The 63,896-nt window shown below is 38.0% G+C and overlaps 2 protein-coding genes across 2 annotated transcripts; one reads left to right on the forward strand and one right to left on the reverse strand.

The window, feature by feature from the left end:
• The first annotated feature begins 32,257 nt into the window (after positions 1-32,257).
• LOC104121353 (uncharacterized) lies at positions 32,258-39,703 on the forward strand. The gene is made up of 14 exons (XM_009633329.4): positions 32,258-32,565; positions 33,718-33,879; positions 34,063-34,128; positions 34,288-34,395; positions 34,479-34,592; positions 34,711-34,812; positions 34,911-35,096; positions 35,884-35,973; positions 36,039-36,173; positions 37,514-37,636; positions 37,749-37,834; positions 37,910-38,165; positions 38,303-38,380; positions 38,902-39,703. Exons 1-14 carry the CDS (start codon positions 32,311-32,313, stop codon positions 39,499-39,501), a joined length of 2,361 nt encoding a protein of 786 aa, XP_009631624.1. The 5' UTR covers positions 32,258-32,310; the 3' UTR covers positions 39,502-39,703.
• A 12,267-nt stretch (positions 39,704-51,970) lies between these two features.
• Positions 51,971-53,332, reverse strand: LOC138897092 (uncharacterized). Its single transcript, XM_070183048.1, has one exon. The coding sequence runs from the start codon at positions 53,330-53,332 to the stop codon at positions 51,971-51,973; it is 1,362 nt and encodes a 453-aa protein (XP_070039149.1).
• Between the last annotated feature and the right edge of the window lie 10,564 nt (positions 53,333-63,896).

Below are 63,896 nucleotides of genomic sequence, written 5' to 3' on the forward strand. Positions count from 1 at the left end.
CATCAACAGCTAAATATGTTGTAAACATCCTATAACAACTTTTTACACAAATTACACAAACAACATCCATACAACACAAGGCAGCAACTACCAAAAAACTCTCAAACACTAAGAACACTAACAACTATCCCCATTTTTACACTGTCAACCACCTTCAACCACTTTCGAATTCTATTAGCATCAACAATCGCAAGAGCAACAGCACAACCAAATAATTACGGTAATTAGTAGAACAACAAACAACAACTTATTCCTCCATTGTCTAGCTCGTTCTCTTTCTTGATCAAAGACTTTGACTCTCTTCAACAAATCCCAAATAACTTTATTTGTTTGGTCAGGAAATGCCTCCTCAAACCATCCGAAGCAGTTACATCCTCATTTGTCCTTTAAAACATATCCAACTAAATCAATTTTAAAAACTGTAAATTCGTACCAATATTAAGATTAAAGAAACGGAAAAGATTATCGAAATATATACTTACTACGCTATTTTTTGCATACAAAATACCTTCTGCCTGGGTTTACCGAACTGCATGAGATTTTCAACACACATGCCCGACCACATCGGCACGAATCAGTCCTCTCTGGATTTTCATACATTATCAAGCAACAAGCTGAGAGAGAGAGAGAAGATGTGAAGAAAGCTTCAATTGAAATTGAAGAAGGAGGACGGGGGTCTTTCAAATTAGAGAAAAAAATTTAATTTTGCGAGAGAAATTCGGATTGAAGAAGAGGAATTAGGGCTTGGAGAAGAAAAAGAAAGGGGGAAAGGGGTTAATATAACGCAGGGTTTAGGATTTTTACCGTTGGAATAGTCCAATCAGACTATATTTTTACATTCACGCGCTCATTATATGTGATTCACACGCGAAGTGTCTCGTGGGATTTTAGTGTTTAAGTGGCACATTAAATGATTGGTTAAAGTATTTAAATGGAACGGACTAAAGAATAAGTAGTAAAGTGGAAAGTGCTTTCAACTTTAGGGGGATATCGATGTATTTGGCCGTAAAACTATGAGATTATTAGAAGATCAAGAAACATATATGGAAAAGTAGGAAAACAAAAGGGAAATCCCTAAATAATACAAGATGATGATGATGACGACGATGAAATAAGAGTTAAGTATCAGTTAAAAACAATTATCTGGAAAAGGTTTCTTGTAAATGACGAGAATAATAGTCTATTTGGCTATAGTTCTAAAATCGGCTTAATTTGAAAAATGTTTCTACTTTTGGTGAGAAGTAATTTGTGTTTGGTTAAATAATCTGAAATGTCTTTTTGAGCAATAATTAGTGTTTGACCAAACTTTTAAAAAGTGCTATAAGTGTATTTTGCTTAAAAGTACTTTTCAAAAAATATTTTTGGGAAGAAACTACATTTTCTGTTTCTTAAAAACTACTTCTGCTTCTACTCAAAAAAAAAAAATTCCTTTTAAAAACTTAGCCAATAACTTAACTTTAGAAAAAATAATACTATTGACCAAAAAGAAGTTTGGCCAAACATGCTATTAAAATTGCTAAAATAATGTATTATTAATCGTCGAGAGGAAAGGTATTACATTAGGAGTATCCATTATTGCCCAAGTTAGGCACTTGGATTAATCATTAATATCATTCGAAGACCTCCATTTGCCATTTGTTGACTTTGACCTTTTGACATTTTGCATATTATTGTAGTCAACAAAGAGACACTGATATATAATCTTGATAATGACATGCTAATTTAGCTTTCTTTTCTCTGTCAAGTAAAATTCTTGCCGTATAGTTCGTGTTTATATTCTGATCAGTGGGGGAAAATAGGCAAATTAGAATGCTCTTATTACCGAAAAGGAAAAGATGCTCCATTAACTGCTAAGGTTTAAAAAAGTTGCTCTTTTTTTCGTGTAAAATACATTACTTTTAATTTATTTTTCTTTTAATACTATTTTCACATTTAATTTATGACTACATCTTTGAAAATTTATTAATTTCACCGAACACATTGCTTACCATAAAATTCAAATTCTAATGGTGTTTCATCAAATTCTATTGAACATATCACGAAACATGGAAGTCAAACTCTAATGGTAATAAATTCACTATTCAATCCTCTTTTGTGCATACACCACAATTCATCTATACGATATTACAATAACAATAACAAACCCAGTGTAATCTTACAAGTAGGATTTTGAGGAGGATAAAATCTATGCAGATCTTAACCCTATCCTGTGAAGGTAGAGAGACTGTTTTTGATAAACTCTCAGCTCAAGGAAAGACGAAAAAAAAAACAGTAGTAACAAGCAGTAACAACAACTAGATAATAAGATAATCGACGAGAAAGAGACAACATGTAGTAATAGAATCTAAGAATCAGAAAATACTGGATAATAAGATAGTCAGAGTTAGAGGTGTCAAATGGACGGGTTGCGCAAATTTTGGGCAGGTCAAAATGAGTTGAGTTAATAAATGGACGGATTAAATGACCCGCTCAAAATTACTTGCGCTGGATCAAATGACCCGCCCAAAAAACCTAACTCTTACCAAGCTTTAATTAATATGTATTATTTTCTTATGAATTGTATAATTACTAAATAAGACTTTTTTTCTTTTGTTATAGTCATATATAACATATCAAACCAAAAAATATTATTTCTGAAATATTTTGGCAAAGTTACTCATGGATCAATTTGGGCTAAAAATCAACCCAACTTTAAATGGGTTAAGACGGGTTAGATCAAGATGAGCTGAGTTTAATAAATGAGTGGGTCAATAATCAGCCCAACCTTGGATGGGTTGGGCGGGTTTGGTCTTGGGCCAAATTTGACGGCCCTAGCGGGAGCGAAAGAGGCAACATGTACTAGTAAGAAACTAAGAATCAGAAAATATAAGAATTATACTAATACTATTAGTATGGAAAAGAAATACACTCGACTACCTAGTTACTAATCATCTATCATAATTCTCGACCTTCACACTTTTCTATCAAGGTTGTGTCATCGATAAGTCGGAGTTGCGTCATATCCTGACAAATTATATCTCCCTCTATATGATGTCAGACAAGTTAATTGAAAAATACCGAGGATATAATTATGTGTTTTGGTAATAGTGTAGGGTTTTTCCCCCTCCATTATCTTGTTTTTTCGGTTGTGTTAGCATAACGATGGTTTATTATATTAGAATTGATTCAGTCAATTTTGACGAATAAGCAGTGTTTAATTTTTATTATCCATGAGCTCATTGTGAAGGAACAATGGTCATGTTCTCAAGTCAACTATACCTGTTATTACGGGTGTATATGGATCGGGTTAGTTTGATTTTATCAAAATCAACCAAACCAACTATTTCGGTTTAGATTGATTCGATTTTGTCGGGGTTTTCGGGTTTTTTGTTACTTAAATATTATTCAATCTTACTTTGTTAAATATTTTTAGTAAATATATATTTAGTAAAAATATAAAAAATTGACAAACATATTATCGATTAAAATATTCTTATGGGAGAATTCTATTAGTAACACATAATATTTAGTTTTTTAGTCGTTTGACAATAATTTTGCGTTGATGTACACTTTCAGGTTAACCGAATTTACTAATTAAACATAAAAACTAATATGATACATAAATATTAATAATCATTTCATATTCGAAAAAGATATAAGAATTTAATAGATCTTTAACACATGATATGAATATGGAAAAACAAAGAAATAGACGCATTTCAGTAATACTTGATAAAAAAGTGATCATACAACCCATTATAATTTAAGGTCAATAAATATGGAGGACTTCATATTTTATTAAAATTTATATCCCGCAAAAGAATCCCAAATATTTCTAAATATTTTTTTAAAGAAAATTCTATATAAAATCTTAAAAGTATATATAAAAATTATATATTTATATGCTGGGTTGGTTCGAATTTTTTTACTCAATACCAAATCAAGTCAGGTTTTTAAATCGGTTTGGTTTGACTTTTCGGTTTGGTACGGTTTTTCGGTTCGGTTTGTAAACCCCTACCTGTCGGCCGTGACAAAATTTATTGATTACAATTACGATTGTGAGGACGAAGATGATGATGTAGTTACAGTGACGGAGCCATGATTTTCATTAAGGGGAGTCAAAATATAAAGAAACAAACTCACCAAGAAGTCAAAAGGTGTCATTATATAGTATATATACATATTTTAAAAAAATTATCGAACTATACAGTATAATTTTTCGGCGAAGGAATGTCGGGACACCCCTTTGGTGCATGTGGCTCCTTCACTGTGTAGTTACATTAATTTCAATAAAATTTAAAATATCTAAGCTTAAGTCGTTAGTAAGAGGATTCTATATAGACCATTCTACGTGTGACTACATAAGACTACTTGTCATGAGTTTGAAAATATTCGCTAATGGATAAATGTGTGCCAACCGACCCCATTAGTGTCACACACTTGACATTTTATTATACGTAAAAAAGAGTTTCCTAAATGAGTAAACTGTGATATAATTCAACAGTTCCAAAGGAAAATTCTTGGTGATTTTTTTACGACGGAATTCATTTTTCGGGAAAAATAATTTAGTGAAAAATGTCTTCATGATAAGGATTTTCCTAGAAAATGCTATCACATGTTTAGTTGGTGAGTGAAAATATCTCCACCAAAAATATATAAGTAATAATCATAGTAGAAAATCAAATAGTGTTTTGATAAAAAAAAATTGAACATCATCAAAGATTAATGATAATATCTAAGTGATAATTGAATTAAGTACTATGAAATTTAAAACTAAGATTGTTATAAAACAATAAAAGAAGAAGAAGAGTATTGCAGAAAAAAGTAGAGAGACAAAATTTTTATTGACTTGGGATGAATTACAATGGAATAAAACACCTCTATTTATAGGGAAAAGTGGCTTAGTCACCAAGTAACAAACCCTAAGATCTCTCTAAAATATAGATATTCATCTTAAATATAATTCTATTTATAACACTCCCCCTTTAATGTCTATTCAACAAATAACGTGTCTCGTTAAAACCTTACCTAAAATAAAACCCAGAGGGAAAAAAATCTAGTGAAGGAAAAAGAGTACACATATCTAACAATACGCCTTTTGGTTGCCTCGTTAAAAATCTTGCAAGAAAAGCCCAATGGGACAAAACCTTGTAAGAGGAAAAGAGTACAACGCGTATTAACTCTCCCAGATGAGAGCATCAATTTACATCTTTGAGCCTTCGCATTCCAATCTTGTGCACCATCTTCAAAAGATCGTTGGTATAGATTTGATAAAAAAATTAGCCATATTAACTTGACTGAATTTATTGCACATTGAAATCATCATTCTTGATAGATATATAATATCTTCATATAATATCGTGGAATGGCTTTTCAATATCTCCATAGAGGTAAAAATTTTCGTTATCACATTATCATGCTTATAGTTATATCAAGATACATATGTGCACACATTGCACTTAGGTTGTGGTCCTTCAAGACCAAGAATTATATATGCTTTAAGCGATTTAAATCCTTCAGGGATTATCATAAGTTAATTCATATAAGCCATATAAATGGACTTTAAATTTACATCAAGTTTTCATGTCATGCTAGATATATAAGATAGATAAAGGTGATTGCACACACAATTGACTTTATACTTTCAAGTGTTTCAACTGCATGTCCAAAACTACATATCTTCTATATGAAACCAATTCTATTTGAATTGTTTCTCCAGGCTTAAGATCCTCATATATATTTAGCATTATCATAGATGTAATCGGCGAACATTTTATATCGGTTTCAACCACCTTTTTCATAAAGACATGACATAGAAATATCTTCAATTACATTTTCAGGCACCTGAACCTCTCCTGAGATTTTATGAAGTATTATGTCATGTGATCTTCTAGATCACTTGCCTTCTTATTATGATCATTTTGATCATTTGCTCATCTTCGTTATCAAAATTTTTATTTGAAATCGATTTGTCTATACGCTTTAAGCATACCATAGACTTTGTCCTTCTAGGACTTATTCTAATAGAAGCATTTGCAGTGAGAATATAGTTACTTTCTTTTGGTCGGTTGTAACGACCCGATTGGTCGTTTTGAGAATTTAAGTCCCGATCGGTGGCATAAGACCCTGAGCAGCTTCGTATTATGTGTATTGACTTGCGTACGTGGTTGAATTCAGTTACCGGATGATTCAGAGTGATTTGGGATACTTAGTCCCCAAAACGGAAGCTTAAGTCTTAAGATATTGACCGTAGCCGGAACAGTGTGAAGATGATTCCGAAATGGAGTTTTATCGGTCCTGTTAGCTCCGTTGGGTGATTTTGGACTTAGGAGCGTGTCCTGACTGTGAATTTGAGGTATGTAGCTTATTTAGGCTTGAAATGGCAAAAGTCGAATTTTTGAAGATTTGGACCGGAAGTGGACTTTTTGATATCGGGGTCGGAATGCGATTTCGAGAGCTGAAACAGCTCCGTTATGTTATTTAGGACTTGCCTTCAAAATTTGACGTCATTCCGGGTTGGCTTGATTAGGTTTCAGCATGCATTTTCGAAGTTGGAAGATTTGAAAGTTCATAAGTTCGATTCATGGTACGATTTGTATTTTCGGCGTTGTTCGATGTGTTTGAGACCTCGAGCGAGTCCGTGTTAGGTTATGGAGCTTGTTTGTGTGTTTAAACGGGGTCCCGGGGGCCTCAACTGTGTTTCAGATGGACTACATGCCATTTTCTTCTATTTTTGAACTATTGTTTTTTGTTATCTGATTTCCTCAATCGCGTTCGCGTCCCTTCCTTCGCGTTCGCGAAGAGTAATTTTGGAGGAGGAATTCGTTGTGCTTCGCGTTCGCGTGATTCCATTCGCGATCGCGAAGATATGCTTTCCCCTTCTTCATGTTCGCATGATCACGTTCGCGATTGCGAAGGTCTGCTTTCCCCTTCTTCGTGTTCGCATGATCACGTTCGCGATCACGAACGTCTGCCTTCTCCTTCTTCGCATTCGCGTAGTGCGATTTGTGGAGAATGAATTATTGTTCTTCGCGTTCGCGTGATTCCATCCGCGATCGCGGAGGTCTGCTTTCCCCTTCTTCACGTTCGCATGATCATGTTCGCGATCGCGAAGGTCTGCCTTCTCCTTCTTCGCGTTCACATCTTTTCCCTTGCGTTCGCGTAGTGAAATTTGTGGAGAATGAATTATTGTTCTTCGCGTTCGCGTGATTCCATTCATGATCGCGAAGATCTGTTTTCCCCTTCTTCGCGTTCACATGATCACATTCGCGATCGTGAAGGTCTGCCTTCTCCTTCTTCGCGTTCTCATGTCGTTCCACGCGTTCGCGTAGCCCAGTTCCTGGGCCATTAATTTCCTTCCTCGCGATCGCACATTCTTGTTCGTGATCGCACAACATCAATTCCGGGCAGTAGCCATTTCCTCTTCGCGATCACAACTTCTCTTCCGCGATCGCGATGCTTTCAGGCATTGGGAAAATATAAGTTTTCCGAATCGAGGGTTAGGCCATTTTGATCACATTTTGACTTGTAGAGCTCGGTTTTGAGCAATTCCTTGTGAGGTTTTCAAGCAAATCGATTGGGTAAGTGTTCCTCACCTAGAATTTATTTATTTCCATGATTCTATCTTTATTTTTATCATTTAATTTGTGTTTTGAGTTGAGGAAAATGGTGATTTTTAAAGAAAATTTCAAAATGAAAAACCACGATTTGAGGGATGAAATGGTATCGGAATTTGATGATTTTAGTATGGTTAGACTCGTTAGTGAATGAATATTCGTATTTTGTAATTTTTACCCGATTCTGAGATATGGGCCTGGGTCGACTTTTTAGGGCGGATTTACGGATTTTTTTTAAAGTATTGATTTCATTAATTAGATGAGTCTATTATGGTTGTATTCATGATATGCAATTGTGTTTGGCTGGATTTGGTCCATTCCGAGTCGGATAATCGAGAAAAGGGCATTTTTACGGACTGATTGAGCTTGGTTCGAGGTAAGTATCTTGCCTAACCTTGTGTTGGGGATTTTTCCCTTAGGATTTGAGTCTTCTATGTTGATTGTAGTCTATGTACGCGAGGTGACGAGTGCGTGCTCGAACTTATTTGTGGAAAGTTGTCCCTTTAGGATTCTTAGGTCCTTATATTCACCGAGTATGAAGTTGTTCTTGATATGATTAAGTTCCTATTTACTAGTTTTGCCTTTACATGCTTTAATTAGAATTAATTGCTTCAGGATTCACTCTCATTTGACTTAACTTAAGATTTTACCTCTTTGATTGTCATGCTATCTTTTCATATCTGCTTATCTTTATTTGGACTTATTATTATCTCATCCTATAATTGTTCAGTCTTAATTAAGGTTATGATTATCTTTACGTTGCTTATCCTTAATTGAATTATTGAATATCATTCGTAATTCCTCAACCTTAAAAGAAGTTTAGATATCCTATATCTTAGTCAACTTGTTGCATTTGGAATTATCTGACCTGTGTTAGCTTCCCTATTGTTGAAATGTATATTGTGGGATCGTTACTACATATTAGTTTTCCCTTGTTGAGTTGTTCTCTTTACGTCTAGCATTCTTTACTGTGGTTATTCCTTGTGAATTGGTTCTGCCATTTCTTGTGATTTAAAGTTCTTGAGTTGATTTACTTGTCGTACTTTGTATTATTGCTATTGTTGATGTTGTACCTGTTGTGGTGATGCACGAGGTTTCTGCCGTGCGGTTGTTATTATTGTGATGCACGAGGTTTCTGTCGTGCGGTTATTATTATGGGGTTGCACGAGGTTTCTGTCGTGCTATTGTTACTATTGATATTTGCACATGCGGCGTGACAAGGCGGGATATATATGTATATGTGGGTTGCGCACGTGGCGAGACAAGGTGGGAATATTATTATGTACGTGTGGTGAGACAAGGCGGGCACTTACTTTATTATTGCACACGTGGCGAGACAAGGTAGGCTGTGTCAGGGATTTATTTGTGATGATTTGTGGCCTGGGGGTATTCTTGTTGTTCATATTTGTGTAGTGGTATACGTACATGTGAGCTTTATCTTGTGAAAGCTGTAAGAAAATATTTTATTTGTTGTCCGTTCTTTTTCCTTATGCTTATTTGCTAATATGGACTATGTTAGGACATTTGCACATGCATACACGTAGTTAAGCACTCTTATCAGATAAGAGGTGTTCTTGATATTGTTGAGCATAGATGCTTACCCTTGTTTACTTGCCTTCTATGTGAGAATAACTCTATTGGCACGTGAGTCGTCAGTGCGGTTATGAGGTGTTATGAGGGCACATGATGCCAAGTGTTAGGGTTCAGGTATTGAGACCCGTGAGTTATGATTTATCCGAGGTTCGGTACCTCGTGGAGTTGTTGACTAAAACCTGATGTAAAAGCGGTTGTAGTTGCTGAGTTATTACTTGTCCTTACTGTATTTGTGATTCCGGATTTTAGTTGTGTTCCATTCACTTTTCTGTGTCATATTCATGATATTCCGCTGATACTTGTTGTTTCCTTCCTTATTGCCATTATTGTATTGTGAGCCATATTACATAGTCTTTATGTAGACATCATACTTCTGTTGTTCGTATACTTATACATGTTCAGTTAATTAGACCAGTGGGTGTCTTGACTGTTCCTCGTCAATACTCCACCGAGGTTAGTCTTGATACTTACTGGGCATCACTGTGGTGTGCTAATTCTACACTTCTGCACATTTTTGTGCAGATTCGGGTATTTGTTCGTTAGCTAGCTGTGTGGATTGTTGATGTGGAGACTCAAGGTAAACTTCCCGGTGCGTTCGCAGGCCTAGGAGTCACCTTCAAGTTTTCGTTTTGTACTATTTATTCTTATTTCTGGACATTTGTATTATTTTTTTTGAAGTTTTCTAGCAGACATTCTATAAAGCTTATGACTTGTACTACCGGTTTTGGGAATTGTAAGAGATTTCTATTTAAATAATGTTATTGTTTCAATTAATGTTAGGCTTACCTAGTCCCTAAGACTAGGTGCCATCACGATACCCAAACGGAGGAAAAATTGGGTCGTCACATAGGCAAATGCGTATGGCTTTGCAATATATTGCAGATGAATTATCTTTTTATGAACTTCAAGTTCACATTATCTTATTCGAGGATCTATATGTACAAATGATAATTGATTCCACGTAATTTTTTCTCAACTGTTTATCTTGTCTCCCCCTCATATTAGAAGAACTAACTTTCTTCCTCAATTTTGTGCATTATGGTGTTAATCAAAATATACACCGCTCGTCAATAATAATAAGATGGAATTATTTGGTTCATGACCCTGAACCACTTGTGAGGGAAGAATGTAATATACTTTCGTATATAACGTATATCAACTTATAAGTAATAGTTTAGCTAGTGGAGGCACTCAATAAATTATTTTGCTAAACTAGTTGTGATATGAACCAACTTATCAAGATGAACTGTCTTGAATAGAAAAATCTGGAATATGCTCTAAATTAAATTATTGAGCAAGTTATATGGCAAACACCATGTTACGGGTTAATAATCGCACATGTAATCATTTTATAGTTGCATCTTATGTGGTATACATGGCAGGTGAATGATCCCATATTCACCTTTGATATTTCTAGTATTCATGGGATTCAATCTCAATTTTTGTTGGTCTATTAATTAATGAAAACAAATAACATAAGAGATTCGTACAAATTTTTCTAGTTCTTTAATATTCATCCATTTTTGTATATCATACTTAAATTAACATGATTACAATTATGCCAACTGAATAAATTATCAATATGGATAAACTTTAGGTTTACACAATGATCTGTACAATTATCAATAAACTCCAAGTTTATTATGATTTTGGTTTTATATCAATAAACTTCTACTTTTTTGTTGCATTCTTTTATTTATGTAGTACAAACTGGAGAATAAAGTGGGTAACTTTTTTTTATACATATTACCCCGCTACAAGTTGTAGTAATAGAAGATATTAAATCTTTTCTTTATTTTTAGTCTCAATATAACCAACCGGCACGAATACTTTAGAAACTAAATAAGTTTCTTTGAGACTTACTACGACACAATACCTTGTTGATAATCAATCCTCCAAAATAGTAATAATTGGCTCTTCTAGAGTTATCAATTAATTTTGTACTACCACATATTCATCAACAACCATATGGTGAATATTTCTTTCAATGAGAAAGTTATACCATTATGGTCATGGTCAAAATTATTATAGGCAGGATATTTGCTTCTATTACTTTTGCTCTATAATAATCACACTGCCATAATATTTTCGCATAACCACAATAGGTATGTGATCAATGATAATTCATGCTATAATTATAAAATTATTTTCTTATTTCATTTCAAACCTTCTTCTAGAGGTGAGTGTGGTATATTCGCTACCACTAGCACATTCCTATTCTTCTAATAATGAATATGTATTCATAAATCACATGTTGTCACATTCACACCATGAATGGACCATAATCATATATATGTGCTTTACAAAATCTCATGTCAAATAGATGACAAACATTACTTTCACAGAGTGAAGGGTTATTTTAAGAATCCTTATTGTTCTCATTACCACAGTGATGGAGATTATAATTTTATCTATTTCCACACCCACACATTGATACCATTATGGTAATAATTTTGTGTTCTTTCAAACTTATCACATTCTCTTAAGCGAATGAGAATGAAGCAAATTCAATGAGACGGGTTTTCACTTCTTGTGCCCACAATCATACATGAATTTGATTATGGTAAGACATAGAAATTTTACCACTTCGGATGGATATAATTTCTTACAAACTCTACTAGAGTTATAAGCAAAATTTATTATCTTTGCTTGTATTTAAAATCAAATTATAGAATTTTAAAATTTTGAAAGGGAAAAATAAGGCAAAATACTTACTTTAAGTCCAGAATTTATTCCTGAAGTAAGTTCATGGAACAATTGACAATCATTATGCTCAATATTATGTACTGGTTGAGCATCATGCACGTATCTCAAAGCCTGGTGATCGAAGCAGATTCCTAGTATAGGAATATCAATGTATTCACCCAAGAGTCTCATGCAAATTTCTATATCCTCTCTCCATATGGGTTTAATTTCTTAAATGCTAAACAACTAATTAATAGTATATCTACAAATTAAAACGACCGCCCTCTGCTCAAAAGTAGAGAGACAAAATTCTTATTGATTTAGGATGAATTACAATGGAATAAAAACACCTCTATTATAGGGAAAAGTGGCTTAGCCACCAAATAACAAACCCTAAGATCTCTCTAAAATTTAGACATTCACCTTAAATATAATTCTATTTATAACAAAGATAGTTAAAAGCAAAATGGTTTCGCCCATTATTTCTTTCCTTAAAAAATATTTTTTGGTAAACAATTAAAATTCTAAAAATGACTTTCTCATGAAAAATATTTTCCTCGAAATGATTTTCCTCATACCAAATACACCTTGAAAATATTTTTGGAAATTTATTTTAGATAAATTTTCTGAAAAACTCAATTGCGTTTTCGATATAGTAACTGTATATAAGAACAAGGGTTGTTTCGCTTTTGATAATGTAACGACCCGACTTTTCGTTTTAAGAATTTATGCCTCGTTCAGTGACTTAAGATCGTGAGAAGCTTCGCAATATGTATTCTGACCTGCAGGTGTGGTCGAGTTTGATTTACGGAAGATTCAGAATTTAATTAAAAGAACAATCCTTACTTAAAAGCTTAAATGGAAAGAGTTGACTGAGGAGTTGACTCTTGAGCAAACGACTCTGAAATATAATTTTGATGATGTTAATAGATCCGTATCGTGATTATGGACTTAGGAGCGTGTCCGAAAAATTATTTGGAGGTCTGTAGAATAATTTGACTTGAAATGGCGAAAGATGAATTGTTGGAAAGTTTGACCGGGGGTTGACTTTTTGATATTGAGGTCGAAATCTAATTATGAAAATTTGAATATCTTTTTTATGTTATTTATAACTTGTGTACAAAATTTGAAGTCATTACTGATTGATTTGATGTGTTTCGATACAAGATATAGAATTGAAAAGTTCAAACTTTATAGATTTTGATTTGAGGTGCGATTCGTCGTTTTGAAGTTGTTTGATATGAATTGAGAATTTGATTAAGTTCGTATGATGTATTAAGACTTGTTGGTAGGTTTGGTTGAGGTCCCGAGGGTCTCGGGTGCATTTCGGATGGGCTACGGGTCATTTTCTCTTGTTTTGGATGGTTGTTCTGATATCTGGTGTTCCCTTCTATGCGATCGCGTTGGTGAAAGCTCGATCGCGAAGACTGTTTGGGGGACAGACCATTTTCCTTCTTTGCGTTCGCATAGGCCTGTCCGCGATCGCAGAAGTGTGCCTTTTTCTTCTCCGCGTTCGCACCTAACTGCCCGCGTTCGCATAGCCCAACTGCAGCAGATGATGATTTCCTCTTCTCCTCTGCGATCGCGTAGTGTATTGTTGACGTACCATATTTTTCTTCATCGCGTTCGCACTCCCTCCTTCCGCGTTCGCATAGAGCCCTTTTGTGGGCAGTGTCATTTCTTCTACGCGATCGCATGCACCATTTCGCGATCGCGTAGTACATTTTGAGGCAGTAGCCATTTTCTTCTTCGCAATTGCATCAGTTCTTCCGCGATCGCGATATACAAACACCTAACCAGAAGATAAAAATACTCTATTTCGAGGGTTAGCCATTTTAATCATTTTTGGAGTTGTAGAGCTCGGTTTTGATCAATTCTTCGTGGGTTTTTCAAGCAAATCATCTAGGTAAGTGTTCTATACCCAAAAGTAATTATATTTCATAAATCAATGGTTATATTCATCATTTAATTCGGATTTAAATGGAAGAAATCAAGATTTTTGCAAAATCTTCCAAAAACGAAAATTCAAGATTTGGAGGACGATTTATTATTGGAATTTGATAAAATTGATATGGTTGAACTCGTATCGAAATGGGTATTTGCATTTCGTGAAAATTTTGTCGGGTTCCGGAAGGCGGGCCCCACATTGACGGTTGTTGACTTTTTGGAATAAATTTTTAAGTCGACGTATTATTATTCGGAATTATTTTCGATGAATTTTAATGGAGTTATACAATTAATTTGGATAGATTTGAGCGGTCCGGAGGTCAATTCAAGCAAGAAGGCGATTTTGGAATATCGACATAACTTCAAAAGGGTAAGTGTCTTGCTTAACCTCGAGTGGGGAATTACCCCTTAGGCATCGAGTCTTATGTGCCGTTTGTGAAATGTGAAAAGCCGTGTACGCGAGGTGACGAGTACGTACTCGGGCTTATATGTGTAAAATTCATTGAGTTAAAGTCTTAGCATATTGTGTAGTAAATTGAATAATTGTTGGCATATATTTAATCATCTATTTGTCGTGCCTAAATTCTTGTTGTTGAATCTGTTGTTATATGATAATTTGATGTGATTGTTACTTGAAATATTTATGAAATTTCGTGAGTATTGTTGGTTTAATATTTCTTGGAAATTAATTTCAATATGAATTTTTCCTATGTAAATAATTAATTAAGCAAGTTTAAAAGGAAGGGTTAATATAATTATCTAAATTTGGATTAATGAAGGTTTTGCTTTATGCTGAGTAATTTATATCTCTGCTGATTATTTTTGGGGTGTTATACACATTGTGTAGAGCCTTCGGTTATCTGTTGTGAAATTAATTGATTTGGCTGGGTCTTTGAAATTTTGGTTATGGTCATTGGGCAATTTGTGATATAATTGATTTTGTTATGTTGCTATGATAATTTCCCGTATAAATTATTGTGTTGTGTGAATTATTATTTTGAGGAGATAAGGGGGCATTTCACCGTTGATATTATGTGGGTATAAGAGTGGCATTTCACTGTTATTGTGTTTGTTGGAATATTATCTGGACGGAGTGATAAGGGTGGCTATAGGAGCGATAAGGGTGGCTATTGGTATTGTTAGGGCGGAGGGATAAGGGTGACTATAAGATAGATAAGGGTGGCTATTGTTAGGGACGATATGTGATGATGTGGAGTTGTGGTGTTGGTGATTTTCAGGTGATGCGATTTTCTTGTGTTTATTTTTATACCTTGTGCAATTTGTTTTGTTGTTGGTAAATTGATAATAATCTGATTTATGTTGAAATTGGGAGCATGTGGATATTGCTAGGCGGATTATAAAATGAAATATGGGCACGAGGTGCCGTGAGTAAATAATGAGGTTATTTGGCACGTGAATTGTCCGTGCAGTCGTGATATGAAATGAGGGCACAAGGTGTCGGAGAAATATGATAATTTAATTATGTGCACGAGGTGCCGTAAAAATATGAAAAATGGGCTGAGACCCGTGTTTACGAAAAATATGGAAATGGGCTGAGACCAGTATTTTTATGATTATGAAACGAGGTGTCACATGGTGACTTCTTAATTGAAAAAATTATATTCAAAATATTTATTTGGAAGGATTTTTATTTAGAAAGTATTATATGAAAGAATTATATTTGAAAGGTAATTATTTGAGAAAATTATATTTGAAAGAGAGTTATTTGAAAGAATTATATGTGAAAGACATTTATTTGAAGGACTTGATTTAATTGGGTGTAATTGTATTTATTAATTATTGAGCGATATTAATGGTATGCTTGTTGTCTGTTGTGCATAACACTAGTTGTCTTATGTTGCCCTTATTGTTATTTGTTTCCTATTATTTGTATATTATATTGCACAGGTTATTAGACTAGTGAATGTCTTGACTGTACCTCGTCTCTACTCCACTGAGGTTAGTCTTGATACTTATTGGGTACCGACCGTGGTGTACTCATACTACACTTCTGCATAATTTTTATGCAGAGCCAGGTATTGGAGATATCGTACTTGAGCAGAGTTAAAGCGGGATCGTAAGGATTCAAGGTAGAGTTGCTTGGTCGTCGCAGTCTCTTGGAGTCTTTTCATTTTATTGTACTGTTAATTTGTAATCAAACAGTATTGTATATTCGGTCCTCGTGATCATTCCATGTATTCAGTTAAAGTCGTGATTCAGTACTACCAGTGTTGGGAGGTTGTATATTCATATTTATTCCGCTGTTAGTTTTGATTACTTATTTAATTTTTAAAAAAATAACTTCAAAATGTAATTAAAATCGATTTACCTAATCTTAGAGATTAGGTGTCATCACGACGCCTAGAGAAATTTTAGACCTTTAGCATTGCTATGGAAAGATTCATTGTCTCAATCAGTTTCAGGCTTTCAGCAACACGCATCTCTATCTATATACATATTTTATTTTCTTAAACATAATTTATAATACCTATATATATAAGCGGAGTTTAATTTGAACACTTGGATTAACGTAGAACCCATTGTATTATAACGTAATTTATAATAAATATATTATGCATATATAAAAAAATTCGAATTGCAGTATATTATGCTGAAATATTTTTGAATTTCTAAGTGTGTTTTTTGTTCGGATTTTATCTTTACATTAAAAAGTGACCAAATTTTGATTATTTTTGAATTTGTGATTATTTTTTAATTACCAGTTAAAAATCAAGTTATTTCTGATTTCCCCCCTCGTCTATTGGGTCGAGAAAAAAAATGAAATTTGCACAAATGTACAGTTTTTAAGATCAATTTGTACCCATTTAACCAATAATTAATTTTTTATCACTGTCGCCCAAAAAGAAAATTGAAACCACTAGCCAACGGCTCAAACATACGCAATTCTCTATTCTCCTTCGCTCAAACAAAATTGAAGGGAAATTATAGGTGCTTTGAAGATATAATTCAACAATTCCACAGCAAAATTCTTGGTGACTTTTGGTATATTTTCATGAAAAATATTTTATTGAAAAATAACTTTCATGGTACGGATTTACTTACCATATGTTTGACTGGTGATTAATTAGCAAAAAAAAAAAAAAAAGACCGGTGATTATAAAATATTTTTCTGCAAATATATTGTGATGACCCAAAAGGTAATCTTATGTTTTAGAACTCGAATCTGCGCTCTTAAGCCTTAAAAATCTCAGTTTACCCTCCTCGATTTGTGTGCACAATCCGGTATATTTTCGTAGCCCGGTACAGGTTCATTATGATTTTTAAGACTTGTCTGTGAAATTTGGTTAGAAACGGAGTTGATTTGACGTGATACGGACGTCCAGTTGGAAAAATAGAAATTTTAAAGTGTTCTTGAGAATTTCATTTGATTTAGTGCTAAATTCGGAGTTTTAGGTGTTATTTTGGCGATTGGATCATGCGAGCAAGTTCGTATGATGTTTTAGACTTGTGTGCATGTTTGGTTTGGAGCCCCGAGGGCTCGGGTGAGTTTCGGGTAGGCCACGGGATGTTTTGAACTTTGAAAATCTGGTATTTTGCTGCAGCAGGTGTTCTGGCAGGTCCTTCTTCGTGTTCTTTCGCGAACTCTCGCGAACGCGAAAAGTAAACTAGGCAGCTGAAGTTTTCTTCTTCCCGAACACGAAGGCTTAGTCGCGAACGCGAAGCGATGAGGGTGTTACCCTTCGCGAACGCGACCAGCTCCTCGTGAACGCGTAGTGTTAGGCACACCTGGGGGGAGGGTTGGTCGTTCCTTCATCGCGAACGCAAGCAATGTATCGCGAACGCGAAGTCCAGGGGGGAGTAACCATCATGAATGCGAGTAGGGTCTCGCGAACGCGAAGGCTTGGCAGCCAGTAGCCTTCGCGAATGCGACAGTGGCCTCGCGAACGCGATGCACACTGCTGCCTAGTGCATAAAACAGGATCAAACACGGGTTTAAGACATTTCTTCAACAATTTTCAAGAACCAAATGGGTAGAGGCGATTTTCAAGAGTCATTTTCTTCCCCAAAGTGTTGGTAAATGATTATAAACCATTTTTTTTTTCAATTACCCATTACATTTCTTGAATTATCAACCTAAAATCTAGAGTTTTCATGGTAGAATTAAGGGTTAGGGTAGAAACTAGAAATTTCGGAAATTTGGAGATTTAGACCTCAATTTGAGGTCGGATTACAAAACCAATTATATATTCGGGCTCGGGGCTGAATGGGTAAATGAATTTTAGTCCGAACCTCGGGTTTTGACCAAGCGAGCCTAGGGTCGATTTTTCGACTTTTTGGAGGAAAATTTGGGAAATTTAATTTATGCAATATAATTGATTTCTTTAGCAATATTTGATATAATTGAATCATTTTTGAATAGATACGAGTGGTTTGGAGATGAATTCCAAAGGAAAAGCTGTGATTGAGAATTAAGTGGCCTTCGGAGCGAGGTAAGTGTCGTGTCTAACTTTGGCTTGAGGAAATAGGTATTATGTATTTATTTGCTACGTGTTCGGTTGTTAAATACGATGTATAGGTGAGGTGACGAGTATCTATGCGTCATTGTCGAGTCATAGCATGCGAGTGAAATTCTATTCTTGTCTATTTTGTAGCCTTAAACTCAACTATCCATGCTTAGCGAGTTATTTGAAATGTTGGGTGACTTATATCTGGTTTCACTCAGATTTGGTAACTTTCGAATATTGATTCAAGGTTGAGGTTACATTGTGCTATTGATTATGGGTAAAATACTGGTTTCTTTGTGATACTCATATCTATCCATTGTTATTGATTCTGTGATTTGTGAGGAGGAGTGTAAAGCACGAAGGGTGATGCCGTACATGCATTATTTATATTGTGAGAAAGAGTGTAAAGCACGAAGGGTGATGTCGTGCCGCGATATGTGAGTGTTAATCCACGAAGGGTGATGTCGTGCCATGATTTGTGAGTGATAAAGCACGAAGGGTGATGCCGTGTAAATGATGAGAGGTTTAATGCACGAAGGGTGATGCGTGCCGTTCTATTTATTTATTTGGTGAGGTTGAGAGTAAAAGCACGAAGGGTGATGTTGTGCAGTTTTCCTTTGCTGTTTTATTTGCTCAATTCATTTAAGGATTTTCGGTTTAATTATGTCTTTTCATTATTCTCACTCTTTATATTTTATTCCCCCACTGTATGTCCCCTTTCCATTATTTCTGCGTTATTTTCTTATTTACTGTTGTTTCCCCTAGCATGATTATACTGTTCAGGTTATATGTGGGTGTCTTGTCCAAGCCTCGTCACTACTTCGTCGAGGTTAGGCTCGACACTTACCAGTATATGGGGTCGGTTGTACTGAAGTTGCACTCTACACTTTCTGTGCAGATTTTGGTACCGGCTCAGGTTGATCGAGATTTTGCTATTGGTCCGCTGTCCGGAGACTCAAGGTAGATCTATCGGCGTTCACAGATCTTGAAGTCCCCATATATATTTTATTTCCTACTGTTTTCTTTCATTCAAACAGTTGTATTTCTTTCAGACTATTACTTATAGTAAATTCTAGAATGCTCGTGAATTGTGACTCCAGATCCGGGTGGTAGTAATTAATACAGTTTTATAATATTCCTCACTTATTATATTTTATCTTAGTTAATTATTATTATTTATTGAATAAAAATAAGGAATTGGTCTAATGATTCTCTAACGTTGGCTTGCGTAGCAAGTAAAATATTAGGCGTCATCACGGTCCCGTCCGTGGGAAATTTCGGGTCATGCCAAGGTGATATTAGAGCATTAGGTTACCTAGGTCTCACGATTCACGATCAATCTTAGTAGAGTCTGGAGGATCGGTACGGAGACGTCTATGCTTATCTTCCAGAGGCTATGAAGTTTAGGAACAAGTTTCACTTCTATTCTTCTCTGTCGTGCGATTTTGCTTTCTCAATACTGATTGAACTCTTCTATTCTTATTCTCTCGCAGATGGCGAGAAAACGTACTGCTTCCTCAGCTGAGCAGCAGCCAGAGCCTCCAGTGGCAGCTCCTACGTGGGGCATAGGTCGAGGTTGAGGCCGTGCCAGAGGTCGAGTCTGAGGCCGTTCCAGAGGCCGAGGCAGGGGCAGGGCTCAACCTAGAGCCCGAGCAGCAGCCCCAGCAGTGGAGCCTCAGATAGAGCTTGACAAGGAGGTTCCATCCCAGACTGTTCCTACCGGACCAGCTCAGGTTCCGGAGGGGTTCATTGCCACCCAGTACTTCAGGACGCTTTGGTCCGTTTGGTGGGCCTTATGGAGAGTATTGCCCAGACTAGCGCATTTCCCATGGCACCAGCAGTCTCTCATACTAGTGGAGGAGCCCAAACTCCCACTACTCCCGCTCCGGAGCAGATATCTCCCCAGTATCAGGCTCCAGCAGCTCAGCCAGTCGGATTAGTTCAACCGGTTATTGCGGCACAGGTCGGAGATGGGCTAGCTATGTCTTCTGAGGCTTTATGGAGATTGGACAGGTTTATCAAGCTCTTTCCTGTTCACTTCAGTGGTGCTTCTTCAGAGGATCCCCAGGAGTATCTTGACAGTTGTCACAAGGTTCTACGGAACATGGGTATAGTGGAGACCAATGGGGTCGATTTTGCTGCATTTCAGATGACTGGTTCTGCCAAGAAATGGTGGAGAGATTACTTGTTGACCAGACCATCTGGGTCGCCTGCTCTTACTTGGGACCAGTTCTCTTAGCTCTTCATAGAGAAGTTTCTGCCTATCACATTGAGAGAGGAGCGTCGCCGTCAGTTTGAGCGTCTCCAGCAGGGCAGTATGATTGTTACTCAGTATGAGACCCGTTTTATGGATTTGGCCAGTCATGCTATTCTTTTGCTTCCTACCGAGAGAGAGAGGGTGAGGAGGTTTATTGATGGACTTGCTCAGCCTATCAAATTGCAGATGGCTAAGGAGACTGGGAGTGAAATTTCTTTTCAGGAGGCTACTAATGTCGCCAGACGAGTCGAAAAGGTTCTTACTCAGGGAGGTCAGGGGTCTGACAAGAGACCTCGTCATTCCGGTGAGTTAAGCGGTGCCTCATCTAGAGGCAAGAGTACTTTTGGTAGAGGACATCCTCCCAGGATGTTTCATTCAGCGCTCCAGGCATCCCACGGTGCCTCAGGTGGTCGTGGCCCTCAGATGCATTATTCCGACCAGCTAGCCTACAGTGCACCACCAACTCCTATTAGTGCACCTCCACTCCAGAGTTGTCAGGGTGGTTATTCAGGTCGACAGTGTCAGTTTCAGGGTCAGCAGTCACAATAGCCAAGGTTATGTTATACTTGTGGTGATCCGAGGCACATTGCTAGATTTTGCCCTCAGGCGAAGGGAAGCTCACAGGATCAGAGTTCTCGTGCCATGGTTCCGGTACCAGTTGCTGCACCACCTGCTAAGCCAGCCAGAGGAAGGGGTCAGGCAGCCAGAGGTAGCGGTCATACAGTTAGAGGTGGAGGTCAGGCCGTTAGAGGTGGGGACCAGCCAGTTAGAGGCCGTCGGAGGGACGTAGTTTAGGGTGGTGAGGCCCAGCCCCAGTGTTATGCTTTCCCAGCCATGCCTGAGGGTGAGTCATCTCAAGCTATTATCACAGGTATTGTTTCAGTTTGTAGTAGAGATGCTTCAGTTCTATTTGATCCGAGATCTACTTACTCCTATGTGTCATCCTATTTTGCTTCCTATATGGTTGTGCCCCGTGATTATTTGAGTGCTCATGTGTATGTGTCCACACCAGTGGGAGATGCTATTGTTGTATATCGTGTTTATCGTTCATGTGTGGTCACCATTGGGAGTCTTGAGACTCGCGTAGATCTTCTACTTCTCGACATGGTTGATTTTGATGTCATACTAGGTATGAATTAGGGTTGTGCATTATTTGGGTCGAACCGAAAATCCGAACCGATCCATGTTATTTGGTTCGGATTTCAACTATTTGGATCATATTTCGGATTATAGATTTAAATATTTTGGATATCGGATCGGATACAGTTTGGCTTAATTTAAATCCGAACCGATCTGAAATTCGAAATATAAGGTCTACATATAAAAGTGAGGGTGCCATCAAATAGGGTTTCATTTGTCTTATTTCTCTCACATCAGCAAGTATCTCTTAGAGCTTTTAGACATGCCTCCATCACTCCAAATCTCCAATATGGCCGCTTCATCTTTGCTCTCAAGAAGTAAGGTTTGTTGGGTTTTGTTTTATTTTTCATTCTCTCCATCCTTTCCATTTTAGATTATTGATTGATTCTTTCCTATTTATGGTTGATTTTTATTTTAGATTGATCTGAGGTTTTGGTTTTTTATTCTCTCCCTCCTTTCCATTTTAGTACTTAAATTTTTCAAAGATGCTATTTGATTAAACATATACTGCTGCTCATCTGATTTTCTCAAAGCTTAAATATTAAGTTTTTGCATAAATTTTTGTCTGGTGTTAGCTCATGCACTTAAGCACTTTTATGGGTTCTTGTATTTCTTCGCTATCCTTTTTTAACTGTCGGTACTGATTTTTTACATGGATTTTATTTTATACTTGTTTCATAGATGACAGAGCTAGAGGCAGAGAAGGGAAATAAGCTTCAAATTATCCTAAAAGGTACTGAAAGTGGTGCTTCTAAATATTCCACAACGAACACACTCCATTGTAAATCTGCTTCTAAGAAAAGAAAAGGCATGAAAGAAAGATTAGTTGCTTGGGTCCATTTCGACAAGTTCACTGATGACGATGGGATTAAAAAGCGAGATGCAAGTATTGTCAAGAAGAATATGTAGCAAATACAAAAAATAGCGGTACAAGCAATTTGTTTTCCAATATGATCAAGTGCCCGAACAATCCCTATAAGGTGGACACCAGCCAACAGAGACTAGCTTTTCAACCAAAAAAGGGTGGTCAAACAGGTGATGTATCAGTAATCCCATGGAAATTTGATCAAGAGGCATGTAGGAAGGCATGTAGGAAGGCTTTAGTTCGTATGATAATTATTGATGAGCAACCCTTTATTTCTGTTGAAAATGAGGGTTTTAGAGATTTTGTGAGAACTCTTCAACCTTTATTTCACGTTCCTTCTCGTACTACTATGACTAGAGACTGTCTTGAGATTTATAATGAAGAGAGACATGTTTTGAAGAGAATTTGCATTACAAGTGACACATAGACTTTAATTCAACGAATTAACTATATGTTTGTTACAGTACATTATATTGACAAGAATTGGGAATTACATTAAAAAATATTGAATTTTTGTCCAATTACTAGTCACAAGGGTCAAGATTTAGCTAGTGGTGTTGCTAAGTATTTTCTTGAATGGGTATTGGATAAAAATTTTACTGTGACTGTTGATAATGCAAGCTCTAACGATGTTATGGTTAAAGAATTATCCAAACAATTTACTAGATGGAATACAATTTTGATGGAAGGTAAGCATGTTCATGTGAGGTGTATGGCTCACATCATCAATCTAATTGTTCAAGATGGGTTGAAAGAAGGGAGTGTGTCTATTGAACGACTAAGACAAGTTGTCAGGTACATAAGAAAATCTCCCGCAAGATGGAAGAGGTTTAAAGAATGTTGTGATCTTGATAAGATAACATCTAAAATATCATTGTGTCTGGATGTTCCAACTAGGTGGAACTCCACATATTTGATGTTGAGGGTTGCGGCAGTTTATGAGGATATTTTTACAAAATATTGTGATATTGATTATGGATTGATGCATTGTATTTCTAATTGTATTTATGAGGATGACAGCCTGCAGGTCCACTTTTAAGTAGTGATTGGGAAAGTGTAAGACGTATTGTGAAGTTTCTTAAAAAAATTTATGAACCCACCTTGAAGGTATCGGGCACACTTTATATTACATCTAGTGTACATTTTCTTGAGATCCGTGTGGTAGGTTCTTCTTTGAAAGAATTGAAGGAAAATGAAGATGTTGTCGTGCGAGAAATAGCAAAGAATATGAAAGAGAAATTTGACAAGTATTGGGGTGATCCTCACAAGATGAACAAGATGATATATATTTCATGTGTGTTGGATCCATGCCACAAGTTTCACTCTCTTTGTTTTGCACTTGTTGATGTGTTTGGAGAAACAAAAGCTGTGAAAATACAAGAGGAAATGAAGACATACATGAAAACTTTGTTCAGTGAGTATGTCAAGATGAATAGTGATTCATATCCATCTTCTCCATCTTCAACTTCATCTTCATGTCCATCTTCTCCATCTCCTCATATTCTCCATTTTCATGTTCTTCTTCATCATCATTCTCAAAATTCATGCTAGATTTAAAGAGGCATAAGAGTGGTGGAGGTATTGACTCAAAAACATAGTTGGATAAATATTTGGGTGAAGATGTTAAGGAAGAAAAAGATAAATTTGATGTTCTCGGTTGGTGGAAGTTGAACTCACCTAGATTTCCCACTCTTGTTGATATGGCACGTGATGTGCTAGCCATACCAATTTCTAGTGTTGCATCCGAATCGGCCTTTAGTACTGGGGGACGCATACTTGATCCATTTAGGAGTTCATTGACTCCTAGATTGGTTCAAGATCTTGTGTGTGTCCAAGATTGGCTTCGTAACGAATCAACAACTCCGGTTAAAATTGAGGAATATTTAGATAATCTTGAACAACTTGAACTTGGTAAGACTGTCTTTCTTCTTTTATTATTTGTTTGATATATATTTGATAACTTATTTGGATTCTTTTTATGTTAACATATGTGTGGTTTTAAACTTTCAATATAAATGGTCAATACTGGAAAAGAGCCTTGCATCATCGACATATAGTATTGATGAAGATTATTGAACTATATTTTGCTGGTATAATTCTTTCACTGGTTATGTTTTTGTCCAGTGTGTTGGTCTTTGATTTTATGTTTCAGTTTTTTCACTAAAGTCTAAAATTTTCCTTGGTTATTGCAGAAACAAAGGGGAGTAGTACATCTGGAATTGGGAGGGAGATGGAAGTTGGAACTCTTTAATGTTTTTTTTACCTTCTTGAGTTCATCCTTTAAATAGTGGAATACCTATATCTATTTTGTTGATTTGTTGCCTTGTTGGTACTGCAATTTATATAGTTCTGTTGCTACAATTATCAGCTAGTATTATTCAGTTTAACCTTTTGGGTTTGTTCAGTTCTGTTGCTACAATTATCAACTAATATTATTCAGTTTAACCTTTTGAATCCATATTGAATTAATGATGTTGTTTATCCTTATAGAGTATGTATTTCCTTCTCGTTCTAGCTGGGTAAATCTTTATGGATCAGTTGTCAGATCCCCTCTTTATAGAGTATGTTGATGGTTATGCTACACCGATCACTAAGAGGTGAACTCATGGAATAAGCATCTTAATATATAAGGCTTACAATCCGAAATATTTATTCGATCCAAATATCAAAATCCAATCCGAACCGAATTTAATTTGGTTCGGATTCGGATTGCAATTTATCAAATCCGAAATTTGATCGGATAGTCCAAAATATGCCAAATCCGATCCAATCTGATCCATGATCAGGCCTAGTATGGATTGGTTGTCACCTTATCATGCTATATTAGATTGTCACGCCAAGACGGTGACCTTAGCCTTACAGGGGTTGCCTCGATTAGAGTGGAGAGAGAATCTTGGCCATTCTGCCAGCAGGGTTATCTCTTATGTGAAGGCTCGGCATATGGTCGAGAAGAGGTGTATAGCTTATTTGGCTTATGTCCGCGATTCTAGTGTGGAGGTTCCTTCCATGGATTTAGTGCCAGTTGTTTGTGAGTTTCTAGAGGTGTTTCCTGCAGACCTGCCAGGGATGCCACCCCACAGGAATATTGATTTCTGCATTGATTTGGCTTCGGGCACTTAGCCTATTTCCATTCTTCCATACCACATGGTCCCGCCAGAGTTGAAAGAATTGAAGGAGCAATTGTAAGATTTGCTTGATAAGGGCTTCATTAGACCTAGTGTCTCGCCCTAGGGTGCACCTGTGTTGTTTGTGAAGAAGAAAGATGGATCGATGAGGATGTGTATAGATTATCAGCATTTGAACAAAGTCACCATCAAGAACAAGTATCCATTGCCGAGGATTAATGATTTATTTGATCAGCTTCAGGGTGCCAAGATGTTTTCAAAGATTGATTTGAGATCTGGCTACCATCAGTTGAGGATTAGGGCATCCGATGTTCCTAAGATAGCTTTTCGGACTCGGTTTGGGAATTATGAGTTTCTAGTAATGTCATTTGGGCTGACAAATTCCCCAGCAACATTCATGGATTTGATAAACCGGGTGTTCAAACCCTACTTGGATTCCTTTATGGTTGTGTTTATTAATGATATCTTTATCTACTCCCACAGTCGAGAGGAGCATGAGCAGCACCTTCAGATCATTCTTCAGACTCTAAAAGACAGCCAGTTATATGCTAAGTTCTCAAAATGCGAGTTTTGGTTGAGTTCAGTTGCTTTCTTGGGTCACGTTGTATCAACAGAGGGTATTCAGGTGGATCCTAAGAAGATTGAGGCAGTTCAAAACAGACCTAGACCCACATCAGCTACAGAGATCCGTAGTTTCCTAGTTTGGCAGGCTATTACCGACGATTTGTGGAGGGGTTTTCATCCATAGCAGCCATATTGACCAGATTGTCCTAGAAGGGTGCCCCGTTCAGGTGGTCCGATGAGTGTGAAGAGAGCTTTAAAAAGCTCAAGACTACTTTGACTACGGCACCGGTATTGGTGTTACCCACAGGTTCAGGATCTTATACAGTATATTGTGACGCATCTCGTATTGGTCTGGGTGCGGTATTGATGCAGGGTGGCAAGGTTATTACATATGCTTCGCGGAAGCTAAAGGTTTATGAGAAGAATTACCTTGTTCATGATCTAGAGCTGGCAGCAATTGTTCACGCGCTGAAGATTTGGAGGCACTATCTTTACGGCGTGCCATGTAAGGTATTCACTGATCATCGAAGCTTGCAGTATTTGTTCAAGCAGAAGGAACTTAATTTGAGGCAGATAAGGTGGCTGGAGCTATTGAAAGACTATGATATCACAATATTGTATCATCCCGGGAAGGCCAATGTGGTGGCCGATGCTTTGAGTAGAAAGTCAGTCAGTATGGGTAGCCTTGTATATATTCCAGTTGGTGAGAGACCGCTTGCATTGGATGTCCAGGCCTTGGCCAACCAGTTCTTGAGGTTGGATGTTTCTGAGCCCATCCGTGTTCTAGCTTGTGCAGCTGCTTGGTCTTCTTTGTTTTAGCGCATCAGAGATCGGCAGGATAACGATCCTCATTTACTTATCCTTAGAGACACAGTGCGGCATGGTGGTGCCAAGCAGAATATTGTTTGAGATGATGGAGTTTTGAGGATGCAGGGCCGTATTTGTGTGCCTACTGTGGATGGACTTCGTGAGTTGATTCTTAAGGAGGCCCACAATTCCCGGTATTCTATTCATCCGGGCGCCGCCAAGATGTGTCAGGGCTTGCGGCAGCATTATTGGTGGAGGAGGATGAAGAAAGGCATAGTTACATATGTAGCTCGGTGTCTAAATTGTCAGCAAGTAAAGTACGAGCATCAGAGACCTGGTGGTTTGCTTCAGAAGAGAGAGATTCCTGAGTGGAAGTGGGAGCGTATCACTAAGGACTTTGTTGTTGGACTCCCACGGACTCAGAGGAAGTTCGATGATTTGTGGGTTATTGTGGATAGGCTGACTAAGTCAACGCACTTCATTCCTATGGCAGTTACCTATTCCTCATAGCAGTTGGCAGAGATATATATTTGGGAGATCGTCTGTCTTCATGGTGTGCCCGTATCTATCATTTCTGATCAAGGTACGCAGTTTACCTTGCACTTTTGGAGGGCAATTCAGCATGAGTTGGGTACGCGGGTTGAGTTGAGCACAACATTTCATCCTCAGAAGGATGGGCAGTCCGAGCGTACTATTCAGATCTTGGAGGATATGCTCCGCGCTTGTGTTATAGACTTCGGAGGATCGTAGGATCAGTTCTTGCCCCTTGCAGAGTTCGCCTACAATAACAGCTACCAGTAGGGCATTCAAATGTCTCTCTATGAGGCATTATATAGTAGGCGGTGTCGGTCGCCAGTTGGGTAGTTCGAGCCGGGAGAGACTCGGTTGTTGGGCACTGACTTAGTACAGGATGTCTTGGATAAGGTCAAGATTATTCAAGACCGACTTCGCACTGCTCAGTCCAGGCAGAAGATTTATGTCGACCGTAGAGTTCGTGATGTTGCATTTATGGTCGGAGAGAGAGTGTTACTTCGGGTATCACCCGTGAAGGGTGTAATGAGGTTCAGAAAGAAGGGCAAGTTGACCCCTAGGTATATTGGACCTTTTGTGATTCTGGAGAGAGTGGAAGAGGTGGCTTACAAACTTGCGTTGCCACCTAGTTTAGCAGTTGTTCATCCAGTATTCCATGTGTCCATGCTTCAAAAGTATCATAGCGATCCGTCCCATGTGTTATATTCCAGCTCTGTCTAGTTGGACAAGGATTTGACATACGAGGAGGAGCCGGTGGCAATTTTAGCCCGGCAAGTTCGCCAGTTGAGATCAAAGAATTACCCTTCAGTTCGAGTGCAGTGGAGAGGTTAGCCTATTGAGTCATCTACTTGGGAGTCCTTGTCTGATATGCGGAGTAGATATCCCCACCTTTTCACCAGCCCAGATACTTTTCTATGTCCGTTCGAGGACGAACGGTTATTTTAGACGTGGAGAATGTGATGACCCAAAAGGTCATCTTATATTTTAGAACTCGAATCTGCACTCTTAAGCCTTAAAATCTCATTTTTATACTCCCCGATTTGCGGGCGCAGTCCGGGCATGTTTCCGAAAAGCTTCTATGTTGAAAATTGATGAAAATAAGAATTTATGCCTTAAAAGTTGATTTTAGTCGACTTCGATCAACATTTTTAATAAACGGGCCCGGATCCATATTTTGACGGACTCGGTGGGTCCATATCGAATTATGAGACCTGTACGTATGCCCGAAATCGAATTTGGAGGTCCCTAGCTTAAGTTATGATTTTTTGGAAAAATTAAAAGTCTGAAAATTATTTGTTTTTAAGAATTGATTGATGTTTGGCATTCTTAGTAACGGGTCCGTATTTTGGTTCTGGAGCTCGGTACATGTTCATTATGATATTTAAGACTTGTCTGTGAAATTTGGTGAGAAACGGAGTTGATTTGACGTGATTCGGACGTCCAGTTGAGAAAATAGAAATTTTAAAGTGTTCTTGAGAATTTTATTTGATTTGGTGCTAAATTTAGAGTTCTAGGTGTTATTTTGGCGATTTGATCGAGCGAGCAAGTTCGTATGATATTTTTAGACTTGTGTGCATGTTTGTTTTGGAGCCCTAAAGGCTCGGGTGAGTTTCGGGTAGGCCACAGAATATTTTTGACTTTGAAAATCTGGTATTTTGCTGCAGCAGGTGTTCGGGCAGGTCCTTCTTCGTGTTCGCGAAGGTAATCTCGCGAACGCGAAGAGTAAACTGGGCAGCTGAAGTTTTCTTCTTCGCAAACGCGAAGGCTTAGTCGCGAACGCAAAGCGATGGGGCGCTACCCTTCACGAACGCGACCAGCTCCTCGCGAACGCGAGCAATGTCTCGCGAACGCGAAGGCTAGGGGGAGTAACCATCATGAACGCGAAGACTTGGCAGCCAATACTCTTCGCGAACGCGATGCACACTGTCGCCCAGTGCATAAAATAGGATCAAACACGGGTTTAAGCCATTTCTTCAATATTTTTCAAGCACCAAACGGGTAGAGACGATTTTCAAGAGTCACTTTCTTCCCCAAAGTGTTGGTAAGTGATTCTAAATTATTTTCTTTCAATTACCCATTATATTTCTTGAATTATCAACCTAAAATCTAGAGTTTACATGGTAGAATTAGGGGTTAGGGTAGAAACTAGAAATTTTGGAAATTTGGGAATTTAGACCTCAATTTGAGGGTCGGATTCCAAAACTAATTATATATTCAGGCTAGGGGGTGAATGGGTAAATGGATTTTGGTCCGAACCTCAGGTTTTGACCAAGCGAGCCCGGGGTCGATTTTTTGACTTTTTGGAGGAAAATTTGAGAAATTTAATTTATGCAATATAATTGATTTCTTTAGCAATATTTGATATAATTGAATTATTTTTGAATAGATACGAGTGGTTTGGAGATGAATTCCAAAGGAAAAGCTGTGATTGAGAATTAAGTGGTCTTCGGAGCGAGGTAAGTGTCGTGTCTAACTTTGGCTTGAGGAAATAGGTATTATGTATTTATTTGCTACGTGTTCGGTTGTTAAATACGATGTATAGGTGAGGTGACGAGCATCTATGCGTCGTTGTCGAGTCATAGCATGCGAGTGAAATTATATTCTTGTCTATTTTGTAGCCTTAAATTCAACTATCCATGCTTAGCGAGTTATTTGAAATGTTGGGTGACTTATATCTGGTTTCACTCAGATTTGGTAACTTTCGAATATTGATTCAAGGTTGAGGTTACATTGTGCTATTGATTATGGATAAAATACTAGTTTCTTTGTAATACTCATATCTATCCGTTGTTAGTGATTCTGTGATTTGTGAGGAAGAGTGTAAAGCACGAAGGGTGATGTCGTGCCGCGATATGTGAGTGTTAATGCACGAAGGGTTATGTCGTGCCATGATTTGTGAGTGATAAAGCACGAAGAGTGATGCCGTGTAAATTATGAGAGGTTTAATGCACGAAGGGTGATGTCGTGTCGTTCTATTTATTTATTTGGTGAGGTTGAGAGTAAAAGCACGAAGGATGATGCAGTAAAGTTTTCCTTTGCTGTTTTATTTGCTCAATTCGTTTAAGGATTTTCGGTTTAATTCGGTCTTTTCATTATTCTCACTCTTTATATTGTATTCCCCCACTGTATGTCCCCTTCCCATTATTTCTGTGTTATTTTTTTATTTACTGTTGTTGCCACTAGCATGATTATAATGTTCAGGTTATATGTGGGTGTCTTGTCCTAGCCTCGTCACTACTTCGTCGAGGTTAGGCTCGACACTTACCAGTACATGAGGTCGGTTGTACTGATGCTGCACTCTGCACTTTCTGTGCAGATTTTGGTACCGGCTCAGGTTGATCGAGATTTTGCTATTGGTCCATTGTCCGGCGACTCAAGGTAGATCTGTCGGCATTCACAGACCTTGAAGTCCCCGTCTATCTTTTATGTCCTACTATTTTCTTTCATTCAAACAGTTGTATTTCTTTCAGACTATTACTTGTAGTAAATTCTAGAATGCTCATGAATTTTGACTCCAGATCCGGGTGGTAGTAATTAATACAGGTTTATAATATTCCGCACTTATTATATTTCATCTTAGTTAATTATTGTTATTTACTTAATGGGAATAAGGAATTGGTCTAATGATTCTCTAACATTGGCTTGCCTAGTAAGTGAAATGTTAGGCGCCATCACGGTCCCGTCGGTGGAAAATTTCGGGTCGTGACATATATACGGTATGAAATATTAATAATCGATTTAGCAAATCAATTACTGTTTTAAAGAATTCATGAATACTAAATATTAATAATAATATTTAAATGTTAGTTGGAGTAAGTATTATGAGTTAAAAATTGAAAGATTTTTTCTTCTTTCAAACGTATAGCTACCCAAACACATTCTACGAACTATAATTTTTCAACTTGCCATCGGAAGAATTTGCGGTTTTAGTCTCCGAAATATTAATAAAGTCTAATCTAATTATTATTTGGTTAAACACATTTAATCTTTAATAAATCGAAATGCACATTTTTTTTATCATTCTGCTTGTTTCCTTCACAAGTTTAACTATTACTTGTGGAAACATTTAACTATTTGTGTATTATGTTAAATTTGTATTATTACTTCATAATGAGAATATTATTCTCAAAATAATCTAAATATGATATAAGTATTTTCTATGTAACTTTAAGACAAAACCGACACATTTTAATTAATTAAAAGTTATATATTCTTAGTGAAATATCACAAAGACAATAATTAATATATACAAAAAACTGAATCAAAAATGTAATTATTTTTTAAATTAAATTAAGTAATTTTTAATTTCATTTTCAACTAAAATTTGTCCAAACCGGAAAAGGTATCTCTTGACCGTCCTCCCGGTTGAAAATCATCTAAAAAGGTAATTTTCTTTTATTAAATAAGTCATTCGGTGCACGGGTATCCCGCATTCACGTAGGTTCGCGGAAGAGTCATATCCTAATGCAAGTATTAATGACTATTTCTCGGGCTCGATTCCGTGACCTATAAGTCACTTTTATAAAATAATAAAAATAAAGTGAAATAAGAGAAAAAAAGAAATTTATAGAGAGATAATAGTACAATTTGTTAAGTCTTACGAATGAAATAGAAAATCCTCCTGTTTACAGGAAAAAGGAAGTTGATTCCTAGTTAGACTATCTTGCTCTCTAAGTAACATTCACTTTTAATATTATAGTACCATATACAACTTTCCCTTAATTCTTCTTCTTGCATGGCGATTCCAACGTTACAAAGTTCCGCACAGCAACCTTCTTCATCACCGTCGCCGTCGCTGTCATCTCTTCCATCCGCCGTTAACATTGCCGCCGGTCCGGAGAGAGCAGTTCGTTTCGTGTATTGCGATGAGGAAGGAAAGTTCCAAATTGATCCCGAAGCCCTTGCGATACTTCAACTAGTCAAAGAGCCAGTTGGTATTGTCTCTGTTTCTGGTCGTGCTCGTCAAGGCAAGAGCTTTTTACTTAATCAGGTAAAATTTCAGTCAAGCTAGAGATAAATTAAGCTCTTAGTATTTGTTTTTTTAAAATGTATTTTTGGTTAAATGCACAATCTAGGGTTGTGGTTATGGTTTGTAAAGAGCTCCGCTGTTTATTACGGGTTTTTCCTCTCAAGTGTTGTAGGTGTTGGTTAGAATTGGAATTTTGGAAGCTAATAGTCATCTATTTAATTGTTATGACTAGAATTATCAAGCAATTGTTCTGAAACTTGAGAATCGACATCATTAAATCAATCAATCAGCTATGCCTTAGCCCCTGAGGCTTAGTTCAAGTGGCAAAGGTTGAGGGACTTGTGACTTAGGTCACAGGTTTGAGCCTTGCGCTATGCGTACTAAGCCCGATATTTAAGTGGAGGAGGGTAAAGGGGCACCCATTATTCCCGAGTTTCGAAGGCTGCGGTTGATCCTAAGTGTTGCCCGGTACATATGCTGGTGGGAGGTAGCACGTACTCCATAGAATAAGTTTGAGGTGCGCGCAAGCTGGCCCCGACATCACCATTATCTTTAAAAAAAAAAAGGTGGAGTAGAAATGAGTTTGGAAGAATATATTCATATGTGTTGGTTGAAGGATGTACAACGTATGACCTTAACTATTTTATATTAGCTCAACATACCTGTCAAGATGATTTAGACTGCTTGCTAGGAGTGGTTTAATCTTGCTGAGATTTACTGTTCTCCTTATACTTTTTATTTATATTTGCATAATATTGGATTTAAATGAAGTAACGTGGTCAGTATGGATTCATATAGCCGACCTTAACTTGTTTGGGACTGAGGCCTGGTTGTTCTTGTTCATCTAAATTGTTTTTTAAGGTTTCAACTGGAGTTCACTATTTGTTGCAGCAAACTTGTCATCCTCCGTGCGGAGGTTGTGACTTGTTCATTTCATACATAGATTACAGTCAACTCGTGAGTCAAAGCTATAGCACATTTGTGATATTGTTGTTTTAGAAACTCAATTCAGTTATGTTATTAGCAAGGTCTATTACAATGGAACCACAATTATCTCTACTATTTACTTATAGCTATTTACTTGCTATCTCAAGTAGATTACCATATGTAACTTAGAGCTTCTTCCTACTTTGCTGAAAACATGTAACTGAGAGCTTGCTGTATGCCCAATAGCTTTTTGGCAGGAGTACTGGTTTTCAAGTGTCTCCAACTCATCGGCCATGTACAAAAGGTATTTGGTTGTGGAGTGCACCTTTAAGGAGAACAGCTCTTGATGGAACGGAATACAATCTGTTACTGTTGGACACAGAAGGAATTAATGCTTATGATCAAACAGTTAGTTTCCGCCCTTTAACATATTTATTACTTATTGGTTTTCTGAAGAAGGTATCACCTGCATACTGATAGCAGTGTCAAGATTTTTACTACTCACTCACCTGGCACATGCTATATGGCTTGTATGGCTACTGACTCTCTTTTGCCTTTTGTAAGTTTCTGTTTTGTTTTGCTGTTTGACAGGGAACACATAGCACACAAATATTGTCCTTGGCGGTCCTTCTTTCAAGTATGTTTGTATATAACCAGGTTAGGAGCATTCAAACATGGATCTCATTCGTTCCCTTTGACATGGCATTCTTGTTAGACTGTTTAGCGTTCTCCCCTCAAGATTTAGTGAATTTCCTTGTTGCTACAGTTTGTCTGTTCTTTAGGTGTCTTCATAATCTCTTTGATCTATTAATATAGATGGGTGATATTGATGAAGCTGCAATTGACCGTCTTTCTCTTGTCACTGAAATGGCCAGCGCTTCGGAGCTTGGACAGTTCTCCCCAATCTTCGTTTGGTTGCTTAGGGTTATTCAGAGTTGATTCATTTAGATTTACTTCTGTGCTTGCTTGTGAAACTGTTGACATATATTTTTTCTCTCTGCAAAAAGGATTTTTATTTGGACTTGGTTGAGGACAACCGTAAAATAACTCCGTGGGACTACCTTGAACTTGCTTTGAGGCCGGTTCAAGGTGGTGGGAGAGGTGTTGCTGCTAAAAACGAGGTATCCACTTTACATGAATGTTTCTTTTGCTTTACTATGTGTTGTAATTATTCAATTTCTAATTTAATCATCCCTGTTTTAAAAACTGGTTCCCGGAACTTGGAACTTCTAACTGCAGATTAGGGAATCCATTCGTGCTCTTTTCCCTGATAGAGAATGCTTCAGCCTTGTGCGTCCTTTGAGCAATGAAAATGCGCTTCAACGGCTAGATCAGATTCCAGTTAATATTCTTTCATATGTTCCATTCTCTACTATTATTATCTAATTGTGATTCTGCCCTTTAATTATTCTAATTGTAGTATCGATTTTCACATGTAGTTGGAAAACCTGAGGCCAGAGTTTAAAGCTGGTCTTGATGCTTTGACAAGATTTGTTTTTGAGAGGACAAGACCAAAGCAAGTTGGAGGGACTGTTATGACAGGACCGCTCTTTGCTCGTATAACTCAGTCCTTCCTGGATGCTCTTAACAATGGTGCAGTGCCCACATTCACCTCTTCATGGCAGGTTAGTGATGTTCTTAATGGCAGATATACTTCTTTTTCCTTTCTTTTTCTCCACATCATTGATGTTCTTCTCTGTAACTGCGCAAATAGTTTTCCAATAGAAACATCATTTTTCTCATCACCAACACCATTGACCCGAACGAGGGACCAAAAAGAAACCACTAATTGTTGTTGCATGATTATTACTCAAATCATTAATTACATTGACTTGGCACCAAGAAAGTGGCCCTGAACAGAAGAAATAAGGATAAATAGAGATCTTAAATCTGGGGTTTGTACTAGAGAAAAACTATTGGAGAAGGTCAAGAATAACTTTCACTAGGTTCCCAAAAACTGAACCTACTTCCATCACACTCTCTGAATAAAATGTTCCCTACAAACTCTTCCCACCCCTTCAAAATATTCCTCCAATGCCTGCACCCGTAGGGCAGTGAGACAATTTTAGTCCTCCACACATACTTCTGTGTGATCATCCCCCTCCAAAGTGCATCCTCCTCTACTCACCCCCCACCCACCCCAAAAAAAAAAAAAACAATACTTTGGTGTAGTGACAGTCTCCCAATTGATCAAGTGAAACTTCCTCTCCCCGATTGAACCGTACATAGAAAATCCCTTTGGAGTTTTTCCAGCTTTCTTGTATGGATGTTATTTAACTTCCCATGTCATTGTTGTCATTTCTAAAATGGTATTCAGCTGAAGCCAAGTGCTACACTGTGAGTTAGCTCTGTATACCCAGCTTATGCACTATAATGTATGCTGATGCATGTTTTCCTTTTTAATTTCTGCAGAGTGTTGAGGAAGCTGAGTGTCAAAGGGCATACGATTTGGCTGCTGATAGATACATGGCTTCATTTGATCGTTCTAAGCCCCCGGAGGAAGTAAGTGTTGCTTTTGTTTCGTTGCTAACATTATCTGGTTGCTTTTAATATTTCAATCATCGCAGGGTGCACTAAGAGAAGCACATGAAAATGCGGCTCAAAAGTCCATGACAGAATTTAATTGTACTGCTGTGGGGGCTGGATCCACCAGGATGAAATATGAGAAGCGTCTCCAGAATTTCATAAAAGAGGCATTTGAGGTTAGTTTTTCATCTACCCTTTACTTCAAATATGGAGGATAAAGTGCATTAGTGAATAGTGATATAAGCATACATGTTTGTGTCGTAATACATTCCTTCGTAGAGGATGAGTTAATACTAATTTTTATTTTGCTTCTGCACCATCCTTATCCCCCCAAAAAACAAAAACTATTTTGTAATCATGCTTCTACATTACTTCATTTGCTTATATTCAGGATTGGGGTTCTAGAGATACTTGCCAATAGGTTAGCCAATAAACGACACTGACTAGGTTCTAGGAAGAGTGTCATGGGGTTTGGGGGGGGTTAAATCTGACAATTATGTAATGCGATTAGTATTTAATGTTGGAACCAGGGACATGGTTTTCTTATTATTGCTTCATTGGAGGTCTTTTAGTTGTTGAATTTAGTAGTATTTATTTATTATGTTTTGGCTTTGAGCCGTGGATTGGCCTTGGATCAGAACGAAATTCCTCCTTGCTTTCAGAGATGGTTCAGGTAATGCTTTCAGATATAACCATTATCGTTTCTCTTTGAGTATCTTTATACGGAGGACATTTTCTATTTTTCATAGAATGGCAAAACCTATTTACGCAGAAGTCAAGCTTTAGAGGTTTCATTTGATCTTCATTTTCTTATAGGTAATGTAAGGATATTATTCCTGATGCAAAAATCAGCATCTAGGACATTTGATCTTCATTTGAAGTTGTGAAAAAGGAGAAGATGAGAAAAAAATACTTGATGAATTAGTGAAAGATACATCCAAGACTAATTTAGATAAGGAAAAGTTCTTACTTGACAAGATTCTTAATTAATCTGTACAGTGTACAATTATTCTGTTTTTTGGGTAAGTGTAAAATTATTCTGTTTAGACTGTATTTTCACTACTTACACTTTTGGAATGGTGAAATATTCTAGTAAATCTCAACATTGTGTTTCAGTGAATTGCATGGTTAAGAAGTTATTGTTGTTTCTTTCATCGTATAAGTGACCTGTGAAATGTATCTTAATTCTCTCCTTCATTTACAACTCTTCTCTCTGCTAACCAGGTGATAATTGAGTCAAAGTTCAGGCACATATGTGTTAATGCCTGTGTGTTTGGTATGTTTGTTTCTTCCCAGAAAAATGCCTGTCCCTGTGTAGATACGGTTCCTATGTTCTTATTGGTTTGATATCTGCACATGGGCCATCTGCCCACATGATATTGACTATATATGTTATATGGACCTGCCCGTTGACATTCTGGCTGGTATTCAGTAAAAGTTTCCTGGTAGTGAGTATCTACGCTATGCTACTAAATAGCTCTTTTCAATTGTCAAATTGGTTTTTATGTTGATACAGGAACTTAAAAAGGATGCCTTTAGGGAGGCCTATCTACGGTGTTCAAATGCCATAGAGGACATGGAAAAGGAACTGAAAGTGGCTTGTCATGCTCCTCATGGAAACATAGATGGTGTTCTTAAGGTAAGCTTTATTCATGATACTACGATAGAAATTTAGCCTATTTTTAGGTAGCTAAACTGGAATTCAGGCTTATTAAGTTACAGATACCCGGAAATGCATATGCTATATGCAGGTTCTTGGTTGTTTAGTATCCAAGTACGAAGCAACGTGCCAAGGTCCTGAAAAGTGGAGAAAATTAATCGTCTTCATACAACAAAGGTTTGTATATTATCAATGCTTTATTGAAGCACTTGCAATTGGGAGTATATATGTAATATCACATTAATTTTCCAGCGTGGAAAGTCCACTTTTTGATCTTATCAAGAATCAAATAGACAAGCTTGGATCAGAGAAAACAAGTGCAGAAGTATCTGCTCTGAAGTCCATTACTGCTGCTGCTGAAGCAAGACTGGCTGCTGCCAAAGAACAAGCTGAATCAGCTCAGGAGGAGGCGGAAGAGTGGAAACTTAAATATGACATTGCTGTTAAGGAAACCCAATTGAGAGAAGATGCTTTAAGGGATGAATTTTTAAGGACTCTGGCCGATAAGGTGAAAATATTGCTACAAATATTGGTTCAATTTCAATTTGCTGCTTTGTTTGATTTTGCTTCTCAACCCTCCTGGAAACATCATTTCTTAGTTTTCCAAGATGACATTTAAAGTTCTATTTGTTCATGAAACTGCAGGACAAAGAAATAAAAGACAAGACATCTAAGCTTGAGCAGGCTGAACAGCATTTAGCAACACTGAATTTGAAGTTGAGGGTGAGTTGCTTATCTAAAACTACATAACTTGCATTTGCACCAATCTTGTGTATAAAAAAAGGTGGTGGTGGGATAGAGCAAAGTAAAAGTCAGAAAGAGGGGTGGGCACTCTCTGTTTGTTATTTTAAAGTGTTGGCCCTTTGCACTAGCTTTAGCATTTGGAGTGCGCGAACTTTTATTTGGCAATCTAGTAACCTCTAGTTATGTGTTAACTTGTGGATTGATCGACAAGTTTGCCAATTAGATCTGATGAATGGAACTCTCAATTTTTATGATTGGAACCAATTTCTCTCTGGCAATTCAACTAGGTAAACCTGCCTATGTAAATAAAAGGATACTTGCGCTCATTTTGTATGTGGTAGTTTAAGAGATTTGCATGTGTGTTAGTACTAGTGATTGCCCAAATGGAGCAAAAAGGATACAGATGATTCATATAGCCAAACTCAACTAGTTCAGAATTGAGGTGTAGTTGATTGATTGTTTTGTACTAATGACTATTCTGTGATTATTACTTCTTACAGGCTGCTGAATCAAAAGTAAAGAACTCTGATCTAGAAGTTTCAATCTTAAAGGTTGAAGTCAAGAAATTGGGTGAAAGGCTAGAGAATATCAATGCTACTGCACAATCATTTGAAAGAAAAGCTAGGATTTTGGAACAGGAGAAGGTTCATCTGGAGCAGAAGTACCGGTTAGAGTCCATTAGATTTGAGCATATTCAGTATAGATATGAAAGAGAGGCTAAAAGAGCAACTGCGTTGGCTGATAAATCAAGGGCTGAAGCAGCTAGGGCCGTGAAAGAAAAGAATGATATTCAGAGATTAGCTATGGAAAGATTAACTCAGATTGAGAAAGCTGAGCGACAAATTGAAAAATTACAGAGACAAAAAGATGACCTGGATTATGAAGTAAGGAAGTATCGTGCTGCCAAAGAACAAGCTAAATCGGCTCAGAAGGAGGCGGCGGAGTGGAAACGTAAATATGACATTGCTGTCAAGGAAGCTAAGAATGCTCTTGAGAAGGCAGCATCTGTTAAAGAGCGCGCAAACAAGGAAACCCAATCGAGAAAAGATGCTACAAGGGATGAATTTTCAAGCACTCAGGCTGTGTTTAGTTTGTTCTAACAGTCATGGAACACAGTCACAGATGCAGCCAGGTGCAAGCGGGTTCATCCGGACCAGTATAATTTTTGCCCAAACTATAGATACATATGTGAAAACTCATAAAAAGTTTAGCAAATATTTTATATAAACCCATAATTTTAGAAGTATAATGACTTCAGTGCTAAGAACGTTAAAGGTTGAAATACATCATTTATATCTTAAATCCGCCAATGATAGAACAAAGCGTTGAAATTGGTGGAATCTGTACGTGAAGGTCATAAGTTATCTTTACACATATAGCTAGCCGAAAATGGTGGAATCCGTACGTGATGGTCATAAGTTATCTTTACACATAGCTAGCCTGATTCATTGTTTATTTTTGCAGCCTGTATACATGATTATATACAATGGCGGACGCACGTAGTGGCAAGCGGGTTCAGTCATCAAAAAATAATACTGTATATATATATAAATTAGGATTAAAACTGCATAAATTTTGTATAAATATTTTATTTGAACCCACTTGACAACTACTATTTTACGACTAAAATTATGTACTTCTGAGATTGAACCCGCTTGCACAAAATCATGGGTCCGCCACTGATTATATACTAATTATACATAGTTATACATATGTTATATATACATATTATACATTTACTAGCTATTTTAGTTTAAGTTGTTGGGTGGGTGGCTATTTAGGTTAATTCTTCTTTTTAATCCTCTTGCAATCTCTTGTGAGAAAGGTGTTGCTGAGGAAAATCATCAGTTATATATAATGGTGTGCGCTTAGGAAATTAGTTCCTTAGATATATCTGTGCACAAGAAATAGATATATAAGGACTAAAAAAGAAAACAGAAAACAAAGAAAGAAACAATGTGAAGTGAAGCTCTAGTATTATGCATGCGTTGGCTGATTTTAAGGCCATCATTAGCTCCCATACATAAACTTATTCACAGAAACGAATAGGTTTGATAATCATCATTACCTCATTTTTCATCAAATTTGCCAGAGTTAAATTCTTCTGAATCAACATCTAAACTCATTTTACTCATCTCATTGATAACATAGTGTTACACCTCCTTTTTCCCGCAGAAAATATTAGGGGGAGTTTTTCCAATTTAAGTGACATTGTTCGAAAAGGGATTATTTATTTGATCAGAGTCGCCACTTGGAATAGTTGTTATGGTGTCTCAAGTCACCGGTTTATTTTAAATCCCAAATCGAGGAAATTGACTCTATTTTATGGTCCGCGAACACAGAAGACCGGGTAAGGAATTCTGTTAACCCGGGAGAAGGTATGAGGCACTCCCGGATTCCGTGGTTTTAGCACAGTCGCTCAACTATTAATAATTGGCCCAATTATCTGACTTATTATATATTTAAAACCTATTGTGCTTTTTAGCCTTCTGACCGCTTTTAATTATTTATGGAGTTTGTTTTAACAAGTCGTGACATCGCGCACTCGCTTGTTTTTGGTACACGTTGCAAATCGCGCCACATGAAATGCACCCGCGATTTACGACGTATTTATTTTATTATTATTCGAAGTTATAGTCGGGTCACATGAAATGCACACCCAGATTGGAATTACGTATCATGACTATGCCACGGAAATCGTACCCATAGTCACGATGATTTATTTATGAATCGCGCCTAAAGTAAGCTACGATATTCAAAATCGCTCATTTCATTTTTAACTTCTTATTGCATGCATTTAGACCGAGTCAAATCCTAAAGCATGTAAATTAAGAAGTAATGGACTAAATCTTTCCCGATTCCCACCCCTTAATTTCAAGCACAATAATTCTTGTTCATCAGGATGACACAAATCCAAAGCAGACAAAATATCAAAACAAATAAAGAAAGGGATAAAAGAATGATACCGATAGCCATACATTCGAAACAGTTGAAGATATGAGAATTAAGGAAAGCCGGAAAGCATATGAAAGCAAAGTGAATCTGAATAATAATAAATAAAAAAATTAAAACAAAAGTCATTTAAAGATTTTCCTATCACCTCCCCCATTCCTTATGATAAATTAAGCATGTCTCATCTAAATCTCCTACTAATTTTATCTAACTGATTTATCCTTCCGATGTTATCACTCGAACTCACACCAAACGCACCCTCAAATGACACAATGGAATGACATCATAATTCAATTTAGTAAGAAAAATGACTAACTCTGACTACTGCTTAACTAAATGCTATTAAAGATTTTTGTGATTGCTAAGTAGCATACTGCAGACCCTAATCCCTTCAGATCTTCAATTCTTTCTTAGTAAGAAAAGATTAACATCTTCTAAAGTCAAAGATAGGCAAATGACGATACATATTATAACTCTTAAAGATCTCTGCTAAGACTCAACTAAGGAAGTAACTCCTCAATGCATATGAGTTGGAGTTAACAGAGGATTTTAAAATGCTAATGAAACTCTTTAACCAAGCACAGTAAAGAAAATGCAATATGCTGAAATCAAGCAATAGAATACTTCAAACACTAAGACATATTCATTGTGACAGTGCTATTGCAACATGAAGTCCAATCAAATCTCTGCTCACTCCAACATTAGCGTAACTTAATAGAAGAAGTTGAAAAACAAACTGACAGTCCAAATAAGATAAACCAATTGAAAAGGAATTAGTAAACCCCCAACAACAGCTATTAGTTTAATTCATCTTTTAATGGTTCGCCTAAGATTCGATTCACAACAGAATAAAGGGAAGAGAAAGAGAGAGAAAAAATATGGAAATGGAAAATCAAGGCTCAATAGAATCATTCAACATGTTCATAACTTCAAAATAGGCCATGTAAAGTTAAACAAAATTACAGGGATTCCATGTGTACCTATGATTCAGGCGACAGTAGAGTCGCGAAGACCAAACAAAAGCAGTAGAAAAAGAAGAAATCCAAAGCTCAGCTAACAGCAGTCGATAGATCCAGCAATCAATGATAAACCCAGAAATTTCAGAGCAGTCAAAGCAACGAGCAGAACTTGAACCGATGATTGAAATCAAATCTCGAGCATAAATTCGGAGTTCAAACTCACTCCATGCTTAGGAATAAAAAAAATAAAATAAAAGAAAATGATTGAAATAAAAAATTTTACTTGGCGGCTCAAAGACAAAAAGGGGAAAATTGGACCAAAATATTTTTTTTTTAAAAAAAAAAACCTTCAAACCCTAGAATTTTTCACCCCAGAAAATCTGTCCAAAACCTCCTCTTCCCTCAAATCCGAAAAAGAGTATTTATCTTCAAAAATCCCCCAGCCTCTGCCTTTGCTCCCAAGAAACGATTTAAGCCCATAGATCTCTTTAGATGGGCAGATTTTTGACAAATGGAAGGCTAGGATCAACAAACTTTAATCCTGAGGCTCCCATTAACCTTAAATCCATCCAAAAAGAGAGTGAAAACGTGAAAAAAACGGGTGAGGCATATTCTTTGTCAGAGGTTTGTTAGGCTACGTGGCAAGAGGAGAGAGGATGGAGTACGTGATGGTTAGAGGAAATTTTCCGGTGGGTTTGGGTGGTGGCGACGCGACAGTGAGGTGAGTGAAACGGGTGGTGTGGCTGGTTAAGGTAAGGGAGATTAGGGTTAGGAGTTGTTAGAAATGAAGATTATATTGGGCATGGGTAAATAACATGGAACGTTGGATCTAAGTGGATGGATGGCCAAGATTAAGAGGGAGTGGGGCAGATTAGTCGACGGGTCAGCGGGTTGGATTGAGATGAAGGGTCAAGGGGATTGGGCTGGGGCAGATTTGGGCTGGGGCAGATTTTGGCCCAATTTGAATCAAGACCAAACAAAGCCTCTCTTTTCTTTGTTTTCTTTCATTTTAAAAATCTACAAATTTTGAAAAACAAATCCTAATTAGATTCTAGCTCAATTCTAATTTGCAAAATTAACCTACTCATTATTTCTAATATTTAGATAATTAATTAACCTAAAAATAATGAAAGCAAAATTAATTATTCGAAACTAAAAGCTAAAAATACAAGAACCTATAGTATTTTGTGATTTTTGTTTAATAATACAATTAATTAACAACTTAACCTTAAAAATATAAATAACAACCTAAAATGCAATGCATGAAATTTTGAACATTTTAATGGTATTTTCTATGATTTTAAAATATTAAATATGAACTAAATGCAAACAATTGATTAACAAAATTTCCTACAAAATCTTATGAAGAAAGAAAGAAAAAAAAAACAATTAAGAAAAAGGTCTATTTGTGAATATTGTAGGAATATTTTAGTCGGGCAAAAATCACATGCTCACAGCTGCCCCTCTTTACTTGGAAACACGAAGAGTTTTCGGGCAAAGATACATTGAGCAAATACGAGCGATTTTTTACCGTTTGTATACTCCATGGAAGCATTTTGAAAATGTTTGACCGAACCTTGCTTCCGAGGTTGCCTACATATCCTCGGCTATGGAGGAATCAGGTCAGTATAGTTTTAAAAGTTTTGATAGATGGAACTATCGAGAAGCTGTGATTTCACTGTTGCTGCTGCTGCTGCTCTTTCTTACTGAGCTCCTTACTACACCAAAGTCAAAATGAAAAAGAAACTAACTAAGCCTATCAGCTACGAGTTACAAGATTCCTATCTATGAGTCTTCTGAAGCTTGATCTTGAGTCTTGAATGGTTTTTCATGCGGACTTTTGACTTGAACCTTGATGCTTGCTAACTGCAAGTGCTAGTTCTTTCTTCTTCAGCTTTTCGGATCAAGATGGGACATGCAAAGCTTGCAACTTCAATCATGTCTTGAGCAGCCCATATCTCTTCATCTACTTCTGCATTTTTGGATTCACTTCTTTTTTCTTTTTATTCTGGATTGAGACTTCTTCCTTTAGTCATCTCGGACTGTCAGCTCGCATTCTTGAGGCGAGCTTCTGCTACTTCTAACTTGAACTGAATCCTCAAATATCTTCCCTCGTTCTCCAGGTGGGCGCCTGATGACTTAAAACTCGAAATAAATTTCCTCATTTTCCAGGTGGGTGCCTAATGTTGACTAAATACTCGAAATAAATTCTCTCGTTCTCCAGGTGGGCGCCTGTGCTGACTTAAAATAGAAACGAATTCCCTCGTTTTCCAGGTGGGCGCCTGATGACTTAAAAACTTGAAATAAATTCCCTCGTTGTCCAGGTGGGCGCCTGATAATGACTTGAAAATTAAAACAAATTCCCTCATTCTCCGGGTGGGTGCCTGATGACTGACTTGAACTTAAAATAAATTTCTTCATTCTCCAGGTGGGTGCCTGCTTACTTAAAAACTTGAAATAAATTCCCTCATTCTCCAGGTGGGCGTCTGTGCTGACTTAAAACAGAAATGAATTCTCTCATTTTCCAGGTGGGTGCCTGATGACTTAGAATTTGAATAAATTCCCTCATTCTCCAGGTGGGTGCCTGCTTACTAAAAAACTTGAAATAAATTCCCCCATTCTCCAGGTGGGAGCCTGTGCTGACTTAAAACAGAAATGAATTCCCTCGTTTTCCAGGTGGGTGCCTGATGACTTAGAACTTGAATAAATCCCCTCATTCTCCAGGTGGATGCCTACTTACTTAAAAACTTGAAATAAATTCCCTCATTCTCCAGGTGGGCGCCTGTGCTGACTTAAAACAGAAATGAATTCCCTCATTTTGCAGGTGGGTGCCTGATGACTTAGAATTTGAATAAATTCCCTCATTCTCCAGGTGGGTGCCTGCTTACTTAAAAACTTGAAATAAATTCCCTCATTCTCCAGGTGGATGCCTGCTTACTTAAAAACTTGAAATAAATTCCCTCATTCTCCAGGTGGGCGCCTGTGCTGACTTAAAACAGAAATGAATTCCCTCATTTTCCAGGTGGGTGCCTGATGACTTAGAATTTGAATAAATTCCCTCATTCTCCAGGTGGGTGCCTGTGATCATGACAACACAGACAAAACAGAGAAAAATTTCTGCCCCAGTTTGTACCAGGAACATTCATTGATTGTTAGTTGCATCCCATTATCTAGGAGGGTCCTGAAAACTTAAAACTAGATCCCATTATCCAGGAGGGTCCTGAAAACTTAAAACTAGATCCCATTATCCAGGAGGGTCCTGAAAACTTAAGACTGAACTTATCTGGAACATACTTTCCTCATGGGGGATTCCTAGCAAAGCAAACAAGATTTCTTTCCCTGCTTAAAACAAAGAAAATTTTGTCAGTTTGAAACTGTGGCGGTTAGTTTGTGGCATCCTTGCTGAAGGTGTCTGCTTCTGCCACTATCCTGCTTCATTCTGATTAGCTTCTTCGGGCTATGAAGAATTATTTGACCTTTCAATCGGACCTCGAACACAAAACCTCTGAATGACTTAAATCCCTTACACTCAACTCGTCGTATAACACTTTCATTCTGACAACTGTGGAACCTTTGTATTTCCTACAAATTCACAAATCACTTGACCACCTGAACTTCAGTTACCATCGCATTGCTCATTCTGAACCACGTCACTTGGAATGTGCCTGGCCAAATTTCACTTGGTGCAAATAAAAAGCCGGTAATGAGCTTTGAAGTCCTTTCTTGCTTGCTTAACAAAAAACTAATTTGACAGAGACTTAGAAAAATAGACCCAAAAGAAACGAAGCGAAGTGACTTCGAAAAATAGGAATAAAAAAAGAAAAACTGAGATGACTATTTGAAGAAAAATTGAAAAGAGACTTATCTGAATGAATCAGCTGGCTCTAAAGATCATGACATGCATTTCGGATTGATCAGCCTAATCCATCCAACTAATCACATTTCTGTTCATGTCATATCTTCATAGTTTAAAACCCGGGCTTTCAACGATCCAACTTTTCCGTAAAGTCACCAACCTCTTTTGACTTGTAGTGCCCCGAAGGGTTTTCACCAACAAGCCTCTCTCATTTGTTCATCTCTCAACTCATCGCCGCCTTACGGTGCCCGTGAGGGTTTTCACCAATAAGACTCTCTCATTTTAAATTTTTCCTCAACTCACCATCGCCTTACGGTACCCGTGAGGGTTTTCACCAATAAGACTCTCTCATTTTATTTATTTTCCTTTTACCCAATGAACAAAGTGCTACCCATGATGGAAATCATGCCTCTATCTCACTTGACTTGGCATCCTCAAAGATTGATCGGAAGGTCTTTCTTTGGACTGTAGTACAGGCTTTTGGAAAGGGTTAGAAAGTAAAGGTGGTATAAGGCTCAACATGACTTAAGATGAAAGGGTTCAAAATTACAACTTTTGGAATCAAACCTATTGCAAAACTAAAACTTCTGCCTCAGTTTTTGAATCTGGGGAATTTTGAACTTTATTTGATGGGACTGAACCTCAGAGTAAGGCTGCCTACGTATCCTTAAAAGGAATCAAGTCTAACGTAGTTCCAAAATAAGAGTTTTGTTTTTGTTACTTTGGTTTTTCTTTTTCTCCTTTCTTTTCTTTTTTCTTTCTTTGCTTTTCTCTTTTCCTTCTTTTTTTTTTCTTTTTTTTTCGTTTTCTTTTTTCTTTTTTCTTCTTTTTTTTTTCTTTTCTTTTATATTTCTAACTCTGCTTCTGATTCCAAAAGAGGGGTATGAAAGAAAATAAATAAGGCTCAAAAAGGGGTAACCAATGTTAAAAGTGTTTGGGATAGCAGAATAAAATGTCTTCATCATTCCAACTTTGAACATGCCTAGTACAAAATGCGATTGAAGATAAGCAAAGAAATCATACATAATATCTCTTGACTGCATCAGAATTGATAGCCATATCCACACATTTACCTTCTATGTCTGTTAAATACAAAGCACCATTGGGCAACACCTTTGTCACAATGAACGGCCCCTTCCAGTTTGGGGCGAACTTGCCTTTAGCTTCAGCCTGATGTGGGAGGATGCGTTTCAATACCAGCTGACCCACCTCAAATTTTTGGGGATGCACCTTCTTGTTGTATGCTCTTGCCATTCTTCTCTGATACAGTTGACCATGGCATATTGCCGCCAATCTTTTTTCATCAATCAAACTCAATTGCTCTAGCCGGGTTTTGACCCACTCATCATCATCAATTTCAGCTTCAACAACGATTTGCAGGGATGGAATCTCAACTTTTGCAGGTATAACTGCCTCGGTTCCATATACCAGCAAATAGGGAGTTGCGCCTATTGAAGTGCGAACAGTAGTGCGATAACCCAGTAAAGCAAAAGGTAACTTTTCATGCCATTGCCTAGAACCTTGCGCCATCTTACGAAGTATCTTCTTTATATTCTTGTTAGTAGCCTCAACAGCTCCGTTTGCCTTAGGACGATATGGAGTGGAATTTTGATGCATGATCTTGAACTGTTGGCAAACCTCTTTCATCAAACGACTGTTGAGTTTGGAAGCATTATCTGTGATGATTACCTTGGGAATTCCGAACCGGCAAATGATGTTTGAATGAACAAAATCTACCACAGCCTTCTTGGTCACGGACTTGAAAGTTATAGCTTCGACACACTTGGTAAAGTAATCAATGGCCACCAGAATAAACCTATGTCCGTTTGACGCTGCCGGCTCAATCGGTCCAATGACATCCATGCCCCAAGCAACAAAGGGCCAAGGTGCAAACATTGTGTGCAGCTCAGATGGCGGGGAATGAATCAAATCACCGTGCACCTGGCATTGATGACATTTGCGAACGAAGCTGATGCAATCACGTTCCATGGTGAGCTAATAATAACCTGCTCGAAGAATCTTCTTCGCCAAGACATACCCACTCATATGTGGCCCGCAAACCCCGGAATGCACTTCGGTCATGATAGTCGAGGCTTGTTTAGCATCTATATACCTTAGTAATCCTAGATCTGGAGTTCTCTTGTACAATATTCCCCCACTTAAGAAAAATCCACTAGCCAGACGTCGAATGGTTCTCTTTTGATCGCCCGTGGCATGTGCTGGATATACCCTTGATTTGATGTATTCCTTGACATCATGGAATCAAGGCTCGCCATCAAGTTCCTCCTCAACCACATTGCAATAGGCATGCTGATCACGGATTTGGATTTGCAGAGGGTCGACGTAAGCCTTATCTGGATGGTGCAACATTGATGCCAGAGTAACCAGGGCGTCGACAATCTCATTATGAATCCTGGGAATATGCCTGAATTCTACCGACCTGAATCGTTGACAAAGATCATGCAGACATTGTCGATACGGTATGAGCTTCAAATCCCGAATCTCCCATTCTCCCTGAATCTGGTGAACCAACAAATCTGAATCTCCTAAAACCAATATTTCTTGAACTCCCATGTCTATAGCTAGCCTCAGACCCAGAATGCATGCCTCGTATTCAGCCATGTTGTTAGTGCAATAAAATCGAAGTTGAGCTGTTACGGGGTAGTGATGCCTTGTTTCAGAAATGAGTACAGCCCCTATTCCGACACCTTTCATGTTATCAGCTCCATCAAAGAAGAGTTTCCAACCTGGCTTTTCATCATGATCAGCCTCGTCAACATACATCACTTCTTCATCAGGAAAATAAGTCTTCAGTGGCTCATTTACTTCATCCACTGGATTCTCGGCCAAATGATCGGCTAGGGCTTGGGCTTTCATCGCGGTCCGAGTCACATAAATGATGTCAAACTCTGTGAGTAAAATCTGCCACTTTGCCAATCTTCCTGTGGGCATAGGCTTCTGAAAGATATACTTTAAAGGATCCATGCGAGAAATGAGGTAAGTAGTGTAGGATGACAGATAATGCTTCAACTTTTGCGCCACCCAAGTCAGGGCGCAACATGTCCTTTCAAGAAGAGTATACTTAACCTCATAAGGAGTGAACTTCTTGCTGAGGTAATAAATGGCTTGCTCTTTCTTGCCCGTGATGTCGTGTTGACCCAACACACAACCAAAAGAATTATCCATGACCGTCAAATAGAGGATTAAAGGTCTCCCAGGTTCTGGCGGGACCAACACAGGGGGGTTTAGCAGGTAACTCTTGATCTTATCAAATGCTTCCTGACACTCATCACTCCACTTAACCGCAACACTCTTCTTTAGCAACTTAAAGATGGGCTCACAAGTTGTCGTGAGTTGAGCGATAAACCTGCTGATGTAGTTTAACCTCCCGAGCAGGCTCATCACCTCAATTTTATTCTTTGGTGGTGGTAATTCTTGGATGGCCTTAATCTTTGACGGGTCCAACTCGATACCGTGTCGACTGACTATGAATCCCAATATTTTTCCCGACGGGACACCAAATGCACATTTTGCCGGATTGAGCTTGAGGTTGTACCTGCGGAGCCTTTGGAAAAACTTTCTCAAATCCCCAACATGGTCGGACTGTTTCCTTGACTTTATGATCACATCATCTACATAAACCTCAATTTCCTTGTGTATCATGTCATGAAATATGGTAGTCATCGCCCTCATGTAAGTTGCCCCAGCATTCTTTAAACCGAATGGCATTACCCGGTAGCAATACGTCCCTCATGGCGTAATGAATGTTGTCTTTTCTGCGTCTTCCTCGTCCATCAGGATCTGATGATATCCCATATAACAATCCATGAAAGACCCGATCTCATGCTTGGCACAATTATCAATCAGAATGTGGATGTTCGGTAATGAAAAGTTATCCTTTGGACTTGCCTTGTTGAGATCACGATAATCAACACACACCCTCGTCTTACCATCCTTTTTTGGTACTGGTACCACGTTAGCTAACCAAGTGGGATACTGAGTGACCCGAATGACTTTTGCCTCCAATTGCTTTGTGATTTCTTCTTTAATCTTCATACTCATGTCAGTCTTGAACTTTCTTAACTTTTGCTTGACAGGAGGGAATGTAGGGTCAGCTGGCAATTTATGAGCTACCAAGTCAATTATCAAACCCGGCATGTCGTCATACGACCATGCAAAGACATCTTTGTATGCAAACAGTGTTTTGATTATTTCCTCCTTGATTTGCGGTTCCAGATGCACACTTATCTTGGTTTCCCTGACATTATTTTGATCCCCTAAATTGATTGCTTCGGTTTTCATTCAAATTAGGCTTGGGTTTTTCTTCGAAGTGTTTTAGTTCTCTACTGACTTTCTCAAATGCCGCCTCTTCATCGTATTCTGTTTCATCATCACCCTCTACTTCTTGGATCGTTATTTCAGATTTAGATTGGCTTTTAAGATTTGGCTGAAAATTCCTCATGCGTGTCATGTCATTGAAACCAGCATAAAAAGAACTGTATAGAGAGAAAAAGCAAAAAACAAAAATGAAATGCTATCAGGATTAATGGAAAACTGGAAATTGTATTTCATTGAAAATAAAAAGATAGAAGGGTTTGTACATTGAAACAAGCAAAAACTAAGAAAAATCTGGATTAACCCTGGAATAACCCAGATGACAGAAAGGAAAACAAAGCAAACTACCAAAACTCCTTCCGGATGGGGAGAGGAGTAGCTTTCCAATTGCTAAGCTTCACATTTGGCCCAACAAGCTGCACATCGGCATTACTGGAACCTTCCCCAATTTCGACCATATTAACCTCGTCAAACAGACTCTGGAACCTCTTGATCAGATCTTCATCAAAGTCGACCACAGGTTTTGGGACCACTGATATTGGGCGTTTGGCGACCCCTGACTTGACGAAAGACTTGGAGATATGTGGAACAGGTTTAGGGAGTGACCATGCCTTTCCTTTCGAACTTTTAGCCTTTTTCACGTCCTTCCCTATGAGTGTGAATCCCAAACCAAATGTACCGAAACTTTCACGTGGACACACCGGATGCACAATACCCTGCAGAGATGAACCCAGACCTTTGCCCGGCAGAAAATCATTCTTCAACATTTCATTTGCTACCATGACAGACGCGTATGGTATCTTCGGACCTAGGATGCATTCTCCTTCGGGAATTTTCCCGACAGACACTGTTTCGAACATTTGGTAAACCCAAGGCCCTTTATCATCTTCAACTTCAATAAATGGAACGATTGTGTCATTGTAAGCAGATGAGTTCTCATCACCGTGCACAACTATTTCCTGCCTGTCCCATTCAAATTTTACCATTTGATGTAAAGAAGACGGGATTGCCTTGGCAGCATGGATCCAGGGCCTGCCCAACAACAGGTTATAGGAGACAACCACATCTAGCACTTGGAACTCCATAGTGAGCTCTACTGGCCCTATTGACAAATCGAGCATTATATCACCAACAGAATCTTTCCCTCCTCCATCGAAGCCTCGAACGCATACATTATTAGTGCGGATCCTTTCAGTGCCAATCTTCAACTTTTATAAAGTAGACAGAGGGCAAATATTCGCACTAGAACCGTTATCCACCAGTACCCTTGAGACGGCAGAATCCTCGCACTTCACTATGAGATAAAGAGCTCGATTATGTTCTGTACCCTCTATAGGGAGTTCATCATCTGAGAAAGTGATCATGTTTGCTTCGAAAATCTTGTTAGCAATCTTTTCCAAGTGGTTCACCGTGATCTTATCAGGAACATGAGCCTCGTTCAAAATCTTCATCAGGGCTTTGCGGTGTTCATCTGAATGTATCAGCAAAGACAAAAGAGAGATCTGAGCTGGTGTTTTCCTCAACTGATTCTACAATGGAATAGTCTTGCATTTTCATCTTTTTCAGGAATTCCTCAGCCTCTTCTTCGGTGACCGGCTTTTTTACCGGGATGTGGCGGTCCTTGAATGGCTTGGTTTTCCTCAGTTCTTCTGGGGTAAAACATCTCCCAGAACGAGTCAGTCCTCCGGTTCCATTGACTTCTTCCTCTACTTCTTTCCCTTTGTATGTTACTATCACCTGTTTGTAATTCCACGGGACGGCCTTTGTGTCAACTATTGGTAATTGGGTCACTGGCTTAATAATAACGGGGGTAACACGAGCCCCTTCTACGATTATGACAGGCTTGCCTGGGACCCCTGGCACGACCACTTTTTGCTTTTCCTGGTTCGCTTCAACATCAACCGGAGGACCTTTCACAACCAATACAGATGGCTTCACGTTGAGCGTGCTTGGCTTCTCTGACACCCCTTCAACCGTCAAAGGCATTGCTTTTGCAAAATCTGGGGCTTTAACTGGATTACTTTCGCTAGCCCGGATTATCATGACAGACTTGGAAGAATTCTTGGGCTGCCCGTCCTTATGAACTATCTCAATCATATGTGTCTCTGCATGGGCTGGCAAAGGATTTTGGTTGATGTTTGGCGCCTCCGGGCTCTGGACCACAATTTGATTTGTATCAATAAGCTCTTGGATCGCCCTCTTCAAATGCCAACACTTCTCTATGTCGTGCCCTGGGGCATCAGAATAATATACGCATCTGAGGGAATAATCAAGGTTCCTTGGAGGTGGATTTGGTGTCTTTGGCTCAATCGGCCTCAAAACGTCCAACTGCCTCAACCTTTGAAACAAACTGGTGTACGACTCTCCAATAGGGGTGAAGGTTTCTTTCTGCTGCTGCCTCTCTTTTCTATAATCCGGCCTTGATCGAAAGCTTGGACCGGTAGGGTCTCGGTATGGTTGTGGGGGTGGATAAGGATTTTGTGGAGTTGGAGCACGCCATTGCGGGTAAGGAGGGGGTTGTGCATATGACTGTGCGTGGTGAACATGGTATTGGGGTAGCTCGACAGAATATCGAGGGTTTTGTGGTGGGAAATAATGCTGGGATGGATTATATGGAGCTTGGGTGTAGGTTTGAGGCCGGGGTTGAGTTTGGGTGTAGTGGTGAGGCGGACCCCTTAGGCCACGCCATGATCCGGAGACAAACATAGCGACATCTTCTTTCTTCTTTTTGCCTAACAGGTTTCCAGTGCCACTTTGAATTGCTTGTGTGGTTGCTTTTATGGCAGAGTAGCTCATGATCTTGCTTGACTTGAGTCCCTCTTCCACCATTCCTCCCATCTTTACCACATCGTTGAAGGACTTACCTATGGCTGAGATCAAATGGCCAAAGTAAGTGGGCTCTAGGGCTTGAAGAAAGTACTCGACCATCTCATCTTCTTCCATCGGAGGGTAGACTCTGCAGCTTATTCTCTCCATCTGAAACCATATTCCCTAAATCTTTCATTGGACCTCTTCTCTACCTTGGTCAAAGATAGGCGATCCGGGACAATGTCTAAATTGTACTGAAAGTGCCGAGCAAAGGCCTGAGCCAAGTCATCCCATGTGTACCACCTGCTAGTGTCTTGGCGGGTGTACCATTCTAAAGCTGCCCCACTCAGACTCTGACTGAAATACGCCATTAATAATTCATCTTTCCCACCGGCGCCTCTCATATTGCTGCAAAAGCCTCTCAAATGGGCCACGGGATCTCCATGTCCATCGTACGGGTCAAACTTGGGCATCTTGAACCCAGCGGGCAGTTGGACATCCGGAAATAAGCATAAATCCTTGTAATCCACACTTACTTGGCTTCCTATCCCTTGCATGTTCTTCATAGATTGCTCTAGACTCTTTACTTTCCTGAACATCTCGTCCTGCTCCACATTCCGGGATGGTTTCTCAGTTTCGACAGGAGGTTCAAAGTGAGGGGCATGGGAATAAGGATCCGCGACTTTGAAAGTTGGTCCCGAAACATAATATTGGGTATCTGGAGCTTGGAACGCGGGTTCACTAGAAGATCTGTGAAGGGTAGCTCGCGGAAGGGCTACGAAAATAGGAGCGGATGTCGGAGCAGGGTATGCGGTTGTTTTGGCTGGTGGAGCATGAAAGGTTTGGGACGAGGTGCCAGGGTAGTGGTGATAAGGGGTAAAGCCTGGTGCGTGCTGCGGGGAAAGGTCAATGGTAATGGGATCTTGGGCTTGTGACAGTGGTGGGATGAAAGCGGGATTTTCTGGGTAGTTAGCGGGGAATGAAGGTGGAGGATGCCCCCTGACCCAGGCTTGATACATTTCTGCCATTTGATGCTTCAACCTGTAGACCTCCTCTTTCAATTCAGACTCCGATTCTACAATCTCCCTTGGCGGGTCGACAACACCTGTGTCCGATTCTTTGCTATTCATGACTGCCTTGCACTTTGATCTGGTGTTATAGGGGTGACTTGCCAGGATGCCAACAAACTAACCACCTAAAACAGAACCTGTCTATATGCACATACAACAACTTGGTCAGTTTTAAAGCAATTTACAGATAGGTAATCGCATATTGGGGATAAAATGCACTTGAGCAGTTAGACGTTTCTAAATGCATTGCGACGGCTTGTATGTTTCATCCCGGCTTTTCCAAATTCTCCAATCCTGATTTTTCCATCTCTCCTTTTGCTGTGTTTCGCTCTTTTAATTCTTATTTTTTTTTCTTTAGTTTGGCCTCTCTTTTCTTTCTTCCCTCATTTTCTCTCTTTTTCTCTCTCTTCTTTTTTCTATTTTCTTTTAAGATTATGATCGAATCCTATGGAGATTGCCTACATATCATGACGCCGCATGAATCGAATTATTACGTAGTTCAGATGAATAGATACGAAAATAATTTATTTCATCAATAAAAGACATCTTTTTGGATTTTCTATTACAAGGACTAAAAGTAGCGATGGCTGCAAAAGGAAAAATCTACAAACTCGAAATAAAGTAATAGACAACCTTGACAAAGACGAACAAGACTCGGAGAGAGTAAAATATAGATTATTAAAGGAAATCAAAAATACATAAGAGCCTCCACTGGTACTCCGGAGGCTTGCGGGACATTAGCTGGTCTCCGCACAGGCCTGCGGGCAATATCTTCTTGAAGGCGGTCTAGGTCAACCATCACCTGGCGAACAAATATCATCACAGAAGCAAAAAACATAGACCTGGTCATGTCTTCACATTCATGGCATTTCATTACAACATAATCAGCTATCTCCTTAATCCTCATTCTGATGACACCCTTTTCTTGAAGTAAACGTCCAATCTGTTGGGCTCGAGCCTCCAACACCTGTGCATCTGTGTTGTTTTGGTCTTGTAACTGATGCATGCTTTCTTGCAATTGATAAATCAATGCGTAGCAATGCTCTCTTTCTGCCTTGAAATCCTTTGTTTGCTTGATCATTTTATTTTCCAGGGCAACTAGCTTTTTCTGTAAAATTGCTACTTCTTTGTCATATTTCTGCTTCAACTGGTGGGCTAATCTAGGGTGTTCTTCCGCACCTTTGGCCAGCCTTGCCTGAGCATTGAACAAGTCCCTTTCGGCCTTTGTCAAGTCAAAACTGTAATCATGCACTTTCCGTCTCAGGTTGGTTATAATTTTCTCATCTCTCTCACTTCTTGCTAGTGTCTCGGCGGCTATTTTCATTCTCTGGATCTGGGATCGAAGGGCTTCATTTTCCTTGGCCAACCTTATCTTTTCCCCTTCATCTTCATCTTCAGCTGCCTGCAAACTACCATCAAATTTGATTTTTTCAATTTGTTCTTCTAGCTTGTTTATAGTAGTTCGGTACTCCTTTTCTTTAGCCAACCAAACCCATTGCTCTCGTGCTCCATCGGTGAATTGTTGGACATGGGGCCTTTTGGCGGGCTGTTCTGGCTCTTGACCGACCTAACTTCTTTTCATGTACCATGTGGCGTAGTTGGATCCTACTTCACCCATGGACAAATCTCGTACTTGAGTCTGTGGTTCCAAGAACCTACATTGGTGCCAAATCTGACGAACCCTTTCTTCTGGAAATGTGGCTTTTAGGCATAGTTCAATAACCTGTGGACTCAAATCTTCGTCATAGGGGACTGCTTGGTATCTGCCCAATTGGCGTAGGACCTGATGCGGGGCATATGGCTGAATACTCCGAAGACCCATTAATAAAAGAAAGCACACTCCGGCGGACATGTAAATAACTTCATCGACCGGGAGCCAACCGAAAGTCCACTTAATTCGATTTGCGTTTAAAGAACCCAAATACGCGAACCATGCCTCAGTACCTTCTGGCAACTCATGACCATTTACTCAGTTTTCATATTCTTCGATGCAATTGAGTCCGGTCAGACCGTAGTTCATGTAACCTGGGCGATGACAAAGATGTTCTACCAACCACATTTGTAAAAGCAAGTTGCAACCCTCAAAAAACTTTGTCCCGGCTCGACAAGCGGTTAAAGCTCGGTAAATTTCTTCGAGAATCATCGGTATGATAGTGCCATTGGCCTTTTTGACCATAAAGTCGGCCACTCCTGCGAGCCCCAATTCTATATGTTTGTCACTCCTTGGGCATATCAGAGTGCCTAAAAATGCCACCACAAAGGCCAGACCCCTACGTGCTTCCCATTTGTCTTTATTCATCTGATGATTCAAACTAATGTCCGGAGCCTCAAATCCGTGGGGGTCCCCATACCGGCTGTATAAGAAACGGAACGTGCAGAATCCTCCGGCTAAATTTTCATCTTTAACCTGCCGGCTAATACTGAGGAGGTCCAAAAACTTATGAGGGGTTACAGTTCTTGGTGCTACTGGATATTGATCCCTTAACTTCCCTTCGAAACCAGCATAACCTGCTACCTCTTCTAGTGTAGGGGTCAATTCGAAATCGGAGAAGTGGAAAACATTGTGTGTCGGGTCCCAAAACGGTATCAAAGCTTCGATTATATCAACCCTTGGTTTAATTTTCAGAAGACCAGTGAGCCCACCTAAAGCCTTTGTCATAGAACGCTTGCCGACCTCCCCCAGGTCGTTCCACCACATATGGAGTCCTAGCAGAATCTCGTCTACGACTTGAAAAGGTATATTCTCAACAGTGCTCATCCTGCATATTTTAAGGCGACTGGTGAAAAACAAGTGACTTTTTTTTTATATATATTTTATTTTGACCCCAAAAAAAGAGATTATTTGTGCAAAACAACTCAAAAAAACCACCTTTGCAAATACGGCCCTTCAGCCCTTCAGAAATGAAAATTTTAAAATTGTGCTTGCTAAGTGGTCAGAATTAAAAAAAGAGCCATAGGTGGCTATTTTTGCAAAACAAGCCTTTCGGCGTCCAGTCGAGACGCTTCTGGCTATTTGGACAGAAAGTGACATCCCCTAAATTTATTTATGACAAAATGACACATTTTCATATTTTTTGGTTATTTTTGCAAAAATGGGGCCGGACCCGATGAAGGTTGCCTACGTATCTCCGTCCGGTGAGAATCAAACCCGCGTAGTTCGGTCATTTTGATGCACAGAAAAATATGATTTGCTTTGAAACGATTTTCTTCTTTTTTTTTCTTTTTTTTTTTAAACTTTGGCAGAGCAACGGGATTTTTGAATATCATGATTATCAAAACCGGGTGTTTTTCTACCTACCTCACTCTTGGTTTTTCTCTTCTTCTTCTTTTTTTTCCTCTTTTTTTTTTCTTACTCAAGAAGCCGGTCAACATACAAGCCAAACAAATTAATGCACAAGTAGCACGTAAAGAATGCATCAGGATGGTCCTTTAATTTTGGGTACACCTGTCCTAGACGGACCCAATCCCTGTGTTGAGTCCCCTAAGTCAAATGCACGTGATGCAAGCAGACGTACCTACTAGGGATCCGGCATGAGATTGTGTTATTCTAAATTTAAATCTTGGGTGTATTGTTCTAGACCTGGCTTACCCCAGCGGACAACTCGAGCCGGGGGGGAGGGGGCAGTGTACCGGGAATACAGAAGCTTCACCGACTTTACAACTTGTCCGAACCTCGTTCTAAAATTAGGATATGACTCTAACAGAAAAGAAGTCACGCGAAGCGCACGCTTCCCAGAAGATTTAGAAGACTCAGAGAGAAGAAGGGCTACAAAGCAGTTTATATACAATTCACACAATATCAAAGCGGTAAAAAAACGGCATTTAGCACATTAGGCTCAAACACGTAAAAATCAGACAATCATGAAAGCCAATCATAACAGCTATTTTAAGCTCGAATTCTGAACCCTGAACCAGAGATTCTGGGTTCGATCCCCAGCAGAGTCGCCAGAACTGTCACACCTCCTTTTTTCGTAGGGAATATTAGGGGGAGTTTTTTCAATTTAAGTGACATTGTTCGAAAAGGGATTATTTATTTGATCAGAGTCGCCACTTAGAATAGTTGTTATGGTGTCCCAAGTCACCGGTTTATTTTAAATCCCAAATCGAGGAAATTGACTCTATTTTATGGTCCGCGAATACAGAAGACCGGGTAAGAAATTCTGTTAACTCGGGAGAAGGTATGAGGCACTCTCGGATTCTGTAGTTTTAGCACGGTCGCTCAACTATTAATAATTAGCCCAATTATCTGACTTATTATATATTTAAAACCCATTGTGCTTTTTAGCCTTCTGACCGCTTTTAATTATTTATAGAGTTTGTTTTAACAAGTCGTGATATCGCGCACTCGCTTGTTTTTGGTACACGTTGTAAATTGCGCCACATGAAATGCACCCGCGATTTACGACGTATTTATTTTATTATTATTCGAAATTATAGTCGGGTCACATAAAATGCACACCCGGATTAGAATTACGTATCATGACTATGCTGCGGGAACTGTACTCATAGTCACGATGATTTATTTATGAATCGCGCCTAAAGTAAGCTACGATATTCAAAATCGCTCATTTCATTTTTAACTTCTTATTGCATGCATTTAGACCGAGTCAAATCCTAAAGCATGTAAATTAAGCAGTAATGGGCTAAATCTTTCCCGATTCCCACCCCTTAATTTCAAGCACAATAATCCTTGTTCATCAGGATGACACAAATCCAAAGCAGACAAAACATCAAAACAAATAAAGAAAGGGATAAAAGAATGATACTGATAGCCATACATTCGAAACAGTTGAAGATATGAGAATTAAGGAAAGTTGGAAAGCATATGAAAGCAAAGTGAATCTGAATAATTAAAAAAAAAAAATTAAAACAAAAGTCATTTAAAGATTTTCCTATCACCTCCCCCATTCCTTATGATAAATTAAGCATGTCCCATCTAAATCTCCTACTAATTTTATCTAACTGATTTATCCTTCCGATGTTATCACTCGAACTCACACCAAACGCACCCTCAAATGACACAATGGAATGACACCATAACTCAATTTAGTAAGAAAAATGACTAACTCTGACTACTGCTTAACTAAATGCTATTAAAGATTTTTGTGATTGCTAAGTAGCATACTGCAGACCCTAATCCCTTCAGATCTTCAATTCTTTCTTAGTAAGAAAAGATTAACATCTTCTAAAGTCAAATATAGGCAAATGACGATACATATTATAACTCTTAAAGATCTCTGCTAAGACTCAACTAAGGAAGTAACTCCTCAATGCATATGGGTTGGAGTTAACAGAGGATTTTAAAATGCTAATGAAACTCTTTAACCAAGCACAGTAAAGAAAATGCAATATGCTGAAATCAAGCAATGGAATACTTCAAACACTAAGACATATTCATTGTGACAGTGCTATTGCAACATGAAGTCCAATCAAATCTCTGCTCACTCCAACATTAGTGTAACTTAATAGAAGAAGTTGAAAAACAAACTGACAGTCCAAATAAGATAAACCAATTGAAAAGGAATTAGTAAACCCCCAACAACAGCTATTAGTTTAATTCATCTTTTAATGGTTCGCCTAAGATTCGATTCACAACAGAATAAAGGGAAGAGAAAAAGAGAAAAAAAAATGTGGAAATGGAAAATCAAGGCTCAATAGAATCATTCAACATGTTCATAACTTCAAAATAGGCCATGTAAAGTTAAACAAAATTATAGGGATTCCATGTGTACCTATGATTCAGGCGACAGTAGAGTCGCGAAGACCAAACAAAAGCAGTAGAAAAAGAAGAAATCCAAAGCTCAGCTAACAACAGTCGATAGATCCAGCAATCAATGATAAACCCAGAAATTTCAGACCAGTCAAAGCAACGAGCAAAACTTGAACCGATGATTGAAATCAAATCTCGAGCGTAAATTCGGAGTTCAAACTCACTCCATGCTTAGGAATAAAAAAATTAAAATAAAAGAAAATGATTGAAATAAAAAATTTTACTTGGCGGCTCAAAGACAAAAAGGGGAAAATTGGACCAAAATATTTTATTTTTAAAAAAAAAAAAATTCAAACCCTAGAATTTTTCACCCTAGAAAATTTGTCCAAAACCTCCTCTTCCCTCAAATCCGAAAAAGAGTATTTATCTTCATAAATCCCCCAGCCTCTGCCTTTGCTCCCAAGAAACGATTTAAGCCCATAGATCTCTTTAGATGGGCAGATTTTTGACAAATGGAAGGCTAGGATCAACAAGCTTCAATCCTGAGGCTCCCATTAACCTTAAATCCATCCAAAAAGAGAGTGAAAACGTGGAAAAAACGGGTGAGACATATTCTTTGTCAGAGGTTTGTTAGGCTACGTGGCAAGAGGAGAGAGGATGGAGCATGTGATGGTTAGAGGAAATTTTCCGGTGGGTTTGGGTGGTGGCGACGCGACAGTGAGGGGAGTGGAACGGGTGGTGTGGCTGGTTAGGGTAAGGGAGATTAGGGTTAGGAGTTGTTAGAAATGAAGATTATATTGGGCATGGGTAAATAACATGGAACGTTGGATCTAAGTGGATGGATGGCCAAGATTAGGAGGGAGCGGGGCAGATTAGTCGGCGGGTCAGCGGGTTGGATTGAGATTAAGGGTCAAGGGGATTGGGCTGGGGCAGATTTTGGCCCAATTTGAATCAAGACCAAACAAAGCCTCTCTTTTCTTTGTTTTCTTTCATTTTAAAAATCTACAAATTTTGAAAAACAAATCCTAATTAGATTCTAGCTCAATTCTAATTTGCAAAATTAACCTACTCATTATTTTTAATATTTAGATAATTAATTAACCTAAAACTAATGAAAGCAAAATTAATTATTCGAAACTAAAAGCTAAAAATACAAGAACCTATGGTATTTTGTGATTTTTGTTTAATAATACAATTAATTAACAACTTAACCTTAAAAATGTAACTAACAACCTAAAATGCAATGCATGAAATTTTGAACATTTTAATGGTATTTTCTATGATTTTAAAATATTAAATATGAACTAAATGCAAACAATTGATTAACAAAATTTCCTACAAAATCTTATGAAGAAAGAAAGAAAAAAAAACAATTAAGAAAAAGGTCTATTTGTAAATATTGTAGCAATATTTTAGTCGGGCAAAAATCACATACTCACACATAGTAATAGTTTTAATTTGATATATCAGTCAAAGTAGGAGACAATAATTGAAAAAACTAACGATTTGCTTAATAAGAAATTGTCTCATTATTAAAACAAACCTCATTTGATATATGGTAGATTAGTGTCTCATCATTTTCCATTATATTTCTGCAATAGTCACTTTTCATATTGTGTGAAAATATAAATTTACTTTTAAGTTCTTGAGAGAAATGGATGGGCAGGGGTGTAGGTGTTGGTTCAGATATTTAATATTCCACATCGATATATTAAGACATTCAAATAAACTGATGCTTTGAGCTATTTTATCTATTTTCTTAAAGTTTTTGAAATTTCAAATTCTTCCTCAAAGCTTTCTAAATTAGATACTTGAAAATTAGAGAATACTTGTAAATGAAAATGCTTCCTAGCTTTGATAGTTGTGAAATAAATTAAAAAGCAATTTGAAAAGTTATTTTTTTTGTTTTTTTTTTAAATGTTTTAATTTGTGGGGCTACAGCCTACATATGAACCTGTAGGAAACGTACTGTTAATTTAAACTTAAATTTCTTAAAGAGATCATTTTACCTATGGGTGTTTAACGGGCCGGGTTGACCCGATTTTGGACTGGCCCAGACCGGTATTAAACTGGATCGGTAGGTAGGGGCCGGGCAGGGCTGGGTTCGGGGGTAAGGGGTTGAGCCGGCTAGCTTCGAAATTTCGGTTAACCAGACCGGTCTAAACCGGTAAAGTCAATTCACTGGTGAACCGGTTAACCAGCCCGGCCCGGTCCAACGGCAATTTCAAAAAAAAAATTTAAAAATTAACTTGACCGTTGACAACGATCAGCTTCCAATTTGACCGTTGCCCAACGGATATTTTGCAACAATAGCCCTTTTTGGGCTTTTTAAAAAAAAATACTTTTAGTAATTACTAATTTAGCACTTTGAAAAATTATAAATACACCCCCCGCCCTCTTCTTCATTTCTTCATTTCTTCACTCATCTCTCATTTCTCAAACTCAAATTCTTAATTGTCATTCTCTCATTCTTCACCTAAATTGCAATCAACTATTTGGCTCTCATTTTTTTTGAAATTTAATTTATGGTATTATTTGAAGTTTGAACTTTGAAAAATTGACGTTTCTTCATGGTAACATTGGAGTTGCGAAATTCAATTTCAAATATTCAAGACTTCAAAAATCATCAAGTGTTCAATTTATCAAGGAATTCGGTGCACTCCCCCCAACTCTTTCTCTTATTTACTATTTTATTTGCATATTTAATTTTTATTAGTAGTTAAATTTTTAAAATATGTTTAATGCTGCAAAAAGAGTTTGTAATAAGGTGGCTAATCGGAGTAATCCGGAAAATAGAAAAAAAGGTACTACTTCAACTCCTAGAAGTAATTTAAATGACTTTAAACATGTTTCTGAAATATCACTTGATAATAATATAGATTATGAATAATTACAGGAAGACTTGGGTATTAAAGATAATGAATTAGAAATTGAAGATGAGACACCACTTACACCCAGTAGTATTAGAGTTAGTAGTAGGGGTGGTGATCGTAGCGCTAGTAGTAGACCACATGTGGCCCAGACTAGTAATCGGAGAATGAGAAGTAAAGTTTAAAAATATTTTGAGGAAATAAAGAATTCTGATAGAGTTAGATGCAAATTTTGTAAAGATGATTTTAAACATAAGACTGGAGGAAGTTTAGGGGGGACTGGGACACTTAGTAGACAGCTGAGAATTACTCATCCTATAGAATGGGGCTCTGATTTAGATGAAAATCAAGGAACTCTAAACCCTAGTACTAGAAGACTTGTGAAATATGATAAAATGAAGGATCATGAGGAGTTAGCAAAAATGATTGCTTTGGTTTGTCTACCTTTTTATTTTGTTTCTTCGTCATATCTTATAATGTATATTAAGAGGATTTATAATCCTTTATTTAAAGGTATCCCTATAAGTACTTATAGATCTGATATCGTTAGACTTCGTGGGCAGTATCAGACATACATACGTTATTTGTTTGACCACTTTCCTTGTAGAGTTTCTTTAACTTCTGATATTGGTCATGTTGTTAATGAAAATGATTATTTGACAATTACATGTCATTGGATAGATAATAATTATTGTATGCAAAAACATATTATCGCTTTTAAATATGATGAAGATCAAAGTCATACTGTTATTTTATAAGTACTACTATTTGCGAAATTGTTGAATTTTATAATCTTAATAAAAAAAATATTGTGTATGTCTTTTGATAATACTTCTAACAATAATGCCGCTATTTCAATATTAAGACCGCATTTGAAACCACCACTTGACGAAATTTTTCATGTTAGTTGTGCGTGTCATGTGTTGTAATTTAAT

This window comes from Nicotiana tomentosiformis, chromosome 8 (genome assembly GCF_000390325.3).
Source record: "Nicotiana tomentosiformis chromosome 8, ASM39032v3, whole genome shotgun sequence".
Lineage (NCBI taxonomy): Eukaryota > Viridiplantae > Streptophyta > Magnoliopsida > Solanales > Solanaceae > Nicotiana > Nicotiana tomentosiformis.

Bases quoted from the DNA above. Each gene is read 5' to 3' on its own strand.
- LOC138897092 (XM_070183048.1), bottom strand. From the start codon at position 53,332: ATGGTGGAAGAGGGACTCAAGTCAAGCAAGATCATGAGCTACTCTGCC.
- LOC104121353 (XM_009633329.4), top strand. From the start codon at position 32,311: ATGGCGATTCCAACGTTACAAAGTTCCGCACAGCAACCTTCTTCATCA. The intron at 32,566-33,717 runs GTAAAATTTCAG...TATGCCCAATAG, and splicing joins AGAGCTTTTTACTTAATCAG to CTTTTTGGCAGGAGTACTGG. The intron at 38,166-38,302 runs GTGAAAATATTG...ATGAAACTGCAG, and splicing joins TAAGGACTCTGGCCGATAAG to GACAAAGAAATAAAAGACAA.